At 52.2% G+C, this 69,374-nt stretch overlaps 3 protein-coding genes across 3 annotated transcripts in view; 1 reads left to right on the top strand and 2 right to left on the bottom strand.

Moving 5' to 3' along the window:
- LOC143836691 (BPI fold-containing family B member 6-like) overlaps positions 1 to 2,635 on the bottom strand; it is a 23,582-nt gene extending 20,947 nt beyond the window's left edge. Inside the window, exon 1 of the mRNA XM_077336235.1 lies at positions 2,569 to 2,635. The gene's annotated coding sequence lies outside the window, so the exon portion shown is untranslated. The remainder of the gene's footprint in view (positions 1 to 2,568) is intronic.
- A 10,017-nt stretch (positions 2,636 to 12,652) lies between these two features.
- Positions 12,653 to 31,677, top strand: LOC143836690 (BPI fold-containing family B member 3-like). Its single transcript, XM_077336234.1, has 15 exons — positions 12,653 to 12,795; positions 13,419 to 13,530; positions 16,974 to 17,078; positions 18,677 to 18,832; positions 20,484 to 20,547; positions 23,188 to 23,251; positions 23,949 to 24,040; positions 24,307 to 24,483; positions 26,335 to 26,391; positions 26,924 to 27,091; positions 27,439 to 27,506; positions 27,844 to 27,886; positions 29,065 to 29,128; positions 30,637 to 30,713; positions 31,102 to 31,677. Exons 1-15 carry the CDS (start codon positions 12,678 to 12,680, stop codon positions 31,123 to 31,125), a joined length of 1,389 nt encoding a protein of 462 aa, XP_077192349.1. The 5' UTR covers positions 12,653 to 12,677; the 3' UTR covers positions 31,126 to 31,677.
- Positions 31,678 to 34,125: 2,448 nt separating this feature from the next.
- BPIFB2 (BPI fold containing family B member 2) lies at positions 34,126 to 68,717 on the bottom strand. Its single transcript, XM_077336366.1, has 16 exons — positions 68,645 to 68,717; positions 66,735 to 66,870; positions 65,051 to 65,156; positions 62,670 to 62,774; positions 60,927 to 61,061; positions 59,848 to 59,905; positions 55,768 to 55,828; positions 43,247 to 43,338; positions 42,342 to 42,530; positions 41,579 to 41,632; positions 41,105 to 41,275; positions 38,548 to 38,615; positions 37,125 to 37,170; positions 36,202 to 36,262; positions 35,621 to 35,697; positions 34,126 to 34,576 (listed from the first exon to the last, which is right to left on the bottom strand). The coding sequence occupies exons 2-16, from the start codon at positions 66,838 to 66,840 to the stop codon at positions 34,535 to 34,537; spliced, it is 1,371 nt and encodes a 456-aa protein (XP_077192481.1). The 5' UTR covers positions 66,841 to 66,870; positions 68,645 to 68,717; the 3' UTR covers positions 34,126 to 34,534.
- Positions 68,718 to 69,374: the final 657 nt, after the last annotated feature.

Raw genomic sequence — 69,374 nt, 5'->3', positions numbered from 1 at the left:
GTTTGTTTATATGCCACTGCACTTGGTTGACTTGAGTTTACAATAAAATGATAAAAACACAGTTAGAACCCTAATACAATGAACAATTAACAAGATGGCAGTCGACAGGACTTCCAAAAATCTCCACCCCCCACTCCACCCCCGTTCAGCACATGGGTCAAAAGCTCTTTCCCTGGGAGGGAGGGCTCTGACCTGACACACACGTTGGGGATCCACCGATGGTAACTCCGAGACCCACCCTAGCCTCAACCATATGCCTGGCGGAAGAGCCCCTGCGGAAAGCTGACAATTCTAGCAGGGCCCGTAGCTCTTCCGGGAGCTCCTTCCACCAGGTTGGGGTCAGGGCCGAAAAGCCCCTTGCCCTGGTTGAGGCCAGGTGGATGTCCCGGGGGCCCTTTATGAGAATAGTTGGCTTGACCAGGATTGTAAAATGCTTTTTTAAAAACCCAGCAGAGTGGTTGCGGATTGTTAGGAAAGATAATGCAAAGTGTAGTGTAACACAGCTGCAAAGATTAATATCACAATATAAAATACTATTAACGGACCTAAGCAAGCTCATTACGTGGCTTACATCGATCTCACATCAGCGTTCGATTCAATAGGCAGGGACAGATTCTGGGCGAAATCGTAAAAACAAAATATAGATAAATGTCTCATCTACCTCATAAGGTAACTCCATCTGAAAATATCTGTCACCGTGAAGGGGGGTCTGTCAGGGTCCCTGACTACCGAAATCCCAGTTGAGAAGGGGGTCAAGCAGGGCTGCATTTTGGCTCACTTGTTCTTTAATCTTTACATAAATGAGGCAGGGCAAAAATGAGAGGGACCCAAATATGAATCAATATAAACCAAATATAAACCCAAAGCCAATCGAAAGTATCCATTTTACTTTCTACAGATGACATGAACCTAATCTCACAAATGAGAATTGTCCTTAAAAGGCTACTGAACAAATTGGGCACTTCTTGCGAGGAAAAGGGCCTAAATATAAATTATTCAGAAGCCAACGTAATGGCCTTTTGGAGAAAAAAAATTACCTGGCGCATTCTAGGTAAACCTATCAAACAATGCCATGCAGCTTCCATCACATTTGGCCATGCAATATGATCATCTAGTTACTGAATGAAAAAAAAAGGACAGTTGCCTTCATGAGGGCTTAGGATCACAGAGTGAGAAGGGGCCATGGAGGCCATCTAGTCCCACCCCCTGCTCAGTGCAGGATGAGCCTCAAGCATCCAGGAGAAGGATCTTTCCAGCCGCTGCTTGAAGACGGCCAGTGAGGGGGAGCTCCCCACCTCCTTAGGCAGCCCCTTCCCCTGCTGAACTAGACTCCTAGAATCCTAGAGTGGGAAGGGGCCACAGAGGCCATCTAGTCCCACCCCCTGCTCAGTGCAGGATCAGCCTCAAGCATCCAGGAGAAGGATCAGTCCAGCCGCTGCTTGAAGACCGCCAGTGAGGGCAAGCTCCCCACCTCCTTAGACAGGGGCCAGGTGTTCTGTGTATGTTTAATACACACAATCACTGCAGCCCTAAAAGTTCTTGAGAACAGCCCAAGGGTGGAGTGACACAGGATTTTCTCCTTCCTCCATGTCACGGTCCTAATCTCAGCTGGAGCTTCTGAATTCAGCTGCCACGGGGAACGGTCAACCACTGACTGGCTGCAAGTCCCCTGTGACAATCTTTTGCTCCGAGTGGCATTTGGCCCCTGCCATGCCCCTGCGCAGCCTCTCTTCAGTCTGCCTGGAGAACTGCAGAAGGGGCAGAGGGTGGCGGAAAGTGCAGCGGAATCGTAACTGGCTTATGGTGACCCCACAGGGTGTTCAAGGCAGGAAGGAACAGGGGTGCTTGGCCTGCTTCTGTGTAGCAACCGTGGACTGCCTTAGTGGCCCTTCTCCCCTTCAAGAATGCAGCAGTTCATTCCAGACACCCTGCGAGGTAAGTGGGGCTGGAACAGCTCTAGCAGGCCTGTGACTAGCCCAAGGTCACCCAGCTGGCCGCACGTGGAGGAGGAGTGGGGAATCACACCCGGCTTGCCAGATTAGAAGTTGCTGCTCTTAATGCTGGATCCCCCAAAATGGAGTTGTTGAACGCTTAAGTGGAAAATTTGAAGGGCTCCTGACCAAGATATTCCATAGCCTTGAGTTTCTGGGCCAGATCATCTCCCAACCCCAACCCCAAATCCCCACAAACATCACAGAGGCCTTTAGGGGCATAGCTTGCAGGTTGCCAAGGGTTTCTTCCATCTTGTGGTCTCAGTTAATGCTGTCACTTGACACAACTGTTGTCACTTGACACAACACAACTACACTTCCGAAATCAAAGGTAAATGTATCTTCATGAGGTTCTTAAGAAATGTCTCCCAAAACATTTTTCTTCTTAAAATGCCTTTCAGGATCAAATTTATCACTCCAGAGTAGTCAATTGGATGGGAATCCATGTGCTACTTGGAGCTCACAACACAGAGTAGAAAATTACAAGCCAGAAGGGCTTATGAAAGCCTGGCATATCCAAATCTGAGAAACTGGAATTAGTAGCCCAGAAAGTTCTCTGGGAAATTATGCTACTCACCTGTCCGGATGGAGAGGTCTCAGGTGCTGTCGGAGCCTCACCTGCTAATCTTTGGGAGGGTAGAGAAGAGCCGGGTGTTATATACCTGCCCCATGAATGAAAGGACCAATTCAGAGCCCTGATAACCAGTTGGGTGTGAAATGCACTCACAGGGGCCTATTCCAAAGACAATATTTTTGCTGATATATTAGGAAATTGGAAAGAAAAGCAATTGAGTTCCAGGGATCATGTGACCCCCACAGAGTCAATATCTGGGACACAAGATTGCCACGAGAACCAAGGAGATGACGATGGATTGTCTAGAAGGGGGGAAATGAAGGTGTGTCCAGTGGAAGAGTTGGATCCCATGGTTCATGAGGCACAAGCTTGCTCAAGAGAGGTTTCCAGCCCACAGAAAATTGGGTCTATTCATAAGTTACAAAGAAAATTTGGACTTCCCTACATCCTACGTGTGGATTGTCTGGTTTGGATCAAGCCCTTAGCATGGAGGGAGAATGCTGTTGGCATAGGGAGGATTTAGAGATGATAGAATCCCAGAATTATAGATCTCCAGACTACAGAGATAAGTTTCCCAGGAGAAAATGGAGGCTTTGGAGGGGGGCGGGGTCTCTGGCACTGTGCCTCATTCAGGTCCCCGTCCTCCCCACCTTCCATCCCAAAAAGCTCCAGGAATTTCCCAACCTGGATCTGGCAACCCTACCCCCCATTGCCCCCATCCAGTGGCCAGGAGGGTCTTTGACTCCTAGGGTTTCTCTCTCCTTTGCCTAGAGGAGGGAGTCCCTATTGGCCTCCTGGAGCCAAGAGAAAAGGTGGGGCAGAAATAGTTAAATAAATACATAAAATTCTCCCAGCCCCATTTGGCCCTGTCAGCTGGGCTTTATTAGAACAGCCTTTTCTTTGAAAGAATTCTGCAGTGATGCTTCTATTTATTTATTTTTGTTTAATTCGGCTATACTCCATCTTTCGCCACGATGGGGACCCAAAGCCGCTTATATCTTCTTCCTCTCCTCCTTGCAGCAACCCTGTGAGGTAGGCTAGGTTGACTCAGGGTGTGACTCAGCAAGTGTTCATGCATCTCCCAGAGCCAGCCCACACTGCTGCTAAGCATCTTCCATGCACTGGTTCTCAAGCAGCCCCAGTTTACATGGGGACAAAGCCTGTTTGGCATCAGCCACAGACGCCTCTTGCATAGGTGGGGGTGCTGGAAATATCGCCAAATTAATTTTGGATCCAGATTTTGGGGAGCCACTGTTTTTAAAGTCCTGGTTTTTCATAAGTGGTTTTACTGGTTTGAAGAAGAAGCAGTGTTGGTTTTTACCCTGCTTTTCACTGCTCAAAGGAGTCTCAAAGTGGCTTACATTTGCCTTCCCTTCCTCTCCCCGCAACAGACACCCTGTGAGGGAGGGGAGGCTGAGAGAGCCCTGAGATTACTGAAGGAGAAGGAGGAAGAGGAGGAGGAGGAGGAGGAGAAGAATTGACTCTTATATGCCACTTTTCTCTCCCCGAAGGAGCCTCAAAGCGACTTCCAATCGCCTTCCCTTTCCTGTCCTCATAAAAGACACCCTGTGAAGGAGGGGAGGCTGAGAGAGCCCTGAGATTACTGAAGAAGAAGAAGAAGAAGAAGAAGAAGAAGAAGAAGAAGAAGAAGAAGAAGAAGAAGAAGAGTTGGTTCTTAGATGTCGCTTTTCTCTACCTGAAGGAGTCTCAAAGTGGCTTACAATCGCCTTCCCTTTCCTTTCCCCACAACAGACACCCTGTGAGGGAGGGGAGGCTGAGGGAGCCCTGAGATTACTGAAGAAGAAGAGTTGGTTCTTATATGCCGCTTTTCTCTACCCGAAGGAGTCTCAAAGTGGCTTACAATCGCCTTCCCTTTCCTTTCCCCACAACAGACACCCTGTGAGGGAGGGGAGGCTGAGGGAGCCCTGAGATTACTGAAGAAGAAGAGTTGGTTCTTATATGCCGCTTTTCTCTACCCGAAGGAGTCTCAAAGTGGCTTACAATCGCCTTCCCTTTCCTTTCCCCACAACAGACACCCTGTGAGGGAGGGGAGGCTGAGGGAGCCCTGAGATTACTGAAGAAGAAGAGTTGGTTCTTATATGCCGCTTTTCTCTACCCGAAGGAGTCTCAAAGTGGCTTACAATCGCCTTCCCTTTCCTTTCCCCACAACAGACACCCTGTGAGGGAGGGGAGGCTGAGGGAGCCCTGAGATTACTGAAGAAGAAGAGTTGGTTCTTATATGCCGCTTTTCTCTACCCGAAGGAGTCTCAAAGTGGCTTACAATCGCCTTCCCTTTCCTTTCCCCACAACAGACACCCTGTGAGGGAGGGGAGGCTGAGGGAGCCCTGAGATTACTGAAGAAGAAGAGTTGGTTCTTATATGCCGCTTTTCTCTACCCGAAGGAGTCTCAAAGTGGCTTACAATCGCCTTCCCTTTCCTTTCCCCACAACAGACACCCTGTGAGGGAGGGGAGGCTGAGGGAGCCCTGAGATTACTGAAGAAGAAGAGTTGGTTCTTATATGCCGCTTTTCTCTACCCGAAGGAGTCTCAAAGTGGCTTACAATCACCTTCCCTTTCCTTTCCCCACAACAGACACCCTGTGAGGGAGGTGAGGCTGCCAGAGCCCTGATATTGCTGCTTGTTCAGAACAGCTCGAACTGGAGTGTGACTGGCCCAAGGTCGCCCAGCAGCTGGGGGAAGTAGGGAATCAAACCTGGATCATCAGATTAGAAGTCGGTACTCTTGACAACCACACCATGCTAGCTCACCATGTTTGAAATTGGGGGCATTTTTTCAGATTCCCCCCAAACTTGGACCAGTATTTTTTAAATTTCCCCTGCCCTCATTTCCCTCCCAGAAGCCACTGAAGTGGGGAGGGATTCAGGGAAGCCTGGATTGATCTAAAGTCACCCTGCTGGTATTGGAAGTGGCAGAGCCCCCTCCACATCCAAAAAATGTTGGGCAAGATGCTTTACTACCTTCTATAGGGGTCATTTCCACCCACCCCACTATCCCTGGGGGACTTTTTAAAAATCACCAGTTTAAAAGTGTTATAGCAGTATAACAGCATACATATAGGCATACTACTATATTGCTATAACTATGGAATTACTATTTTTAGAGCCCCCTAATGGCAGGAGAGGGAATGGCCATGGTGACATGTAAGCCTTGTTGATAGTCCAGGGACCTGCTAGTTTCAAGTATAATTTTGGCTTGGGAATACTCTAATGTGTAGCCCTGCCTTTAGGTCTCTCACCAGACCATCCAGGGTGTACATCACGTTTTCTGCACTGGCATTAGGATTCCTTTTGCATTCCTGTACCTTCTCCACCACTCCCTTTTCTCTCTTGCTCTCTGTATGTAAGACACCTTTGCTGCCTGCTCCTGGCACAAGGTGCAAGAAAGCCTCTAGTTACAAAGCTGGCACAGCGGATCAAGCCGCCAAAAAGGTGCCACGTGGTGTTCACCTTCGCCTTCCTCTTAGCAGCTCATATGTTGGCCTGGCTGAAATTCCAGCTTGGAAGATTTACTCTTTTATCTGACAGGGCTTTAATTTTTGAGAGTTAGCAGGGATTTAAGGTCACTCAGAAGAGTCATAGAGATGCTTTTGTGGCTGGTAATACAATCGCTTACTGTCCAACTCAGGCTAAAGTCTTCTGCCAGGACTTTCTGTGCCATACTTCAAACAGATTTAGGGATGATAAGGTGCTATCTTAGGTTCCTTTTGTCTCGCTCAGCCTCAGCAGATTTCAAAACAACCATGTCCAAGTCTCGCCCTTAAGCCAGAAAGGAAGTTATAAGGCCAAGCCAAGAGCATCCTTCTCAAGCCATCATCCTAGAGCCAAGCCCAGAGGGCAGGAGGCACAGAGGAGCTCTGTTGGGGGGGGAGGGGGGTTGGGCACAATCTATGGGGCTCTGATGATTGGGAGGCTGAGGCTGGGACTTTGCTAGGGTTGCGAAGGCTCAGGGTTTGCACTTAAGTGCCAGGGTTTTAGCTTCCTTCTCTGGGGCAGATGATTTAAAGACAGCAAAAGGATTAAGCAAAGCAGCTGGACGAAATAACTGTTGTAATAGGTGATGTTAACTACCTACATATTGATTGGTCAATGTGTGTTCATGTTAGGAGAAAGAGATTGGGTTTCTAGATACTCTCAATGACTGTGCCATGGAGCAGAGGGTCACTGAACCTACCGGTGGGATGTTATCCAGGACTTGCTCCTAAGTAATGCACAAGCCCTAATGAGAAGAAGCGCTTTTCACTACCCAAAGGAGTCTCCAAGCGGCTTCCATTCCCCTTCCCTTCCTCTCCTCACAACAGAGACACCCTGCGAGGGAGGGGAGGCTGAGAGAGCTTAGTGAGAACAGCTCTAACAAGACTGCGAGTGGCCCAAGGTCACCCAGCTGGCTACATGTGGAGGCAGAGTGAGGAATCAAGCCCAGCTCATCAGATTCGAAGCTGCCACTCTTAACTGCTACACCAAGCTGGCTCTAGATGTAGACGTGGTCGTGTCAATTGGGATCAGCAGCCACAATGGGATTAAGAAGGACTCCTTTAAGTAGTGGAAGGCCAGTTTGAATGAGGGAGTCAAAAGGAAGCCCCGGTTTCAGCAAATATAATGCACATAAGTCATCAGATCGGCAAAAAGGGACTAAGGAGGAGAACACATAGCGAAAAAACCAGCAATAAACATTGCTTCAAATACTTTAGTAGCTGAAAACCAGCCAGGGAGACGGTGGGCCCCTTGGACGACCAAGACCTAAAAGGATTGCAAAAGCAAGGTCATTTAGGGAGCTGTTCCATGGGATTCCATGGGATTTACAAGGTTGGTTGCCAGGTATTCCCTTAACCCGCCCCATTTCTCCGGGTTTGAGACGGGCATGCCCAGTTGTGCATGGCTGAGTTAAAATGCACACCGGCACAACAAAGTGAAGCGGTGCAAGATCAAAAAACGTGGTGACAGTTGAGCCATAGGATTGTTGAAAGTCAGACACGGCTGAACGGTTGACATCATCCCCAAAGGAGGAGAAGGAACTGGCAGAGAAGCAGGATGCATTTTCCGCCTCTCTCTTCCCTGTGGGAGATGGGAGGGGCTTGCCCACCCCCAGACTGCTAATTTGAGGAGTTGGATTAGAGGTGATGAGAAAGAGGTGACCTAAAACAGAGAGACAAATTAAAAACTGACAAATCGCCAGGCCCAGATGGCGGACACCCAAGAGTCCTGGAAGAATTCAAACGTCTCCTGACAAAACCAAGCAATCCATCACTAAAATCTGCCTCCATTCCCAAGGTCGGGAAGGGAAAGTGAGGGACCCCCTCCCCAGGCCAGTAGATTTGATACCCCTAATTGAACAGGGATCTTCTGCATGTCTATCTTCCAAAGCGAAGAGAGAGGTAAAAAAATGAATCCTTCTTCTCTGCTATTTCCCTCTCGTCCTTTGATGATCAGCCGTGTTCAACTTTTGGCTCTCCTATGGCTCTGTGTGTCTAGAAGATACCTGTCCATTGAGCCACGGCTCCAATCATTTAGCATGTGTTGCCTTGGAGCAGGGGTAGTCAAACTGTGGCCCTCCAGATGTCCATGGACTACAATTCCCATGAGCCCCTGCCAGCAACCGCTGGCAGGGGCTCATGGGAAATGTAGTCCGTGGACATCTGGAGGGCCGCAGTTTGACTACCCCTGCCCTTGAGCCTTTGTTATAGGATGGCTCGGTATGACTTTTTCAAAAATTAGCATCTCTGGAGATGATGATAAAAAGGGAGGAGCTGCTTTCTGAGCACCTCTTTGCAATAAGCAACGGAGGGTCTCAGCAATGCCTTTCTTTTGTGCAGAGACTGCATGGTCAAGGTCAAGGAGTGCTGGGAAATCCGGAAGTTCCTGCCTGGCTTTTTTTTTAGCTGGTCCATCCTGGAAGGTCTCACACCTTGTCAGCAGCAGGTTAGAGAATAGAAAACCTGACACAATAGCCCAGGAATGCGACGCTGGATGGTAAAATGACACGTTTTCCTTTTGACCAGACTTGTCAAAAGGAAGTAGAACTTCAGGAGGTCAGAGAGTGAACCCTACGCTGCCCTGCTAAACATGCAATAACTCACTCAAACTTTGCCCCCACCCCCCGTTTTAAGTTTTTCAAAAGAAATAATGAGTCATGAATGCTTGAGGCTGATCCTGCATTGAGAAGGAGGTGGGACTAGATGGCCTGCATGGCCCCTTCCCACTCTAGGATTCTAGGAGTCTAGTTCAGCAGGGGAAGGGGCTGCCTAAGGAGGTGGGGAGCTCCCCCTCACCGGCCGTCTTCAAGCAGTGGCTGGGCAGATCCTTCTCCTGGATGCTTGAGGCTGATCCTGCACTGAGCAGGGGGTGGGACTAGATGGCTTGCATGGCCCCTTCCCACTCTGGGATTCTAGGAGTCTAGTTCAGCAGGGGAAGGGGCTGCCTAAGGAGGTGGGGAGCTCCCCCTCACCGGCCGTCTTCAAGCAGTGGCTGGGCAGATCCTTCTCCTGGATGCTTGAGGCTGATCCTGCACTGAGCAGGGGGTGGGACTAGATGGCTTGCATGGCCCCTTCCCACTCTGGGATTCTAGGAGTCTAGTTCAGCAGGGGAAGGGGCTGCCTAAGGAGGTGGGGAGCTCCCCCTCACCGGCCGTCTTCAAGCAGTGGCTGGACAGATCCTTCTCCTGGATGCTTGAGGCTGATCCTGCACTGAGCAGGGGGTGGAACTAGATGGCCTGCATGGCCCATTCCCACTCTAGGATTCTAGGAGTCTAGTTCAGCCATGGAAGGGGCTGCCTAGGGAGGTGGGGAGCTCCCCCTCACTGGCCGTCTTCAAGCAGCGGCTGGACAGATCCTTCTCCTGGATGCTTGAGGCTGATCCTGCACTGAGCAGGGGGTGGGACTAGATGGCCTGCATGGACCCTTCCCACTCTAGGATTCTAGGAGTCTAGTTCAGCAGTGGAAGGGGCTGCCTAAGGAGGTGGGGAGCTCCCCCTCACTGGCCGTCTTCAAGCAGCAGCTGGACAGATCCTTCTCCTGGATGCCTGAGGCTGATCCTGCACTGAGCAGGGGGTGGGACTAGATGGCCTGCATGGACCCTTCCCACTCTAGGATTCTAGGAGTCTAGTTCAGCAGTGGAATGGGCTGCCTAAGGAGGTGGGGAGCTCCCCTTCACTGGCCGTCTTCAAGCAGCAGCTGGACAGATCCTTCTCCTGGATGCTGGAGGCTGATCCTGCACTGAGCAGGGGATGGGACTGGATGGCCTGTGTGGACCCTCTGGGATTCCATTATTCCATGAAAGATCTTCTTATTTAGTGCATATTTCTCATCAAAACCACAGAAGAGTGTTCACAATTACATCCAATCCCTTCCAACTGCACTTGTCAGTCATTATTCTTGAGAGCCATTGGCTATCCGTTTTTGTATTCGTGGAGAATCATAGTGGAAAATTTAGCCCACGACATGTTATTTTGTCCTTTGTATTCAGATCCAGGTTCCAGATTATGAACCATAATTAACCATCTGATTTGGGCAGACTGGTTTGCTTTCTTTCTGATATTAACCCCTCAGTCACATCATGTCACTTCCTGCCTTGGCTGCTACAGAAATTTGGGTAAGATTTACTCCTTCTGAAAGCATACATGTTGGCTCTTTGGTTTTATAGCATTTTATTGATGTGGAACACATCTTCTGGCACAACCCCTAGGACGGAAATGGATATGGACACAAAGTCTGTAGTCCCGTCCCAGGGAGAGCACCAGAAGACAGAAGGCAGCGGCCAGCAGAGGAGGCCAAGGCCATGGCAGAGAAGCTGGAAGAGGCTGAGGTGGCACCCTTGAAGCCACCAGGAGCTGGCCCATAACCCGCATGACTGCTGCAGACTGAGGCATCAGCCCTGAAGCCACCAGAGGCCGGCCTGCCACCCGTACAGCCTCTGAGGTGCCACCTGAGTAGCCGCAGGAGCCCGAGACCCTGCTGACATGAGTGGGAAGGGGGGAGGGGAGAAGGAGTCTGCACACACATGTGCTTGCATGTCTGTCTGCCTGTCTGTCTGAGAGGGAGGGGTGAGTGACCAAGGTGGAGGTCGGGGAAGCTAGAAAGAAGGAGGGAGCGAAGGTAGAGGTGGGGGGCAAGGAGTCTGCATGTGTGTGAGACAGACAGACAGACAGACAGACAGACAGACAGACAGACAGAGGGAAAGGGACCAAAATGTCTTGGCTCAGGGATGTCTTCCACATCCCTGTGAGAGGCAGACTTTTATTACTTTTTGTTTTCATTGTCTATGAACCTAATCGCCAGCCCTGGACAACAATATAGGTCCCCGCATGTCACATCAACGCATGTCCTTTCTGGGGTAACATTCAGGCCCGCTGATATATTTACAATGGATTCAGCATTGATGTTTATCAGAATTCCAGCAGCAGCACTATAAAGCTGATGCCGTCACTTTCTCTGATTTGGAAGATTTGGACGGTTCAGGACGGACTGGGGAAGGAAGGAGGTAAGGAAAACATCCAGCAGGAGATGATCCAGCCCCCAAGGCAGGCTTGGCCTCGGGGGAGCAAACAGAGAAGGTGGGCTGTCGCAGTGGGAGTTAGCTGGCACTGAGGGGGTTCTCCATCACGGGAAAATTTTAAACAGAGGCTGGAGATCCATCTGACAGAGAGGCTGATTCTGTAAGCCAAACCTGTGAATCATAGAATCATAGAGTTGGAAGGGGCCATAGAGGCCATCTAGTCCAACCCCCTGCTCAACGCAGGATCAGCCCTAAGCATCCTAAAGCAAAACATCCTAAAGTTCTGGATCTGCAAAATTTCCTGATGGGACTTCGTACGGCGCCGTTTGCATGAAAGAAAGAAATGAAAAGTGCAAGAGATGGTTCTGCCTACAGACTATGCAATAATGGCCATTGGGCTGCAACAGGTGGAAATTAATAATAACAACAACAACAACAACAATAATCTTTCTTTCTAACCCGCCCTTTTGAAAAGGTTCAGGGCAGGTACCATCAATTCATGAATGCATTAAAATTTAAAATCTTTCTTTACGTTAAAACAGTTCAAAGAAACCTACTTGCCACTGGTTGATATTAAATATATCAAATATTAAATGTTTGATGTTATTATTATTATTAAGGATGGTATTCTTCTTTGGGGAGATGCCTCTTACTGTGATGTTCTGATGGATTTTGGATTTTTCGGGGTTCTTCTAGAGAGGCTTCCCAAGTAGATGTGCTGGGTGTTCTCTTCCTGGTCTCAGCCATAGGCCTGAGGAGCTAGATCTGTCTTGCAGGGCCCTGATCTCAGCTGCAGAGCATTCCTCCAGGGCTGAAAAAGCTGAACTTTGTTTACGGTTGGCCCTACAGTTTCTTTTGCACATATCTTGGTCATAAAAAAGTGTGTGTGTGTGGGGGGGGGGGGGGTGGAGTGTCCTTTTGCTTTTAAAGTTTTCCTAAATAACAGCAATATTGACTTTTTAAAAAGTAATGAAGTTGTGTTGAGATATTGTCCTTACGACAATAAGGGGTAGAATTTTGGATCCCAAACTTCAAATTTCCATGACTTCAAAATGGCAGAAGAAAGATTTGATCTAGAGATCGTTTCAGAGGGGAATTGTGTTGATGTGCAGTGGAAAAACCAGAATTGCCTTCAAGAAGGCCACAGGGGCCAGCAAGACTTTCAGGGGATGGACTTTTGAGAGTCAAAGTTCCTTTTATTGGGGACTCCTTGAGAACCAGCTTGCTGTCGTGGTTAAGAGCAGCGCGCTGTAATATGGAGAGCCAGGTTTGATTCCCTGCTCCTCCTCCATGTGCAGTCAGCTAGGTGATCTTGGGCTAGTCACAGTTCTCTAAGGGCTGTTCTCACAGAGCAGTTCTCTCAGAGTTCTCACCTACCTCACAGAGTGACTGTTGTGGGGAGAGGAAAGGAAAGATGGTTGTAAGCTACTTCCAGACTCCTTGGGGGAGTGAAATGCGGAGTATTTAAAACCAGCTCTTCTTGAGTTGACCCAGAGAGGTCAAAATTTGTCTGGCTTTCCCTCAGGAGCTTGTCTCATCCCTCTGCTTGTGGGCCTGTTAACAGCCTCGTCTGACTCCTTTCCTGGCCGGTAGCCCAACCAAAAGATGTGGACATTCCTGGGATTTGTTGCCGTTTGCAGCCTGATGAGCCCATCAGAAGTAACCGCCAGAGCAAATCCATCAGCCGTTCTGTTTGTGGTCAGCCCAGCAATTTTCGAAAAATGTAAGAATAATTTTTGGTTCAAGTCTATTTTTATTGGTTGTTTGGTCAGTTTATTGAAACAGTCACATGCCACCTTTCCTTTGGCTTCAAGGCCAGGGACAAGAGTCACTAAAAACATTTTTGGTCTGTCGTGAGAAATGAAATGGGACAACCCCCAAATCTTTTCCCCTCAAAAGACGCCTGCTGTTCAAACCCCCTCAAATGCGCTGGCCCACCGAAACTCCTCGGAGCTGGGGCTGGAGCCACGGCAGCAAAGACCTGCACCCTGGTTGAGGCCAGATGGGTCACCCTAAGCCAGGAGGGCCTTAAAGGTTAACACCAAAACCTTGGACCTGATCCAGGCAGCTGGATTTTGCAGCTGGATTTTCCTGTGCAGAACAGGACAATCTACTAAAGTGCATTGAACATGTGTTACCGAACATGTGGAATGGACCTTACACTTCTCTTCTGTTTTCAGATGTTCTGGTTGGTTCTCAACCCTAATCCTGTTGCCTTGTTTATTGGTTGCCCAGTCCACCGCTTCTATTGACTCTGTGCCATCTACCTTGAGCCCAAGTGAGAGGGGCAGCCTACAAAGAACGTCAGTAACTCAAAGGAAATGGTGTCTCTGACCTCTCTTTCAGATGTTTCCAACATCTTCCTCAAAGACGGGCTTTTCAAGAGTCACGTCCAGGCCTTCCCGTTCCCCCCAGGTAGCCCTCCAGCAGGGAAGGAGCTGGGGAACTCCATCTGGGGGTAAGTAAGAGGTGCGGCACATGCTCCTGGTTTGGTCCGCATTCACAGACTCCCCTTTGTCCTGGTGTTGCATCTGGTCAGCATTTCATTTCTCACAAGCTGGGGGCCCGGAAGAGAACACTCTGTCGTTTTCAAGATAAGCATCTTCATTCGCTTGGTTGCCTTTCCTCAGGAGCCTCCATCTCCAAGGTGTTTACTTGGGGAGGGGGAGGGGGCATTATTTTTGACCAGCTGATAATTTAATCCTGTTTGATGTCATTAAATGGAACATCAGTTGATGGAACAGTAAATCAAGCCTCAGTAAATGGCAGTAAATAGAACACTTTCAGTGGCTAGAAATATGCTTTGCTCCCCAAAGCAGCAAACTTGAAGGAAGAGAAATGGGGCCTGACGGCAGTTTAATAGCCTGTGTGGCATGACAGGGAATTTAGAATGATGTGGGCTTGAAACTCCCTCTGAATAGAAAACCAACATCACAAGCAGGATTGTCACTTTCCAGGTGCAGCCTGGGTTGGCAGAGTTTAAATATGCAAGGGAGTAAAGTACCAGCTGCTTAAAGCATAGTTTTATTGAGAAGGGAAAGAAAAGAGGAAAGGCATAGTCCTGGCAGTCTAACTGACCAACCATTCTGGTGACCCTGTCACATCAGGGCTCCAGGGTTACTCTGGAGATGGAAGGTGTGGCATTATGGCATTGATCCAGGCCTCTAAGCCAAACCTATTGGGTAGACATTAGGTAGATGTATAAGACTCTGTGTAATGCTCTCTTCTTTGCACAGCTAAAACATTTTTAAAAATCATTAAAAGGGTTTCCAGTCTGGCATGTTTTTACATAACTCATTTAGGAAAGGACCCTTGGTCTATGGCCAACAGTATTCCCTTATTTATTCTAATTGATCTTCTGACCTCAGCTTCTGCAGCCCCTTCTGGTTCTTCTGCTAGCACATCTTCTGCAGAGTTCACAGTGCTTAGCTGTACTGCTTCTGTTTTTCTTCCTTCAGTGTGGATTCTTTACTGTGATTGTAGATACTTGTGTTTTTTTGTCAATATAGACTGTGTTACATATTTTTACAGTTTCAGTTCTTGGATTAAGGATCCTTTATCCTTTACATCCTAAATAATTTCTTACAAATATGCCTAGCTCAGTTCAGTTATGTAATTTCGTTCTGAGGTGTATGGAAAAGTGAGCTGATGTTCTGTCCCTTCTTTAGCCTTGTAGCCCTTCATGTAATGTCTCACATATTCTCCGCCATTGTCTGTGAATTGCCAATAGTTTTCTCTGGAATCAGTTGCTTACCACTTTGATCCACCTGACAGAATTAGGATCCATACCACATTTTACCAACTTGTCAACAAGAATGTCATGTGGAACCTTATCAAAAGCTTTACTGAAATCCAGATAAACTATGTCCACGGCATTCCCCTGATCCAGCAAGGTAGTCACTTTCTCGAAAAAAGAGATAAGGTTGGTCTGACATTACTTGTTCTTGCAAAACCCATGCTGAGTCTTAGAAATCACAGCTCTCAGTTCCAGCTGCTCAAGGACCAAGTGTTTGATTATTTGTTCCAAATTTTGCCAGCTGCAGTTGTCAAACTGACGGGTTGATAATTATTCGGAACCTCCTTTTTCCCTTTCTTGAAGATGGGGACAACATTTTCCCACTTCCAATCGTCTGGCACCTCACCTGTTCTCCAAGAAGTGTCAAAAATAATGGAGATGACATCTGCAAGTTCTTTGGATGCAGTTCATCTGGCCCAGAAGACTTTGTTTCATTTAAAGAACTAGGTGTTTGTGGACTGCTCCAACAGTGCAGGATCAGCCTCAAACAGCCAGGAGAAGGATCTGTCCAGCCACTGCTTGAAGACCACAAGTGAGGGGGAGCTCCCCACCTCCTTAGGCAGCCCATTCCACTGCTGAACTAGACTCATAGAATCCTAGAGTGGGAAGGGGCCATGCAGGCCATCTAGTCCCACCCCCTGCTCAGGGCAGGATCAGCCTCAAGCATCCAGGAGAAGGATCTGCCCAGCTGCTGCTTGAAGGCGGCCAGTGAGGGGGAGCTCCCCACCTCCTTAGGCAGCCCATTCCACTGCTGAACTACTCAGACTGAGAAATTCCCCCAGCCCGATATCTATTCAGTAGCATTCTACAAGTAGTTCAAAACCATTACTGTGCATTTGCTCCCAGCCCTCCTCTGGCAGACTTTCAAAGACTTCAGGAGAGCCGTCCTGTCCCCTCTCTGCCTCCAGCGGGACATTCCCAAGTCACTCACCCTTTCCTCCAAGGGCTTGATCCCCAGGCCCAGGATCCTCCCCCTCGCTCTCCTCTGCCCCCTCTCAACCTTGTCCACATCTCAGCCTGCCTTGAGCTGACCACCTTTCTCCATAGGTCCCAGAGACGCAGCTAAAAATTAGAGAACTGCTGTCATCTTGCCCCAAAAGAAAAGCACAGTTTATAGTTTATTGTACGGCAGAGTTGCAGACAGGCAGCATATCATAAGATGAAAGATGTAGCCCAGTAGGGACCATGGGCATTCAGACTGATTGGGAAATCCCCCTCCATACGATGCCGTCTCCTATCCCCCTGGCCAGGTAGTCCGGAGACGGACTGCTTGCTTGCTTGATGGTTCCCATGTGTCTTGTACAGCCAAACATCCCAACTCATTAGAGTCGTCCAGGGTTCACCACAAGGAGACGCGCTAGAATTGTGCCTCAACGGAAGAGGTGAACCTGACCCTCAGTACACGGAGATCTTGGCACGTCTCCTGCTGGAAAGAAAGGCTCTCTTTGGGGCCTTGTGTACACAGCCACGTCTCCGAAGGCTGAGCTGCCTTTGATTGCCGCTTCCTTGATCTCGTGAGAGGGCAAACAGGAGGCTCAAGGGAGCTGACAAAGAATAATCTTTTCTGTCTTGCCCTTGAGGTCACTGGGCAGAGCCACATCCATGCCTGAAGGGTTGCTCAAGGTGGACATTTGCTTTGGCGTCTCTGCCCTGGGGTGAGGGCCCAGTTCCCAGGGCAAGCAGAGCTCTGGTCTTTCTCCCCGAATGACCTTCATGCCACACAGGCCTCACCTCTCCTTCGGACAGGACAGGAAGGGGCGGTCATCAAAACACAAGCTGCCCTTCCACCTGCTCTAGGCAGCCAAGCAGGTGGATGTGCACAGCCTTGAAAGGCAGAAGTTCTTCCCCTGATCCTTGCCCCCAGGTTAATTTCCACTCCGATCCAGATCCTTTCAGAGGGGAGCTGTGTTGGCCTGCAATCAAACAGCTAGACTCAAGTCCAGCAGCACAAGAGAGACCAATATGGTATGAACTCTAAAATTTGAAATGCAGAAACCTAGTTGATCTCCCTGGTGCTCCTGATCTTGAACCTTGCTGCTCCCGTAAAGTGAAGCTGACCTCGCCCTGGGGGGCTTCCGGCTGCCTCACCAGTCTTCTGCCTGCAGGTTACACATCGTGAAGGTCCACCAGCCGACCGTCTCTGTGGAGCTGAAGGCTAATTCGACGGTCCAAGTCCTTATCAATGTCAGACTGCTCTTCAGTGCTCAATAGTAAGTGCAGCACATTTGGAGAGCTCTCCTTTGTTTTGGGGGGAGGGAAGGAGAACATGAAAGGAAATACGAGTGGGCGGGGCCTTCTTCATCACAGAACAAGACGCTGGTCTTAATCTTTGAAGTCAACCAACGGTGCCTTACAATGAAATGTAAACAATCACTGGCTTGTGATCCTACCGTGGTAGGCGGCCAAATCCAAACACTTCACCCCCTTAAGGAACCTTCTTCCATTGGAGGTGGGTTTTTTTCGCAATTTATGTTGGGAGAAGGCCACAAACGTGGCTTAAAAGACTGGTATGTTGAGGAGAGATAGGGATGCTGACCTCCATCCTAGTCTACATGGCAAACTTTCAAGGTCCTAGAGGCAAACCTGCGGAATTGCAATGACCATGGGGAGGCCCTGGCTCTTCTTCTGGCAGGAAGGAGGAGGTTGGGGGTGGGGAAGACCCATGATTGGCCTTCAGTGGGGAAGTGGCTTCTCCCTATTGGGGACATAACTCCCATTGAGGGCAAATCAGGTGGGGTGTGCATCCTTTGCGTGCAACCCAACGATTATTATGGCTAAAAGACAAGTTTTGTGTGCATGCACACGTCAGCAGAAGAGCCTCTTGTGGCGCAGAGTGGTAAGGCAGCCGACATGCAGTCTGAAGCTCTGCCAATGAGGCTGGGAGTTCAATCCCAGCAGCCGGCTCAATGTTGACTCAGCCTTCCATCCTTCCGAGGTTGGTAAAATGAGTACCCGGCTGGCTGGGGGGTAAACGGTCATGACTGGGGAAGGCACTGGCAAACCCCCCTGTATTGAGTCTGCCATGAAAACGCTGGAGGGCGTCACCCCAAGGGTCAGACATGACTCGGCGCTTGCACAGGGGATACCTTTACCTTTACACGTCAGCAGATACAATGAAACAGAATATCCCGAACCTTACATATAGGTAGAGAGAGGGTGGGATGCGGGGTTTATCACCATGGATGGAGCACAGGTGCAAGAGAGATGATAGCGAAGGGTGTGTGATAATAGCTGGACTTGGATTAAGGCAGTAATCAAGATATGCAAATGGCCACAAATAAGCACACCCATATGATACAATGCGATACAATAACATTTATTGTGTATAGCCAAAGGCCATTACAAAGCACAATTAAAACAATATGGTACTAATACGAATAAAACAATATTTCTCCAATATTGCGTACATAAAATTGTAAACATGGGCTACTGAGTTACAATAAGGGGAGGGGGGATGGTGTATCAAGGTGGAGGCTCCTGTAAAAATGCTTTGGCTCGAATCTGCCTGGCAGCCAGAGCGAAAAGTGCCACTCAATATACACACCCATGCAAGAGTTAACAAACAGACAGGAGAAGACATTGGAGTCCTGTGTCAGCCCCACAGGTCAACAAGGTTCAACCCAGCAGCAGGGACTGGGAGAATTTAATCCTGAGATCTGATGGGATTTAATTGAGAGACAGTTTTAAAATCTGGGCTGAAACCACCCAAATGCAACGGCAAAACATTTTGGCTGGTAACAGTGATGACCCCAGGAGTTGGGGTGAGGCAGAGATCTTCATCCCATCCTCTCTTCTTAAAATTTTTTAGCCACTTCAGCCGCCTCTTTGAAAGCCTCGACTTCACGGTGGACGTGCACTTCAGGGCCATTCGCAGCTTTTGGAACTACTCGGTGGGGACCGTCCGCCTCAAGACCAAGGCGTGCAACACGCAAGTGACCATCGCGAAAATTATCAGCCCCTCATAGTAAGTGGCGCCTAAGAATTCTTGGTCCAGGTGCTTCTAAACCATGAATAGGTGCTTGGGCTGAACTCCCAAACCCAGTCCAAAAGGGATGCAACCCCCTTTCCAGCCATCGCCTGCCCCAAGTCTTGCTGCCCACAGGTGCTGTTTGGGGTGCTCTGTGCCCAAGCCACTCATGTCAGGCTAGACTCACAGAATACTAGAGTGGGAAGGTGCAATAGAGACCATCTAGTCCCACCTCCTGCTCAGTGCAGGATCAGCTTTACGCCTCAGGATCTGTCAAGCCGCTGCTTGAAGGCTGCCAGTGTTGATACTGTTCCCATCCCAATTGGTCATACTGGGAGTGTCAATTCCAGGGCTTAACAGAGATTGGAACTGAACAAACATGGAGGGGGACAATGGTAGCCCTGGGCAGAGCATCTGCTTGGCATGTGGAAGGCCCAGATTCAATCCTCGGCACCTCCAGGCAAGAGAGGACCAGGTGGTGGGTGTTGGGAAAGACCCTCCTTGGTCTGAGACCCTGGAGAGCTGCTCCGAGTTTGAATAAACCGTGCTGGCCTTGATAGCTCAAGGGTCTGATTCACTAGGAGGCAGATTCACATGCAGTTTGTGGAGAGGCTTGGCTCTGTGGTAGAGCCCTCTGCTGAATATTTAGAAGGTCCCCGGTTCGATCCCCAGAAACTCCAGCTAAAAATCCATCAGTACATGATGTTAAAGACACTGGAGAATTTCTGCCAGTTAGAGCAGACAATAGTTTTGGTGGACCAAGGATCTGATTCAGTATAGTTTCATGCATTCATTTATTAAAATGTTAAGTTTTTGAGAGGAGAAGCGATGCTGAGTGGATCAGATCTGCTTAACAGGCAGAAGGTCCCAGGTTCAATCCCTGACGTCTCCAGTTGTGAAGGTCGGGTAGGAGGTACTGCAAAGGCCTCTGCCTGAGATCCTGCCAGTTTGAGTGGACACGACTGACTCTGATGTCCCAAGGCTCTGTTTCAACCTCTGGCAGCTTCATGGGCTCCTGAGTTCACACTGAATGAGCATCGCCACAGGCATCCTCTGAGGTTGGCATATCAGCATTATGGGGTCACCATCTTTCCGCCTGTGCGGAATCGGCCTCAGGCTCTCTTCTTCAGAGTGAGCCTTTCCCCCGTGATAGGTGAAACAGGGAACTTACCGGCATGTAGTTTGCCTTTTGCGATCATCTACTTCAAACACATCCAAGTACCCATCAAGCCTTGTGAGTCCCCTGCCGGGATACTTGCAAATCGATGCACAGTTCCAGATCGAACATGGGAGTGACACTGGTCTTCATAGGTAAAATCCTGGCCAGGGCGGCATCACACAGATGGGATGGACAGGATTCTGACCTATCCACCACAGTGGCTTGCTGGAGTCCCTTTCTGGAGTCTGAGGCCAAGCACTCTAACTGCATTCCACACATGCATTCCACACAAGCACTCCAAATGCATTCCACACATGCATTCCACACTTCCATGTGCTTCTGCAGCTGGATTCTCCTGTGTGGAACAGGGAAAGCTCCTTCCAGACTTGTGCGGAAAGGTCCCCTGTCATAGGCATATCCCTCTTGCATTAACCAGATGGGAGTTTTCAGCCATTCCTTCGTTTCATTTCCCTTTCCTTGTTTCTTCAGTTTGATCAGGGCGCAAGTGAGGCCGTTGATCCAGAACATACTGACAGCAACGCTCCCCGGTGCGGTGAGTCCGGCTCGGTCAAAGCTCAAAAGAAATTTCAGCAGGGGAGGAAAAGGCAACGGCAGCATCCGGGGTTATTCGGAAAGGGGGGGGAGAATAAAACGGCCGACACTGTGAAGCCCCTTCATGGGGCTGCAGCATCATTCGCATCCGTGGGTTACGTGCTGCCAAGGATCTTCTGAGGGTGAAACAGGGAGGCCAACTCTGGGTGGGAAAGACCTGGAGACGTTGGGGGTGGCATTTGGGGTGGGAGGGACCTCACACACATATAATGTTCTGGCGCCCACCCTCCAAAGTGACCGTTTTCTCCAAGGAACTGATCCCTGCCCCCTGGAGAGGAGCCATAATTCCAGGGGGTCCCCAGGCCCCACCTAACGATTGTCCCCCAAAATGTGCTGTCTGCAGCAGGCATTCTCTGATCTGGCAATCTGGATCGGATGAAGTGAGCTTTGACCTACGCTGGAAAATTATGTTGGTCTTTTTGGTGCTACTGGGCTCAATGTTTGGATTTTTAAGTTTAGGGCGACAGAATGGTTTGTATGGAAGGGAAAGGGTTAAAGTTCCTTCTGAGATGCACCCTGTGGCCTCAGTTGGGATAGGAACCACACACATGAGCAATTGGACAAAGTGAAACCTCCCTGTGGCTTTCAGAATCAGCCTTCAATGTACACAGTTTGCTCATTCATGGTGATGGCTGGGGAGCCCTCTGACGGAGAGGCTGATTCTGTGAAGGCTCAAGGGGGAGGCAGGTGACAGTGGAGGAGCAAGAGGGGTGTGAGTGTCCTACATAGTGCAGGGGGTTGGACTAGATGACCCAGGAGGTCCCTTCCAACTCTATGATTCTAGGATTCTACCATCTTAGGTGGAATCAGAGGGGCAAGTATATCAACAGAGCTTCCCAAACCTTTCTAATTTCGAGACAAACCCACGGCTGCAAATGCGGGGATTGGCTCCCCTTGTGGGGAGAGGAATGGGAAGGCGACTGTAAGCCGCTTTGAGCCTCCTTCGGGTAGGGAAAAAAGCGGCATATAAGAACCAACTCTTCTTCTTCTTCTTCTTCTTTTCCAAGTAGCTCTCGTGCCACCAAAGGCTTGGCTCACCTGGGCTTTTATCTCTCAACGCAGCTGGCAGGCACCTTTCCAAAGAACAATGCCCTGCAAAAACATTGGCGGGTGACAAAATGCCAGAACGGCTTGTTTGCCCTTTCCTTGCAGGGCTAAATTCCTGTCTGGCTGAAGGTGTGGCCTCTGCTTCCAAGCATACTACAAAGATCTCATGCAAACAGAAGTGGGAGATTTGGATTATAAGATTACATCTAAGGGACCGTTTAACTTCCTATGCTCCTTGCAGAACTCTTTGCGCTGTGAATTCCAACACACTGGTGAACCCTGGCCCACAGGAGGTACACCTGGTCTTGAACCGTGCCAGGGCCTTTTCAGTCCTGGCCCCTACTTGGTGGAATGAGCTCCCAGGAGAACTGAAAGCGCTGTTGGAGCTACCACAGTTCTCCACGTTCCTGCAAGATGGAGCTCTTCCACCAGGCATATATGGCCCCTCTTCCAAACATTTTATTCTTTTAACATCTAGGAAACTGTTATCATAGAATCATAGAATCACAGAGTTGGAAGGGGCCATACAGGCCATCTAGTTCAACCCCCTGCTCAATGCAGGATCAGCCCTAAGCATCCTAAAGCATCCAAGAAAAGTGTCTATCCAGCCTTTGCTTGAAGACTGCCAGTGAGGGGGAGCTCTCACCACCTCCTTAGGCAGCCCATCCCACTGCTGAACTAGACTCATAGAATCCTAGAGTGGGAAGGGGCCATGCAGGCCATCTAGTCCCACCCTCTGCTCAATGCAGGATCAGCCTCCAGCATCCAGGAGAAGGATCTGTCCAGCCGCTGCTTGAAGACGGCCAGTGAGGTCTTCAATCATAGAATCATAGAGTTGGAAGGGGACATACAGGCCATCTAGTCCAACCCCCTGCTCAACGCAGGATCAGCCCTAAGCATCCTAAAGCATCCAAGAAAAGTGTGTATCCAACCTTTGCTTGAAGACTGCCAGTGAGGGGGAGCTCACCACCTCCTTAGGCAGCCTATTCCACTGCTGAACTACTCTTGACTGTGAAAAAAATGTTCACAGACAGGTGTTAATGCCAACACTTACACCTACTTTGAAGTTGGAGCCATGTCAATTGGGTACAGGTGATAGTGTTGAGGGGGGGGGTTGTAATTGTTGTGGTGATTTTACTGTGATTTTATGATTTTGTTGATGTGGAAACATCTACTGCCACGGCCCCTCAAACGGATGTAACTCCGGACATGATGTCTGTAGTCCCAACCCAGGGACCGCACCAGCAGATGGAGAGCACAGGTGGCCTCAAAAAGCTACCAGCCATGGCAGAAGCTGGCAAGGTTCAGAGCTGGGCCCCCTTCGCTGCACTGATGCCACCTGTACTCCAAGACTGGCCCTCAGACTCACCAGCCATTGCTCTGGCCATGATGTGGATGTTTCCACATAGTGGCTGAGAATCCGGTTTCCGGCTCTTTTATTGCAAACTGCCATGAGCCAGGAGACCATAGTTAATAAGTATAAATAAATAAATGGATGGATGGATGATATTAACATTTGGGGTTTGCCTTTCAGCTTTGCCAAGCAGAGGAAGTGGCTGCCTATGTGGCATTATATAATTTCCTGTATACGGCTAATGGTAAGTTTCTTGGATAGGCTGCCAAGATGGTCCCTCTAATCTTTATCCTGTTTCTTTAGCATCTTCTGGGGGGAGGGGGGAGGATGGCAGAGAAACTTGAATGGGGGCGGATGATCAGCGATGGTTTCCATGTCCCCCTGGCCGGTGGTGGGGAATGGAGAGGTAAGGCTGGCCAGATCTAGGGTTCAATTGTTGTGCGCAAAAACACAGGGGGAATAAGAATGTTAAGGTTAGCGATTAACAACAGGTGCTTTCCCTGTTGCGAAATTAATCCCAAAGAACTGTTTTGTTCTTCTAGCAAGGAATGATCTGATCTCCATTATCATGCTGCTTATTTCTCAGGCGTCACCGTGAGGCTGTTTACTAATTTGCTACTCATTCCCTCTCTCCTTATATCTGAACTCCTATGCTTCTTGTTCCATTGTCTGAGGAGGTGGGCCTGCACATCAAATCTCACACCTTAAACAAAACGTTGTTGGTCTTAAAGGTGCCTGATTGGGCTCGAGTTTTGTTCCACATGAATAGTAATAAATATTTTCAGATTTTAACATTTAGTATATTCTGCTGCTCAACCTCTAAGGTTCCTAGGAGCTAATTCCCTGTCAGGGTCCCAGAACGGGTGGGAGAGTGTGCAGGTGTATGTCTCTGTGACTTGGCAAAGCTGTAATGGCTGACCTGATTAATTTTGTCCTTTCAGTGTTGCTTCCTCTCCACTCCGCTGCGAGCCTCCAGTACCAGCTGGCCACCCTGCCGCTTACAACACCTGACTTCTTTTTGCTACCATTTAGGGTAAGCTGCAGGTTGGATCCAGGAGCTTCGTGACCTGCCAGCCCTTAATGGCAGGTACCTACTCAGGGGCTCAGTTCGTACAATACGACAAGTAATTCTCATCAGTTTATCAGCTGAATCGGGGCCACTCTTAGAGCTGTCCACCTCCCGGTGGGGCCCGGAAATCTCCCAGAATTACAACTCATTTCCAGAGGCAAGAAACAAGGAGGATCCGGGGCCTGTCCTCTGCCTCACTGGTCCCCACCCTCCACCCTCTCCCCTTGCAGCTTTTCATCCGGACGCCCAGACACACCACCCTCCTCCCTGCCAGTAGCCACACTGCGAATATCCCTTCCCTGAACGGCCACGATCTCTGCCTGGTCTTCACCCAAGATGCCCTTAATCACATCCTCTCTGTGATGATACGGCTGACGCCTCAGGAGTTCATTACCACGCCACAAGCGGTGAGTTGGGGGGGTGGGGACGCGTCTTCTGGCTGGGTGCCCCAGGCAGGCCCAGTCTTGAGGTCTCGGGAGCTAAGCAGGGCCAGCCCTGGATCACACTGGGATGGGGGACCACCATGGAGGTCAGGGGCTGCTGTGCTGAAGCAGGCAGGGGGCAACTCACCTCTGCAGTGGGTGGCCCAGGGTCACCTGACCTTGGCCAAGGCTCAGCAGCATCGTCCAGGGGTGGGCGGCCACCAGGAAGCCCAGGGTTGCCCAGGGCAAGCCACCTCTGTTAGCCTCTTGCCTTCACCATGAATGGGTTTTGACTTGTTGGTACTTCCCAGCATCCCCCATGATTGGTGGGTTCTAGGGACTCGCTCCCCCTCCCACCACTGCAGGCAGAGAAAGACGTCATCCCCTGGAGAGACATCAGCCCAGTGGTCCTCACATTCCTCGTGGTCATGGTTCTCTCCTAAGAAGCCTGGGACCTCTTTGATTTTCAGACTCTGCAGACATACCTAATTCCCACCACCACCACCACCGGTGTACAGTCCTCAGGGTCCAGGGAGACAAAGCGACCTTTGGCTCCACTTAGTGACTTTGAGATTTCACAGTCAGAGTAGTTCAGCAGTGGAATAGGCTGCCTAAGGAGGTGGTGAGCTCCCCCTCACTGGCAGTCTTCAAGCAAAGGTTGGATACACACTTTTCTTGGATGCTTTAGGATGCTTAGGGCTGATCCTGCGTTGAGCAGGGGGTTGGACTAGATAGCCTGTGTGGCCCCTTCCAACTCTCTGGTTCTGTGATTCTGTGATATGACCTAGCACACAAGATTCACAGCCAAGCCTGCACATGAAGCCACATACCACTGAGCTAAGCCATCGGTCCATGAAGGTCAGTTTCCCCCTCTGACTGGCAGCTGCTGCCCAGAGTTGCAGGCTGAGGTCTCCCGCATCACCTCTTTCGTGGTCCTGTCTACTGGAGAAGCAGGTGGTTGAACCTGGAACCTTCTGCTTGCAAAGCAGGGCTCCCCCCCCCCCCATTGGGTTTTCACCGGATTAACACTGCTCACTTGGAAAAACTACACATTTAAGACAAATAGTACCCATCACACCATCTTTCACTGTTTTAGAAATCAGAAGGCAAAGATACTGTGTTCCAGCAAGGCGCAAAGAAGAGCCTAATGCTGGGAGCAATCGAGGGCAAAAGAAGAAGAGGATGACAGAGAATGAGGTGGCTGGATGGAGTCACTGAAGCAGTCGGTGCAAACTTAAATGGACTCCGGGGAATGGTAGAGGACAGGAAGGCCTGGAGGATCATTGTCCATGGGGTCGCGATGGGTCGGACATGACTTCGCACCTAACAACAACAACAACAACAACAACAATAAATGTGGCCAAATATCCTCCAAACAAGTTTGCTTGGATCTTAACAACAACAACGACAACAACAACAAAGAGATCTAGGAGCAACCACAAAATGAGTCATTGGAAACTGTTTTTGGTCCACCAGGGAGGGATTCTCAGAGGCAACCTCCGTCAGGAGAAGTGAGGCAGGCGGGGGCCTTCTCAGTTGCGTCTGTGAGATACCCTGCTCTATCCTGAGCTTCACCACTGGCATTTGCATTCTGCTTTGCTTTTGGTAACTACATTTGGTTTTGTCCTTGTTCATTTGGCTTTGAAATTAAACGATGCTGTGATTTTGGGGCATTGTTAGGTTATAGCTTGGCGATTCAGTTGCTATTCTTCTTTAAAAATTGGCTTCTGTTTTGTTTTAATTGGGGAATAAACTGCTGTGAATTTTTGAAGAGAATTGATTTAACAACCTGATCTGCTATTTTGTCCTTTCCACTACCGTGTTTCCCACCAACAGTTCTCTGGATCCGTCCAGCTCATAGATGCTGTGGCTGTTCTGCTTTCTCATCAAGAGGTGAGCAGAAGTCCTCGATAGCTTCCACATGTTGGGTTGAGAATCTAGGTTCTTGCTCCCAGGGCCAGTTTCAGGTTGGGGCAGGAAGAACAGAAGAACGTCAGACAAGCCCTAATATATCTAGTCCAGCCTCCTGTCTCACACAGGGGCCAATCAGTTCCTCTGGGCAGCCAATATCAGGCTGTACAGGCCGAGGCCTTCATAAGAACATAAGAAGAAGCCCTACTGGATCAGACCAGAGAGGGTCCATCTAGTCCAGCATCCTGTCTCACACAATGTCCAGCCAGTTCCTCTGGAGGGTCAACAACAGGGCTTAGAGGTTAAGGCCTTCATACGGACATCAGAAGAGTCCTGCTGACTCAGAACAGTCATCCATCCAGTCCAGCCTCCTGTCTCACATGGTGGCCAACCAGTTCCTCTGGAGGGCCAACAACAGTTCATGGAGGCAGAAGCTTCCATGAGAAATCTTTGTCCAGCTGCTACTTAAGGGCCACCAGTGAGGAGCTCACCTCTGTGTCTCCAACTCTTCCAGTGTCCCAAGTGCCCTGAAAAGTCTCCTCTGAAAATACTTCTCCAAGTAGTCGAAGCCATCAGTATCATCCTGCAGCCCAGTGGCTACCACATCCAGCTATCCCTGAAGATTGGGGTGGCCTCCAAAGACCCCCTCGGTGCCCTCACAGACCTCTTTGTCCTCAAGGCGGTATGTCTCAGCCACAGGGGATGGCTCCCGGGCTGGCTCTGCCAGGCTGGAAAATGGAGGAATGCCTATTCCATGTTGGGAAATACCTGGGGATTTGGGGGCGTAGCATGGGGAGGGGGAGGTCCAGGGTGGGGAGGGACCTTGGGAAGGTCTAATGTCATGGAGCCCCTTGTGCAAAGCAGCCCCTTCCTCCAGGAAAGTCTCATCTGGAGATAGGTTGCAATTCCAAGGGACCTCCGGATCTCAGCTGGAGATTGGCGACTATAGGGGCATGGCCGGGCAGAAGAGCATCCGGGTCCTTCTCAGCTCCCCGCCCCTGAGATTTTTCTTTCCTTGTGTGATTCCAGAAACTCCGACTGAACGTTGACCTGTCCGTCCACGAGAACCGGCTGATCTTCCACACCACTCTCTCCAAGTATCTGTTCCGATGCTTGTGTGATAATAGCGGTCCTTTGGGGGTGGTCTTCGAGTGGGGCAAAGGCAGAGGTCACAAGCGGCTCCGATGGGCCGGTCCTGGATGATGGAGCCAACAGGGGGTTGGCGAGAACTCCAGGCCTTGCACACTTCCTAAACGTACTCCTCAAAATGTTTGGCAGGCACCAAGAAAGCGTGGGCCGGTGCCGTGGTGCCTGTGGCCACCATGTGGGGACCCTGGCCTGGGTTGATGTTTGGAACCTGCCCTGGTTACTTCCAAGGCAGAGCTGGTGGGCCTTGCGATTGCTCGGCTCTGACCCGTTTGCCTTTCCCTGCAGGGTCGAGCTGCACGTGGTCTCCTCCGAGATTGGACAGTTCCACGTAAGTCATTTTCAGCATGGAAGCAAGAGAGGTTGGTCGGTTGCAAGCTAAAAATAGCATGTGTTTAAGAACAAGACTGAAATTCTAAAGTATTGGACCCTTAAAGGCCTCATTTGGCCTTAGAAGCCAGCCAAAGAGGCAGGGGAGGGGAGGGGAGGGGTGAGGTAGGCATTACAGGGTCTTAAGAAAGGCTCAGGTTTGGTACTGGGGAGTCTCAAATAGCGGGCGGAGCCACAGGACCGACAATAGAAGAAGTTGCCTGAGGGACCAACAACTTTTAAGAGTGCTGCTGAATAGCCAAGAATCCCATCCTAAGAGCCCTTGAGGGAGGCGGAGCTAGCCACCAAAGGACGGCCACAGGAGGCGGAGCTAGCCACCAAAGGGCAGCCACAGGAGAAGGAGCTAGCCACCAAAGGGCGGCACAGGAGGCGGAGCTAGCCACCAAAGGGCAGCCACAGGAGGAGGAGCTAGCCACCAAAGGGCGGCCACAGGAGGCGGAGCTAGCCACCAAAGGGCAGCCACAGGAGGAGGAGCTAGCCACCAAAGGGTGGCACAGGAGGCGGAGCTAGCCACCAAAGGGCAGCCACAGGAGGAGGAGCTAGCCACCAAAGGGCGGCCACAGGAGGCGGAGATAGCCACCAAAGGGCAGCCACAGGAGGAGGAGCTAGCCACCAAAGGGCGGCACAGGAGGCGGAGCTAGCCACCAAAGGGCAGCCACAGGAGGAGGAGCTAGCCACCAAAGGGTGGCCACAGGAGGCGGAGCTAGCCACCAAAGGGCAGCCACAGCTTACCTTCAGTCACATAGCGATGACTCTTGTGCTATGGTGGCCACTGCTGTCAAAACAATATTTTTTAAAAAATCTGTTCAGTCAGTCAAACCTCCACTAGCCAATCAGAAGCATAGCTGGGCAAAAGCCCCACTTGGCCCCACCCCGGCAATTCCTGGGGATGCCAGCTTGTCTCTGGACTACAGGGATTGGGTCCCCTGGAGAAAAGCAGGTCCTTTGGAGGGTGGTACTGGGGCAGGGTGACCCACGGAGGCTCCCTGTCCTCCCCAAATCTCCAGGAGGTTCCATTCCTGGATCTGGCTCACCAATTCCGCATCCTCCGATGGGAGCCAGCACCCATCTTCTGTTGCTGCACTCTTGGGTCACTCCAACCAGTGTTCTCTCTTGCAGGTGACCAGTCTTACGACACCGATCCATCTTCTCCTGGTGGAGATGCTTGTGCCGCGCATCAATGGTAAGGCCAGTCAGCTGCCCCCTGTGACAAACGCCACGAGCACAATCTCTCAGCCACCAGCCTCCTCCATTTCACGGAGCTGGTGTACTTCCACCTACACCAAGCCAAACTACGAGCACCCTACTTGGCCACAGAACACCTGGCCACAGCGATCCACGTGACTTTCACCTCTAGACTGGACTTCTGCAATTCACTCTATGCAAGCCTACCCTTATCCTTGATTTGGAAAGTACAACTGATCCTGCGTTGAGCAGAGGGTTGGACTAGATGGCCTATATGGCCCCTTCCAACTCTATGATTCTAACTGGCCCAGAACACAGCAGCCAGGGTTCTTACAGGGACACCATGGAGGGCCCACATCCCGCCTGTGCTCCAACAGCTGTAATGGTTTCCAGTTGAATACTGAATACTGCTTTAGGATGCTTAGGGATGATCCTGCGTTGAGCAGGGGGTTGGACTAGATGGCCTGTATGGCCCCTTCCAACTCTATGATTCTATGATTCTATGGATCAGGTTTAAGGTCCTGATAATCACCTTTAAGGTCATATGTGAATTGGGTTTAGTGTACCTGAGAGAGTGCCGCTTTACCCACATCCACTAAAAAGCACTATGCTCAGCCAACACCAACCAGCTAATGATCCATGGCCCCAAAGAAGCACGTTTGGTCTCAACCAGGGCCAGGTTGTTCTCTGTCCTGGCCCCCACCTGGTGGAATGAGCTCCCAGAAAATATCAGGAACTTCCTGAGCTACCAGTTCTGCAGGGCCTGCAAAGCTACCAGGCATTTGGTTGAAGTTGGCCAAACCAACAACATCTTTTGGGACCCCCAGAACCCATCCACCTCCCATCCAGTTACATCACCCTACCAAGGTGCAACCATAAATTTATTATGAATAAACATTCTGTGAATAAACGTTACCTATGTTATATTACAGTTATGTGGACGATACCGCATTAATGCCGCTGTTATTGATCTATGTTGAATTGTATCACACAATGTATGTTCTCTGCAAAGCGCTCTGAGCCATAAGGGAAGGCGGTATATTAATCTAAATAAATAAAGAGAACACACACAAGAGGATGGCCAGATGTCAGATGAAACATGCATATCTTATTCTAACATCTTAGAGGTTCCCTTTGTTTTCCAGTTTCTTCTCTTTCCTGCAATGCACAATAACAATAATGAGATCTGGCTTATTTGGAGGAAATTCTTTCCATAGAGTTGGTGGAGTTTCCTAGAGGTACCCAGAAGTGACAAAGGGTAGCTCTAGGAATTGCTAGAAACTCTATGGTAATAACTTAGATGAGACCTAATTTTTCTTTTTAATTTCCCCCCCTCATGTGACAGCCGGTGGGGCCTGAGAGCAGAGGATTTCCTTCTGCCCTTTAATTTGCCCGGCACCATTGTGGGCAAATGCAGGCTTTCGCCAAGACGTGAACCCTGCCACGAGACAGATGTTTGAACTAATGCTCTCTCTCTCTATCTCTCTCTCTCTCTGCTTGTTTCAGATAGCCTGGATGGTGGGATCCCGGTGCCTTCTCTGTTAAATGTTAAAGTGGATTACCCAAGGTTTTTGGTTTTGCCGGTAAGGTCATTGTCAAAAATCAGAATTAGAATATTTCTATGCTGATGTACCATTATAACAATGTTTTTAAAAACCTGCCCTGCCAATCAAAACTCCATTGGCCAATGATAAGTCTAGCTGGGTAAAAGCCCCACTTCACCCCACCCACTTTTGAAAAACTCTCGGAGAGTGGGGGGGAAGGTGTTGGCGTGGGCCATGATTCCCACAAATCCTATGTTGTGGACCCCTGAAAGATGCCTGGGGCTTTAAAATGTCTCCACTCCATTCACCTCCCGAACCCCCCTCTGGCACCCAGCAAAGTCCTGAAGCTCCGTGGCTTTGGTGACCGTGGTCCTTACTCCTCCTAGGAGCCAAGGAGCTAAACCTTTTCTTTCTGGTGTTTTCCCAGAGCTCCCTTGCGCTGTGCATATGAGAGGAAGGGCCGTCAGGAGCAGGAAGCAGAATGGAAGAAGAAAGAAGAGTTTGCGTCTATTCTTTGCTTCGTACCCTTCCGATTTCCCATGGTCTCTCTCAGCTACGGGGGAAGTTCTGTGTAATTTATTACTGTTTCTAGAAATGTTGCATCCTCAAATAGCAGAGAGGGAAGTTCTGAGGATCAGCAAAGTCTGCCAGGACACAGAAGGCAGGGAAAGGCGTATTTTAGTGATGTGTAGGAAAGGTGGAAAATAATAATACAATGGACAAAATAGATCGGTCATGACATTTAGAAGTAAAAATAATGGAAGTGGGGATCATTGTAAAGATTATGAGGAGGAGGAGGACGTTGGGAATAATTTCTCTGTTTGCCCATTCTGCACAAGTTGGATAATGTGCTTCCAGAAGTAGATTTTCCTGTTTCACACAGGAAAATGCAGCTGTAAGAGCACCCTGGAATTGCAATATCCAACATGGGCATAATGGGCACGCTTTTGCTTGTTTAATATATTATGTTTGTTTAATATATGACGTTGTATATAGTAATTTCTGTAAAAAAATAATACAAATAGTTATGTGTAACCCTGATTCTTCTTTGTCTTTTGCCTTCTTATGGCTTTTCTTAAAGTAAAAACTATTAGGACAGAAACGGCAGAGGAATAAGCCCTTGTCTCCCTTTCTCATAAAACAAGGACTCATGGGCACTCTGGGAAATTAATGAGCAGGAGACACAGAACAGATCAAAGAGTAATGAACGTGTGGGGTCATTCCGCACACCGGAAAAAATAGTGTTACGCCAGCGCCATGGCGTAATGCTATTAAAAATCGCGTGTCTGGCCATTTCACACCTCCTGGGTTTCTCACTTCCCTCTGCCGCCTTCTCGTGCTTCTAATCACTCCATACGCCTGCTTGGAATGGCGGAGGAGAGGAACACGCTACACACATGATTCTCCTCCACCTGCCAATCAAGCCAGGCAGCCAATCACCTTTCTCCTTGGTTTAAAGGTCCTGTGATGCAAGGGATTTTTTAAAGAAAAACTTTGTTGCTATGTCTATGCAACTAATCATAGATGCATAGTGCTTGTTTTACTGCCACCTTTAGATTTATGAGCCTTGAAGCTTTAATAAAGTAATCTTGTCCCTGATTTTTTTTTTGAGGGGGGGGTTAGAGAGGCATGCTTTCTGTGTTAACTGTTGGGGAATTTTATTTTTCTCTTCCTGGATGATTTAACGCCTATTCGTTGCTCCAGGCAGCTTGATTTAAAACAGAAACAAAAGCTCCATCCCCAGGAGGCGGAGATGGCGCTACTTCGTCTCCACACATTTCATTTGCGTGTGGCTTGCTGGTTACTCTTCTCTGCTCGCGTTACATATTTTAGGAAATCCACTTTATGCAATTCCCCAAGTGGCACTTGAAAATGGAAGATGTTGTTTGAGGTTTGCTGCTGGGACACTGGATGTTGATGACGTCATGCAAAATGCCAAAAAAAATGGTGTCAGCGAGAGGTAAGCATTTCACAATATTTTCCGGGTGAGGAATGGCCTATGGAATTCCCTGCTACAGGAAGGGGTGGTGGCTACAAACCCAGACAGCTTCAAGCAGGGGCAAAGTGCATTGTGGTCCATGAAAGCTTCAAGAGGAAGCTGGATGAGCATCTGGAGCAGAGGCCCATCAGTGGCTTTTAGCCACAAGGTGTAGAGGGAATAGTCTTTCTGGAGCAAGGAAGCTCTGTCTTCTTAGGGAGCCACACGGGGAGGTCTTCTGGAATTCTGCTCCAAATTCTGCTCCAGAGCACACTTAGGAAGAGGATTTCAATAAACATGGAACTTGGAGCACATTGTGTAGCACGGTCGCCAACCTCCAGGTGTGACCTACAAGTCTCCCAGGAGTACAATTGATCTCCAGGACAGGGATCAGTTCCTGTAGAGAAAGTGTCAAGTTTGGAGGATGGCTTCTGTGGCATTATATCATGATTTGGTCCTTCCTCTGCCTGAACTTTTCCCTTCTCAAACTCCACCCTCAAAAGCTCCAGGAATTCCCCAACCCAGAGTTAGGCCCTGCATTAAAGGCCATCACAACAGGCAGAGATTTAAGCACAGGTCTTGCTGACTATGGTTTTATTGTTTATTACCCTGTATGTCGCCCTGAGATGACTAGCTCAAGAAGGGTGGCTGTTAAATCATAGAATCATGAGTTGTAAGTTACTTCCAGGGTCATCTAGTCCAACCCCCCTAACAATGCAGGAACTCACAACTACCTGTCCATCCACAATGACCCCAGTTTCATGCCTCCACCAAAAATCTCCAGAATCCAGCCTGGCCTGGAGGGAATTCACCTGCCATCCTACAGTGGCAACCAGGAATTTCCTGGGTATGCGAGGAAGAGCCATGAGAGACAAACACTGGCACATACCTTCTTGCCCACCCACTCACCATCTGCCTAAGTTCGTAAAATCAGCATTTATGTGAGGTGGCTTTCCAGCCTCTGCTTAAAATCGTCCAAGGAAGGAGAACCCACCACCTCCTGAGGAAGCCTGTTCCACTGAGGAACAGCTCTCACTGTCACTGTTGTCCAGCAAGGACTCATTCCACATGCACTGAATGCACACTTGCTTGCAATGTGCAAAGCAGGAGAATCCACTTCTAAGGTTTTTGTCATCTTATCTTGGCATAGAGCTGCACTCCCAACTTCTAGCTCCAGGTGGAGCAACATTGCAGCCTTCCTCCACTGTAAACCCGGACTTTTGATAATTGTCGCATGGCAGCCGGTAGGATAGGGATGCCAGCCTCCTGGTGGGGCCTGGGGATCCCCTGGCATGCCAGCTCATCTCCAGACTGCAGAGCTCAGTTCCCCCATAGGAAAGGGATTGTACAGCCCCCTGCCTGCCTCCAGCCTCCTCTGCCAATTGGCCCGGATCCCTGGGTACCCCCTCCCTTCAAAGCTGCAGGAGAACCAGGTTGGCATTTTACTGTGAAAACAGGTGCCCAGAAACGAACGAGAAGGAGAATGTTTTAATAAAGCTCAATCGGCCACGGAATAGCAGAGCAGAGATTTAAGCGCAGGTCTGGCTGACTTCGATGGGGAAGCCAAGCAGGCATTGAACACTTGCCAGCGAAATCAGCGGGACGAAACCCTGCTAAACTCCCTCTGGATCGCTGCCCAAAAGAGAAAGCATGAAGCAAAACTCCAGCCCAAACCCCATGGATTAATTCAAGAGCAAGTTCCTCTGAGATAATCGGAGCAAACGTTTCTGCCCCCGACTGGCCCTCACCAGCCCCATCCCGCCACCCCAGACCTTCTTCCTTGCAGGAAAGAAATAGCGATTCCCCTTTTCTCTTCAAGCGACAGAAGTTGCCAGTGGACAGAGCAGAAACGGGACCTTCGGATGCCTTCCTGCATCTCCGCTCAATGCACATAGTCAAGGTCGCAGCTGACTTGCGCATAACCCTGGAGGCACAAAGAGAAACAGCAGGAATTAGTGCATGTTCCCACCCAGAGGGTTCCAGCTGGGGGGAGCAGAGTTTCTGGACCGCCTGGGATTGGTGCAGGAGCCCCTGAGCAATAGCTGGGGCGAGGGCCACTGTGGTCCCCTTTGGCAGGCAAGGGAGGAGCCCAGAGAAAGGGCCGTCCCCCTGGAGAAGCCACTGGCTCCGGCTCACAACCTGGGATGTTGCCAGCTCCTTCACCAACACCTGCTCTGCCAAGCACTTTTCCCTCCAGGCCTCTGAACGTTTCCCTGAATCCTGGCTGATGTTAAAGGCCCAGAAGCAGGAGAGCTGGGGGTTGGGGCTGCCTGGTAATCCTCAGTGATCCATGACTGACCACGCTGGATCATGATATGAGCCAGGCTAGGGAGGAGGGCCTGAATCCACAGACCTCTCTCCCCCTGAGTCCCTCTAATCCCCTTTTAAGGCTGGTTATTCTTGCGGCCCTCACTACACTCTCTGACAGGGAAGCCCACATGTTCACTCGTTGCTGTGCCAAGTAGTGCTTCCTTTGGTCCCTCCCGAATATCTAGTGCCCATCAGAGAGTTGGCTCTCCACCCCGCGCATAATTTTATGAACCTCTATCATGCCCCTCTCCCCCCATCTCTTTTCTGAACAGAAAAGTCTCAGCCTCTTCAGCCTTTCCCCACAGTCCTGGCTCGGACCTAACTCTTGGTCCTCAGCAGGTCTACAGAACGCAAGAGAGGTTACCCCACAAACCAGAGTGTGTGTCCCCCCCCCATAGGCGGACATCATTACAAATGTGATGCAGACCCGCCCCATTTATTTCCGGCGTCTTCCCTCCCTGCTCCTGCCAGCTGGTCCGATCCACCTGACAAGCCTGCAGAGTTTTTAGGATCAACCACCAGACTCCGGCCCGGGTGTGACGAGAAGGGGGTTGAGGAGAGGGGGCAATTCGAGTGTTCTGCAAGAGGCGTCCCTACAGAGGGGGGTGCTCAGGGAGGCCCCGGGGACAGGGGGAAGCAGCTGAGTCGGAGGGCTCACCTCATGCAGCTCGATATCAGGTTCGATGTACTGGACGTTGGCTATCTTGGGGAGAGAAATCCCTATGCTCAGAGCAGCTGAAAGGGAAAATGCAGATGCAGTCACCAAGCTCGAGGCCATCCCTACCTTGACCCCTCTTCCAGCCCCCACCCACACACCCACCCCCGTGGCCCAGGGGGGGGGCTGCAGAAGGTGGCCACCACCTTCCTGCTTGCCTGTTGACAGCAAGGGGGGGTGGCTTGGCCATCTTTGCTGGGGGGGGGGCAAACTGATTCTCCAGAATGTCCATGGGTGACAATTCCCATGTGCTCCTGCCAACATGATGCTGTAGTCACAGAATCATAGAATCATAGAATCCTAGAGTTGGAAGGGGCCATACAGGCCATCTAGTCCAACCCCCTGCTCAACGCAGGATCAGCCCAGAGCATCCTCAAGCATCCATGGACATCTGGAGAGCCACAGATTGGCCAGCCCTGAGCTGGTACAGGGGCAGATATCTCAGGCCACCAGTGTTACTGAGAGCCACGTTTAGGATCACCGGGCCAGGAGGCCTGTGTGCCCAGCCGAGTAGCCCTCCTTACCGTTCAGGTGAGCCAGGAAAGCCTTCTCCATCACTGAGACGACTGTTCCCATCTGTGCCACCTGCCCGAAAGTGGAGAGCAGAACATCAGCGGAGCAAAGCAAATCCCGCCGCGAATCTTGTGTGCGCAAGGAAAGCCAAAAGGGCTCGGCCTTTCCATCCCCTGAAGTAGACCATGTGAACACACACATGCACATACACACACATACGCACACAGAGGACACCACAATCGAAATCAGAATTTACAGCAGAAACCCCAAGGGAGAGAATGAATAAGAAGAAAGAGACAGCCGAGCATTCGGGATGAAGATATTTTCTGCTCCTGGTGCGAAAACTGATTATTTGCCTTCCGGATAATCCAGGGAAGTTACTTCTCGAATGAGATGATTGTAGTGCAAACATGAAGGATCCGTTGAACTAACCTCCGATAAAGAGGATGCAACTGGGTAACGGTGGTCTGCAGGGCATTGTGAAAACCTACCAACTCCCCGATGGGCCTGGAGATGCCCTGGAATTGCCGCTCACCCCCAGGCTGCAGAGACCAGTTCCCCCAGAGACAAGGGCAGATGTGGGACTCTGTGGCCTTGTGCTCCACAGAGGTTGAGGTGAGCCAGCCTCCAGGTGGGACCTGGGGATCTCCCAGAATGACAGCTCCTCTCTAGACTTCAGAGCTTAGTCCTCCTGGAGACAAAGGCAGCTTCGGAGGGTGGAGTCCAGGGCCTTCAACCCCACGGACACCCCTGCCCACCAGGCTACACTCCTCTTTCTAAATCCTCAGGAATTTCTCGACCTGAAGTAGAAACCAGTGTCCCAAAATGCAATCCCAGCATTCTACTCAGGACACTTTGTCTGTTCCCAGGCATTTGGGGGATGGGATGGGGGGACTGGAAATCACAGAAAGAAACGAAGGCAGCAGAGACTGACCTGAATCTCCCCCACACTGGAAGAAACCACCTCCAGATCAATCCCTCTGCAATGGAAATCAAGGCAATGTGAATGTTGGGTATTACAGCCATCCGTGTCCATAGCAAGAGCAGCCAAGCTGATCACTGCAGAATCCTGTGTGAACACTAAAAGGTACTAGTGGGTCACGCTCAGCAGAGACGGATGTTCCTCAACCCCAAAGATACCATTTTCCCTCACAGCTCTAGTTCTTCATCAGCTGGTCCCAGGAGGTGAGCACAAGAAAGAAGCAAACAACCCCACCCTTGAGTTTCCTTTCCACTCCGGAAAACCATGCAGGAGAAAAGTAAAAAATAAATCTCCCTTAGTACGTTCATGAGCCCCCAGGAGTAACAGGCACTTTGGAAGGTGAGGGTCCGGATGGTACATGTGACCGAGAGTCAGGTTGGAGGACTTGGCGTGCATCACATGTACCATCAAGCTCCAGTCTGAGATGACTCCTTCCTTGTTTCGCCCAGGCAAGGGACCGCACATGCAAAAATGAAAGTGACTTCTTATTTTATAAGCATTTGATTTTATCAGTGATGCCATGCACTCGGTAAACTTGTGACTTCTGGGGGCATGGCAGGGAGGCGTGGCCAGCTGGCATCACTTCTGGGGTTACTCAAAGCCTGAAGAATACTTCAGGGATTACTCCATGGTCAAAAGGTGGAAAACGGCTGACACTTAAAACCATCTTGCTCCTGCATGCAACCCAATGCTTTCTTTAAGCACCCAGGTTTTACAGCGTTCAAACAACATTTCTGGCTTCTATTAATCCTTTAAAGGGGGAGTTATGTCCTTTAAAAACATTTTTTTTTCTAAAGTGCTAACAACAAAGCAGAGAACTAGGTTTTGATGACCAAAACCAAGCTGAAGAGTAAAGCATTTCTCTCTTCTGTGCGCAGCCCCTAGATCAGGGGTAGTCAAACTGCGGCCCTCCAGATGTGCATGGACTACAATTCCCAGGAGCCCCTGCCAGCATTCGCTGGCAGGGGCTCCTGAAAAGTGTAGTCCATGCACATCTGGAGGGCCGCAGTTTGACTACCCCTGCCCTAGATGAATTGACATTTCCCAAGCTGGCAGAGGAGAGGCGTGGTCTTTCTCTGGCCTCTTTCTGCCAAATCTCCTTTTAATTCATTTGATGCCAAAAACAGAAAATCAGACAGCACCAAACTGTAAAAATGATATTCATTAGGTCCAATGGTTGTCCAAATCCTTGACTCCTCAACATCTCGGGATTACCACATTGATACAGTGATACCTTAATTGTGTCCCAGCCCCCTTCCTCTCCTAGTCCTCCACTCGCTCCTGCAGTACTGCACTCACCGGGGGCGATCATGTGCCAGCAATGTTGTGTCTGGCATGCCTGTTCGACCCCCATGAGTGCCGAATGTGAACTCACCCCAGCAAGGAAACAGAGACCTCGAGGCTAGTAGCTGTGACATCCAGTTTGAGAGACAAGCTCACCTCCTGCAAGGAGACAGGAAATTTAGGAAGATCTGATCAGGAAAAAGCAATTGAGTCCTCCCCATGGCTTGCAGAGAGGGATTCCCCCTTCCCTTCCCTTCCCTTCCCTTCCCTTCCCTGGACCCAGATCCCACACCTTCTGAATTGCTGTTGAATAGAGAGGATTCCTAACATCGCTTGAGGGTCCGGCATGTGTGCCAATTGCTTGGCATCCATTTGCATCTCCCCCCTCTGTGCAGGGGACCATGATCCATCAGGAGCAGAGAGAAGAAGAGCAGCAGAAGAGGTAGGGCAGAGCCAATAAGTAAATCATAAAACAAGGGAAAGGAGAATCCACTAAACTGTCATGACCCTGCACCAAAAGGTTGGGTTTCCAAACACTAGGAGTTCTCCCTGGAGATCTGGATTCCCACTGGTCTCCAACCAACCATGACCAGCTCCCCTGGAGAAAATGCCTGGTTTGGAGCATTCTGAGCCTTCCCCTCCCCAAACTCTATCCCCCAAATTGCTAGGAATTTCCCCACTTGAAGCTGGCAGCCCTATTCCTGGACTACAGGGCTCAGTTCCCCTGGGAGGGTATCTAGGGCACTATCCTCCGCTGAGGCATCTTTCCTCCCCAAACGCCACACCCCCACATCCCAACTTCCACGATTTTTACAACCACGTGCTGACAATCCTACCTGAAAGCTTCTACTTTTGAATGCCTCAGTGGGAAGAACTATTGTTTAAGGTGTCTCCACTGTGTAGACAATAGGCAGCCAGAGAAAGAGCGATGTGCAGACCTGGCCCTCCATTGAGAAGGAAGCATCCAGGATCATGCCCTAGTTCCTGGCAGTGTGAACCACTGATTGGGCAAACGCGCTTCCTCAGATGGACCCTTCCTGCCCAGCCATAGGACCTCTGTCTTTGAAGGATGGAGCTTCAGACGACTCTGCTTGATGGGTAGCCCAACAACAAATTGCAAGAACCCCAGTGTCACCATGGCTGACATCAGGTCCAGCCCATTTCTAGAGGACAGCTGGATGTTAAAGCCCCCCAGAATTAATAGTCTGGGTAACTGTAGCGTCCAGGCCACTACCACCTACAGCACGGCTGGCAGGACATCTGGAGGTACGCTGGGTATGTGGTGTAGGCACGCAAGGCCTACACATTCAATACCTGGGATTGATGGCACGGAAAGAGCCCTGAAGGAGAAATACTCTCGGATTAGGGTTGCCACCCCTCTTCCCCACCCCACATCTGAGACTGATGGAGGACAGAGAATTTGGCAGGGGCTAGCTCCTTAAGGTTGACTGTTTCACCCTCCCTGACCCAGGTTTCCATCATGCACACCTGGTCAACCCTATTTTCTTCAAAGTAGGTTTGCAAGGTATGGGTTTTGTTATTTATTGACCTGGCATTGCACAGCATCAGTGGCTCAAGGGATGGGGCAGAGGTTGGAAGGGGCCCAAGTCTGGGGGAGGGATGGGATTTTTAGCCGTCATGTTAGTAGATTGATATTTTAATGGGAATTTTAATGGGGTTAGTTGTTGTGACCTGCCTTGAGCCTGGCGGGAAATAATAATAATAATAATAATAATAATAATAATAATAATAATAATAATAATAATAATAATAGCATTTCAGATCTCTTATTTTGTCCCGCCTCCTCCCACTGCTGTCTCTGCCTCCTCCCCTTATTATTGGGATCCGTGACCTGCTTGGGTCCCCTGTTGTTGTTCCTCCCTTGGTTCCTCCTGGTGTAAGTGGGACACCCATTAAAGGCCGAGGCTCCTAACCATGACACCAAGCTGACCTATCCCTACACCATAGCTCTAATCAAAATCAGATGTTTTGAGATGTTTAAAAATAGTCCCCAGAGGCTCTTATGGCGCAGAGTGGTAAGGCAGCGACATGCTGTCTCAAGCTGTCTGTCCATGAGCCTGGGAGTTCGATCCCAGCAGCCGGCTCAAGGTTGACTCAGCCTTCCCTCCTTCCGAGGTCGGTAAAATGAGTACCCAGCTTGCTGGGGGGTAAAAGGGTAATGACTGGGGAAGGCACTGGCAAACCACCCCGTATTGAGTCTGCCATGAAAACGCTAGAGGGCGTCACCCCAAGGGTCAGACATGACCCAGTGCTTGCACAGGGGATACCTTTACCTCTACCTTTACCTTTACTTTTCACTACCCCAAGGAGTCTCAAAGGGGCTTACAATCCCCTTCCCTTTCCTCTCCCCACAAAAGACACGCTGTGAGGTAGGTGGGGCTGAGAGAGCTCTGACAGAACTGCTCAGTGAGAACAGATCTAACAGGACTGTGAGTAGCCAAGGTGGCAGCATGTGGAGGAGGAGCCGGGAATCAAACCCGGCTCACCGGATTAGAGGCCACTGTTGTCAACCACGACACCCTGTTGGCTCTCACGGGCTCTGTGTCTGCAGGGAGAGACAGACCTTGACAGAAAAGAAACATTGCACAGCAGGAGGAGAAGGGAAAGGTCTGCCAGTTTCTACTCACCGCGCCAAGAGTGCAGAGGGCCTCGGTGGATGAGCTGGAGGAGGCCACGCCCACCTGGATGGCAGGACTGATGGTCAGCGTGGCTCTGCCTTCTTGGAAGGTGACGATGGGAAGCTTGGTGAGGACCACGTTGAGAATGATGGCAACGTCATTGGGGTACCTCTGCGAGAGCTGCAATAGGGGAGGAGAGAGGAAGCAAGACCAAGAAAGTGGGGGATCTGCCAGCAGAGGGGAGGAGCTGCCTCATGCCATCCTCAGCTGTTGGCTTTGCCTCCAAGGCAGACTTTCTCAGCCAGGGTTTCGTGAAGCCATGGAATTTCTTGATGGCCCCAGAGGGTTTTCTGAATGGGTGGAAGTTAATTAATTTTTTATTTTTTAAAACATTTATTGGGTGATTACATCTTTTTGACAGCCAACCGGTCGAATTTTTCTAGCTTGGATTATTCCATTCGACCGGCCCTCTTTTGCACTTACTGAGGGGATGGCCGATTGCAGCATGGAGGTGGAGAGATGGACGTCTCCGGAGCCCTGCAAAGAAAGAGGCAGCAGTCAGGGTTCGACCTTGGGGAAGCTGAACGACCTTCACCATCTCTCTGGCAAGAAGCAGCAGGTGGAAGGGGTTGCATGTTAATGAAATCTAGTTTTTAAAGCCAGGGGAACACTGGCAGTCTTCAAGCAAAGGTGGGATACCCACTTGGATGCTTTAGGATGCTTTGGGCTGATCCTGCGTTGAGCGGGGGGTTGGACTAGATGGCCTCTATGGACCCTTCCCACTCTATGATTCTATGATTCAAAAGCAGGCCACAGATCTGTCTCCAAAAGAGCAAGGGAAGGAGAGGGAGCTTTGGGGTTGTCAACCTCCAGGTGTGGCCTGGAGTGCAGAGATCAGTTTCTCTGGAGGAAACGGCAGCTTCAGCAGGCAGAGGGTGTGGCATGCCTGGGATTCCGGGTGAAATCTGTCTCCAGGAGCCTTCTTCACAGGCTCCACTCCCAAATATCCAGGCTAGTGCTGGCATCCCTAGATCCTGCCAGAAGTCACCTCCATTAATGTCGCCCTGCTTCCTGGCCTGTTCTGGTGGCCCAATTAAAGACTGTGGAAGAGGGGACCCTACTTTGGCAATGGGGGGGGGCAAAATATTTTCCCCACACCTAGAAAGGGGCAGGTGGATTTGGCCCTGGGCACAATTCAGACAATACCAGGGGGAAGCGGCTGGTGAGAAGAATTTCTCCTACTGACCGACGGTCCTCCAATGTCAAAGTTGAAGGCTCCGGATCTTTCCAGGGCAAGGAAGTAATGTTCGAACATGTCGTTAGACAGGCCCATGTTCACCATGGAGTCATCGGAGACAGTCTCCTGTGGCGGCAAGGAGAAAGGGGGCACGGAGCCGGGATTTTCCAGGGGCTTCCCCATCAGTTCAAAGGCAGCCTGCAATGATTGACAAGAAGGAAGAAAGGGTCAGCATGGTATTCACCTCTGCCACACAGATCCCCGTTCAGGATTTAGTCTGGGCCAAGGGCTGTCAATTCACTTCCAACTAGGACCTTCCACGGATCCTGTCCTTAATGTCTTATTTGCAGCCAGAGGGACATGGCTTCCTTGACTGAGACAATTCGTCTCTTCCTCTTTAGGATGCTCTGGGCTGATTCTGCGTTGAGCAGGGGGTTGGACTAGATGGCCTCTATGGCCCCTTCCCACTCTAGGATTCTAGGATTCTATTCCTCTTTTCCCTGGGTTGCCAATCTCCAGGGGGTGGCTGCAGGCCGCCATCTATCACGTCTTCCAGCTACAGAGAGCAGTTCCCCTGGAGACAACCTGGTCCTTTCAACTGGAGAGGGCAGGGACTGAACCTGGGACCTTTTGCATGCCAAGCGGAGCATCTACCACTGAGCCACCCCCACCCCCGTCAATCCAGTGATGGCTGCCCTGAGAGGCATGCAGTGTGACTCTGTCGGGTTGAGGATCTTCTCTGGGTCTTGCAGGTTTCAGACAGTGGCTGGGCCTCCATTCTGAGGTTGTCTCCAAGAGCATTCTTCATTGCAGAATTAATTACAAGCCTGAGTCACAGCAAAGCTCCAGCCACTTTGGTTCGGGCCAGGGAAGGGGTAGGGGTAGGGGTAGGGGTAGGGGTAGGGGGCACGTACGTTCAAATCGAGATCGATGTATTCACTGGTGATCTCCGGGTCTTCCAGCATGGAGTACTGGAGCTGGGACATGTCATTGATGGTGTTCAGGCCTGCAGGGGGCAAGTCAGAGTTCAGGCGCCAGGGAACCCCACAGAAGGTTTGAGACGGGCAGTTATTCCTCAAGAGGCAACAGAGGAAGAGGCTGCCACCCTCCAGGTTATTCCTTAAGAGGCTGCCACCCTCCAGGTGAGACCTGGGCATCCCCCAGAATTACAGCTCCAGACTAGAGAGATTGCTTTGAAGGGTGGACTCTATAGCATCTTAAGTCCATTGAGGTCCTTCTCTTCCCAAACTGGATCTAGCAAAAAAACCCTCCCCAATTCCCTGCCAGTGGTCAGCGGGACCTGAAATCATGGCTCGTAGTCATGGAATATCCTCCATGAATCATTCTTATTTCAACCACCGTGGCTAGTAGCCACTGACGGCCTCATCCTCCATAAATCTTCATGATCCCTTCCAAAACTGTTTATCCCTGTGGCCGTCACTATATCCTCTGGCAGAGAATTTCATATTTTAATCACTATCCACAGTGCGATTGACATGGGGAATCCCAGCCAGGAGACAACTTCAGGAGAAGGCTTCTGTGCCGTGCCTTTGGACCCCCACAGGAACTGATTGGCCTCTGTGGAAGACAGGATGCTGGTGTCGGGAACCCGCTTGCTAACTGAAAAAACAGGGTGCCCCTTTGAAGAAAACGTCACGCCAGGCCTGGTGAACGATACAACAGGAACAAGCTTTATTTCAGCAACGTGGAGTCCGCTGGTATGGAGTAAGAGCTTCCACCGAACTCCAGGTGGAAGCTCCCTTTTATACAAAACCCACCTCCTTAGGCTGTATTGCCCCACCCAGTACTTGCGGAGGGAACATGCTGATACAATCATGACTCATGCACATATGCGAGGTTTTCCGGGGTTCCTGATGGCCCATTTTCCTGGAACAAAGGGCCATCTCCGGGCCCTTGTCAAAAGGTGGAGGGGGACATTGAGGTTCTTTAGCGGCCATTGCCACCTCAACGATCGGGTGGGGCGCCCAGCTGCCGGCTTGCCTATGATCACCATGCCCTACCTCCGTGATCGCGGGCGCCTCTGATGGCGGGGTTCGGTCCGGTTCCCAAGCCACCAAGGACCGAACCACGACATTCTGCCCCCCCAAAGGTCCATTCTCCAACCCCCCGGGACGGCCAGGATACCGCTTGTGGAAACGTTCAGTGAGTCGGGGCGCAAGGACGTCCGCTGCCCAGACCCATTCCCGGTCCCCCAAAGCGAAGTCCTTCCATTCCACGAGGTACTGCAACTTCCCCCTGTGGAGTCTAGAGTCCAGGATATCCGCCACCTCGTGGTGCTCCCCCCCCCGGCAGGACCTCGGGCGCTGGCGGGGAAAACACGGGGTGCCAAACGTCACCGTCCGGAGTTTTTTTTAGAAGGCTCACGTGAAAGACGGGATGGATGTGCCGGAGGTTCTTGGGGAGCTTGAGCTTGACCGAAACTTCGTTGATCGGGGCCAAGACCTCGAAAGGCCCCAAAAACCGAGGGCCTAGCTTCTTGCTGGGCAAATTCAACCGTAGGTTCCGGGTGGAAAGGTAAACTCGATCCCCCGGTCGGATCTCCTCAGCTGGTCGTCTCTTCCGGTCGGCGTCCTCTTTCTGCGCTGCCTTGACTTTGTGGAGCTGCTCCTGCAGCGACTTCCAGCAGCTCCCGGCACGCTTCCCCCACTCGCGAAGGTCGGCCGATTCCCGGGCGGGGACCTCTCCAAGCTCCGGGAAGTGTCTCAGGTCTGTCCCGTAGACGACGGCAAAAGGCGACATCTCCGTGCTGCTGTGGTCTGCGTTGTTGTACGCGAACTCGGCCAGGGGGAGCAGGGGCACCCAGGTGTCTTGATGATAGGAACCGAAACACCGCAAGTACTGCTCCAGTACTTGATTAACCCGCTCGGTCTGCCCGTCCGTCTGGGGGTGGTAAGCGGAGCTCAGCCCTTGCTCGATGTCTAACAGGCGCAGGAAAGCTTGCCAAAACCGGGACACGAATTGTGAGCCCCGATCGGAAATCACCTTGTCCGGCAGCCCGTGCAGTCGGAACACGTGATCCAGGAACATCCGAGCCAACTGTGAAGCACTGGGGACACTGGCGCAAGGAATGAAATGGGCCTGTTTGGAAAATAGATCTACCACCACCCAGATCACCGTTTTCCCCTTGCTGGGAGGCAAGTCTGTTATAAAGTCCATGGAGATCACTGACCACGGCCGGGTCGGGACCTCGAGCGGGTGCAGCAGACCTTTCGGCTTGCCAACCCCCGGCTTGCAGGTCAGGCAGACAGGACAACCACTGACGTAAGCTTTTGTGTCCCGCCGCAGACTGGGCCACCAAAACCGCCGCCGGGCCAACTTCCAGGATTTTACGAAACCGAAATGCCCGGCGGTCTTAGCATCGTGGCAGAGGCTGAGGGCTTCCCGTCGTAGCCCTTCCGGGACGTAGACAGCCTCCCCCCTCCGCCAGAGACCGGAGTCCAAAATCAAAGAGTCCCGGAGCTCAGCCAGCTCCTCGTCTGTCCCGTAGGCTGCCACTAGGCGGTCTCGGAGCGGGGCGGTCGCCGGGTCGGGCTCCCATTCCTCCCTGGCCCGACGCCTAGTGACGACCCCCCGTCCCAGCTGCTCCTCACCAAACACGGACCTGGTGCAGGGAGCGTACCCCTCCCCATAATGCGGCAGACGGGAGAGGGCGTCCGCGAGGAAATTCTCTTTGCCGGGGATGTGACCAAGCTTGAAATTGTACCGCGAAAAGAACTCCGCCCACCTCATCTGCTTGGCGTTCAGGGATCGCGGTTGCCGGAGCGCCTCCAGATTCTTGTGATCTGTCCAGACCTCGAACGGCTCCTCTGTTTCCTCCAGCCAATGCCGCCATTCGGTGAGGGCGAACTTAATCGCAAACGCCTCCTTCTCCCAGGTAGACCAGTTCCGCTCCGTTTCGGCGAATTTTCGTGAGAGGTAGGCCGCCGGCCTCAGCTGTCCCGCCTTGTCTCGCTGCAGGAGAACCGCCCCGGCTGCTGCGTCGCTGGCGTCGACTTGTACCACCATCGGCTGGGTTGGGTCGACGTGCAGTAGCGTGGGCTCAGACGCGAAAGCTTGCTTGAGGGCCAGGAACGCTGCCTCTGATTTCTCATTCCAGCCGAGCGCTGCGCTGGGCCGCGTGGCGCGAGGACCTCTCCCCTTGGTACCTAGCAAGTCCGTGAGGGGAGCCACTACGGAGGAGTATCTGGGGATGAAGCCTCTAAAAAAGTTAGCAAACCCCAGGAAGCTTTGTAGCTGTTTCCGGGTGCGGGGCCTTTCCCAGGCCAGCACCGCCTGCACCTTCTCGGGGTCCATAGCTATGCCCTGGGCTGAGATGCGGTAGCCCAAATAGTCCAGGGAGGGACGGTGGAATTCGCACTTAGCCAGCTTCACGTATAGGTGGTTTGCCAGCAGGCGCTTTAACACCTCCCTCACCAGGGTCACGTGCTCTTGGGGATCTTGGCTGTAGATCAGGACGTCATCCAAATAAACAACCACCCCCTGAAACAGAAGGTCCTGCAACACCTCATTAATTAGACTCATGAAAACCCCAGGTGCCCCGCTTAAACCGAACGGCATCACTTTAAATTCGAATTGTCCCAATTGACAGTTAAACGCTGTTTTCCACTCATCCCCCTCCCGGATGCGTACCCGGTAGTACGCCTCCCTTAGGTCCAGCTTAGTGAACAGAGTCCCTTTGCCCAGCCGGGCCAGCAAATCCGGGATCAGCGGGAGGGGGTAAGCGTTCCCCGCTGCGATGGCGTTGAGGCCCCGGTAGTCCTGGCACAGCCGTCGGGACCCATCCTTTTTCCGGACGAACAAAACTGGAGCTCCCATGGGACTGGAAGCGGGCCGGATGAAACCTCGGGCCAGATTTTTACCCAAAAACTCCCGGAGGTCCTTGAGCTCCCCCTCACTCATCTTGTAGATGCGCCCTTTGGGTAGTACCGCCCCCTCTGGGATGTTGATAGCGCAGTCCGTGCGGCGGTGTGGGGGTAGCTCGTCCGCTTCCCGCTCGCTGAAAACGGCTGCGAGGTCTCGGTACTCTGGCGGGACCTCGGGCTCTGGTTTCTCCTGCTGCGCCGCCGCCGCTCCCCTGGGACGCGCCGCCGTCCTCTTGTGGCTGGAATTCTCGTGGGGGACCCGATGCCGTGCACCCACCGTCAAGTCGAACTTCAGGGTCCCCGCCCGCCAGTCCACCACGGGGTTGTGTTCCTTCAGCCAATCCAGGCCCAACACCGCCCGATATCCCGCTACGGGGACCTGGATCAGCCACCGCAGCTCTTGGTGGTCCCCTATGTGGATGGCGATAGGACCCACCTCCTCCCCGAAAGGTCCCCCCTGAATCGGGCTGCCGTCCATCTGGACGAAAACCAGGGGAACCTTCCGAATGCGCTTCGGTAGCCCCAAAGCCCGGGCTATCTGGGGGTGGACCATGCTGTGGTCGCATCCAGAGTCCAAAAGAGCCTCCCCCACCCAACTTAGTCCGTTCTCCGGGTTCCGGAGCTCTAAAATTACCACGTTCGGAGGTCGCGCCTCATGCTGTAGGGGTTTTCCCTCGCACCGCGGGACCTGCTGCCCGGCGCCGTCTACAGCAGGTCCTGGCCGTTTCCCGTCGCCTGGGCGCTTCCCGGTTCGTTGCGGAGGTCCTCCGCGCGGCGTGCCTGCTGGGGGCGTGTCGCACCTCCCCCCTGGGAGAGCCCGCGGTCCTCCCCCCCTTGCCGTTGGCACGCTGCTGCGAAATGTCCTGACCCCCCGCATTTCAGGCACAGACCTTCCCGGCGTCTCCTTTCCCGCTCGGGGTTCGGGGGTCGTTTGGGGCGAGAGTTGTCGGGGCCCGGTCTCGGCGCCTCGGCTGACCCGCCTTTGGCCTCCCGGGGGGGTGCGGCGGCCCAACCCAGGCTGGCTTCCAGCTTGGCGACCACAAAACACCACCCCTCCAGTGTAGACAGATCTTCTTCCGTCCCCTTGATCACGGCCCATTCCCTGAGTTTCGGGTTAAGGCCCTCCCGGAAGTACTCGATTTGGGTCTCCTCGTTCCAGGAGAACACCTTGCCTGCTTCCCTCCGGAAAATGTCTATATAATCCATAACCCCCCTAGTACCCTGTCGAAGTCCCTTGATCCGACTCTTTGCCTTGTCCTCAGCCTGGGGGTCCTGGAATCGTCGGCGGAGCGCGACCACGAAGTCCTGCAGGTCCCGAGTTGCCGGGTCGCCGCGCTCGGCCAACCCTAGGTACCACTGACCCGCCTTGCCCTGGAGACACGAGGCCACCCCCCAGACCAAGTCCTCGGAGTCCTCATACCGGTCTCCATACCTCCGGGCATGCGTCAGCGCGTGGAGGAGGAACTGCGGGAGGTCGTCCGGCGTCCCGTCGAAACGCGCCTTAAGCTCTGGGGGGGAACGTTTTGGAGAGTAGTCCGACCCCCTCCGGATCCGGGATTCTCGGCGTCCGCCGTCTCGTCCTGCTCCGCTCCACCGGCTACCAACTTGCCCAACGACGCCGTGCCGCTCCCTGCCTTGCACGTCGCTCCTGCGTTGGTCCGGCTCTCGCCGCCCCGTCGGCTCACCCGCTCCCCCGAGATCCTCTGCTGTCTCGCCTCTCCGCTGGCCGTCTCGCCTACTCGGGACTGAAAACTGCTCCGGGTCGGGGTCCGGGGCCCGCTCACCAGTGCCGGGCTCGTCCTCGTCGCTGGAGACGTCCTCACTCGACGCGATCCCCTCCGCCGTTGTATTACCAGTCCCTCCGGGCCCGGCCCGAGCTTGCTCACGGGCTTCAGCTGCCTGCAAGCGCCTGGCCAAGTCCGCCATGGCCCGCCGCAGGTCCTCTAGGGATTCCTCAGGTCCTACCGGGCGAAGCGCCTGCCTCAGCTGGGTGTCCCAGGTTGGGGCCAACCCCCCAGACCTCGGCGCGCTCCCCGCCGTGCTTGGGAACCCCATGGCCCGGCGCCTTCCCTTGGCCGCCGCTGCCGAGGGTCTCGGGGTCCCGGACAGCTGCTCCTGGCCCCCCGATTTTCGGAGGAAATCTCCCGGGGACATTAAACTCATGTTCCCGGGGTTCGTGGGGGTCGAGACCGCCCCGTTGCTTGAAAACGCCATCTCTGGATCCGTCCCGATAAGCGCTCGGATGCGATGCCGACCCTGGAGTTCGGTAGGAAGCTCTTACGATGTCGGGAACCCGCTTGCTAACTGAAAAAACAGGGTGCCCCTTTTGAAGAAAACGTCACGCCAGGCCTGGTGAACGATACAACAGGAACAAGCTTTATTTCAGCAACGTGGAGTCCGCTGGTATGGAGTAAGAGCTTCCACCGAACTCCAGGTGGAAGCTCCCTTTTATACAAAACCCACCTCCTTAGGCTGTATTGCCCCACCCAGTACTTGCGGAGGGAACATGCTGATACAATCATGACTCATGCACATATGCGAGGTTTTCCCGGGGTTCCTGATGGCCCATTTTCCTGGAACAAAGGGCCATCTCCGGGCCCTTGTCAAAAGGTGGAGGGGGACATTGAGGTTCTTTAGCGGCCATTGCCACCTCAACGATCGGGTGGGGCGCCCAGCTGCCGGCTTGCCTATGATCACCATGCCCTACCTCCGTGATCGCGGGCGCCTCTGATGGCGGGGTTCGGTCCGGTTCCCAAGCCACCAAGGACCGAACCACGACAGCTGGACTAGATGGACCTTCACAGTTCTGACCCAGCAGGGCTCTTCTGAGGGTCTTCTCAGGGGAAGGCCTCGGCCTCTCTGTCCTGTGGCTGGCCCTGCAGAGGAACTGGCTGGCCCTTGGGTGAGAGGGGAGGCTGGACTGGAGGGACCCTCCCTGGCCTGACCCAGCAGGGCTCTTCTGAGGGTCTTCTCAGGGGAAGGCCTCGGCCTCTCTGCCCTGTGGCTGGCCCTGCAGAGGAACTGGCTGGCCCCTGGGTGAGATGGGAGGCTGGACTAGATGGACCTTCACAGTTCTGACCCAGCAGGGCTCTTCTGAGGGTCTTCTCAGGGGAAGGCCTCGGCCTCTCTGCCCTGTGGCTGGCCCTGCAGAGGAACTGGCTGGCCCCTGGGTGAGACGGGAGGCTGGACTGGAGGGACCCTCCCTGGCCTGACCCAGAAGGGCTCTTCTGAGGGTCTTCTCAGGGGAAGGCCTCGGCCTCTCTGTCCTGTGGCTGGCCCTGCAGAGGAACTGGCTGGCCCTTGGGTGAGAGGGGAGGCTGGACTGGAGGGACCCTCCCTGGCCTGACCCAGCAGGGCTCTTCTGAGGGTCTTCTCAGGGGAAGGCCTCGGCCTCTCTGCCCTGTGGCTGGCCCTGCAGAGGAACTGGCTGGCCCCTGGGTGAGACGGGAGCCTGGACTGGAGGGACCCTCCCTGGCCTGACCCAGCAGGGCTCTTCTGAGGGTCTTCTCAGGGGAAGGCCTCGGCCTCTCTGCCCTGTGGCTGGCCCTGCAGAGGAACTGGCTGGCCCCTGGGTGAGACGGGAGGCTGGACTGGAGGGACCCTCCCTGGCCTGACCCAGCAGGGCTCTTCTGAGGGTCTTCTCAGGGGAAGGCCTCGGCCTCTCTGCCCTGTGGCTGGCCCTGCAGAGGAACTGGCTGGCCCCTGGGTGAGACGGGAGGCTGGACTGGAGGGACCCTCCCTGGCCTGACCCAGCAGGGCTCTTCTGAGGGTCTTCTCAGGGGAAGGCCTCGGCCTCTCTGCCCTGTGGCTGGCCCTGCAGAGGAACTGGCTGGCCCCTGGGTGAGACGGGAGCCTGGACTGGAGGGACCCTCCCTGGCCTGACCCAGCAGGGCTCTTCTGAGGGTCTTCTCAGAGGAAGGCCTCGGCCTCTCTGCCCTGTGGCTGGCCCTGCAGAGGAACTGGCTGGCCCCTGGGTGAGACGGGAGGCTGGACTGGAGGGACCCTCCCTGGCCTGACCCAGCAGGGCTCTTCTGAGGGTCTTCTCAGGGGAAGGCCTCGGCCTCTCTGCCCTGTGGCTGGCCCTGCAGAGGAACTGGCTGGCCCCTGGGTGAGACGGGAGCCTGGACTGGAGGGACCCTCCCTGGCCTGACCCAGCAGGGCTCTTCTGAGGGTCTTCTCAGAGGAAGGCCTCGGCCTCTCTGCCCTGTGGCTGGCCCTGCAGAGGAACTGGCTGGCCCCTGGGTGAGACGGGAGGCTGGACTGGAGGGACCCTCCCTGGCCTGACCCAGCAGGGCTCTTCTGAGGGTCTTCTCAGAGGAAGGCCTCGGCCTCTCTGCCCTGTGGCTGGCCCTGCAGAGGAACTGGCTGGCCCCTGGGTGAGACGGGAGGCTGGACTGGAGGGACCCTCCCTGGTCTGACCCAGCAGGGCTCTTCTGAGGGTCTTCTCAGGGGAAGGCCTCGGCCTCTCTGCCCTGTGGCTGGCCCTGCAGAGGAACTGGCTGGCCCCTGGGTGAGACGGGAGGCTGGACTGGAGGGACCCTCCCTGGTCTGACCCAGCAGGGCTCTTCTGAGGGTCTTCTCAGGGGAAGGCCTCGGCCTCTCTGCCCTGTGGCTGGCCCTGCAGAGGAACTGGCTGGCCCCTGGGTGAGATGGGAGGCTGGACTGGAGGGACCCTCCCTGGCCTGACCCAGCAGGGCTCTTCTGAGGCTCTTCTCAGGGGAAGGCCTCGGCCTCTCTGCCCTGTGGCTGGCCCAGGAGAGGAACTGGCTGGCCCCTGGGTGAGACGGGAGGCTGGACTGGAGGGACCCTCCCTGGCCTGACCCAGCAGGGCTCTTCTGAGGGTCTTCTCAGGGGAAGGCCTCGGCCTCTCTGCCCTGTGGCTGGCCCTGCAGAGGAACTGGCTGGCCCCTGGGTGAGACGGGAGGCTGGACTGGAGGGACCCTCCCTGGTCTGACCCAGCAGGGCTCTTCTGAGGGTCTTCTCAGGGGAAGGCCTCGGCCTCTCTGCCCTGTGGCTGGCCCAGGAGAGGAACTGGCTGGCCCCTGGGTGAGACGGGAGGCTGGACTGGAGGGACCCTCCCTGGCCTGACCCAGCAGGGCTCTTCTGAGGGTCTTCTCAGGGAAAGGCCTCGGCCTCTCTGCCCTGTGGCTGGCCCTGCAGAGGAACTGGCTGGCCCCTGGGTGAGACGGGAGGCTGGACTGGAGGGACCCTCCCTGGTCTGACCCAGCAGGGCTCTTCTGAGGGTCTTCTCAAGGGAAGGCCTCGGCCTCTCTGCCCTGTGGCTGGCCCTGCAGAGGAACTGGCTGGCCCCTGGGTGAGACGGGAGGCTGGACTGGAGGGACCCTCCCTGGTCTGACCCAGCAGGGCTCTTCTGAGGGTCTTCTCAGGGGAAGGCCTCGGCCTCTCTGCCCTGTGGCTGGCCCTGCAGAGGAACTGGCTGGCCCCTGGGTGAGACGGGAGGCTGGACTGGAGGGACCCTCCCTGGCCTGACCCAGCAGGGCTCTTCTGAGGCTCTTCTCAGGGGAAGGCCTCGGCCTCTCTGCCCTGTGGCTGGCCCAGGAGAGGAACTGGCTGGCCCCTGGGTGAGACGGGAGGCTGGACTGGAGGGACCCTCCCTGGCCTGACCCAGCAGGGCTCTTCTGAGGGTCTTCTCAGGGGAAGGCCTCGGCCTCTCTGCCCTGTGGCTGGCCCTGCAGAGGAACTGGCTGGCCCCTGGGTGAGACGGGAGGCTGGACTGGAGGGACCCTCCCTGGTCTGACCCAGCAGGGCTCTTCTGAGGGTCTTCTCAAGGGAAGGCCTCGGCCTCTCTGCCCTGTGGCTGGCCCTGCAGAGGAACTGGCTGGCCCCTGGGTGAGACGGGAGGCTGGACTGGAGGGACCCTCCCTGGTCTGACCCAGCAGGGCTCTTCTGAGGGTCTTCTCAAGGGAAGGCCTCGGCCTCTCTGCCCTGTGGCTGGCCCTGCAGAGGAACTGGCTGGCCCCTGGGTGAGACGGGAGGCTGGACTGGAGGGACCCTCCCTGGTCTGACCCAGCAGGGCTCTTCTGAGGGTCTTCTCAGGGGAAGGCCTCGGCCTCTCTGCCCTGTGGCTGGCCCAGGAGAGGAACTGGCTGGCCCCTGGGTGAGACGGGAGGCTGGACTGGAGGGACCCTCCCTGGCCTGACCCAGCAGGGCTCTTCTGAGGGTCTTCTCAGGGGAAGGCCTCGGCCTCTCTGCCCTGTGGCTGGCCCTGCAGAGGAACTGGCTGGCCCCTGGGTGAGACGGGAGGCTGGACTGGAGGGACCCTCCCTGGTCTGACCCAGCAGGGCTCTTCTGAGGGTCTTCTCAAGGGAAGGCCTCGGCCTCTCTGCCCTGTGGCTGGCCCTGCAGAGGAACTGGCTGGCCCCTGGGTGAGACGGGAGGCTGGACTGGAGGGACCCTCCTGGCCTGACCCAGTAGGGCTCTTCTGAGGGTCTTCTCAGGGGAATGTCTTGGCCTCTCTGTCCTGTGGCTGGCCCTGCAGAGGAACTGGCTGGCCCCTGGGTGAGACGGGAGGCTGGACTGGAGGGACCCCCCTGGCCTGACCCAGCAGGGCTCTTCTGAGGGTCTTCTCAGGGGAAGGCCTCGGCTTCTCTGCCCTGTGGCTGGCCCTGCAGAGGAACTGGCTGGCCCCTGGGTGAGACGGGAGGCTGGACTGGAGGGACCCTCCTGGCCTGACCCAGTAGGGCTCTTCTGAGGGTCTTCTCAGGGGAATGTCTTGGCCTCTCTGTCCTGTGGCTGGCCCTGCAGAGGAACTGGCTGGCCCCTGGGTGAGACGGGAGGCTGGACTGGAGGGACCCTCCTGGCCTGACCCAGTAGGGCTCTTCTGAGGGTCTTCTCAGGGGAAGGCCTCGGCCTCTCTGCCCTGTGGCTGGCCCTACAGAGGAACTGGCTGGCCCCTGGGTGAGACGGGAGGCTGGACTGGAGGGACCCTCCTGGCCTGACCCAGTAGGGCTCTTCTGAGGGTCTTCTCAGGGGAAGGCCTCGGCCTCTCTGCCCTGTGGCTGGCCCTGCAGAGGAACTGGCTGGCCCCTGGGTGAGACGGGAGGATGGACTGGAGGGACCCTCCTGGCCTGACCCAGTAGGGCTCTTCTGAGGGTCTTCTCAGGGGAATGTCTTGGCCTCTCTGTCCTGTGGCTGGCCCTGCAGAGGAACTGGCTGGCCCCTGGGTGAGACGGGAGGCTGGACTGGAGGGACCCTCCCTGGCCTGACCCAGCAGGGCTCTTCTGAGGGTCTTCTCAGGGGAAGGCCTCGGCCTCTCTGCCCTGTGGCTGGCCCTGCAGAGGAACTGGCTGGCCCCTGGGTGAGATGGGAGGCTGGACTGGAGGGACCCTCCTGGCCTGACCCAGCAGGGCTCTTCTGAGGGTCTTCTCAGGGGAATGTCTTGGCCTCTCTGTCCTGTGGCTGGCCCTGCAGAGGGACTGGCTGGCCCCTGGGTGAGATGGGAGGCTGGACTGGAGGGACCCTCCTGGCCTGACCCAGCAGGGCTCTTCTGAGGGTCTTCTCAGGGGAAGGCCTCAGCCTCTCTGCCCTGTTATTGGCCCTGCAGAGGGACTGGCTGGCCCCTGGGTGAGACGGGAGGCTGGACTGGAGGGACCCTCCCTGCCCTGACCCAGCAGGGCTCTTCTGAGGGTCTGATCAGGGGAAGGCCTCGGCCTCTCTGCCCTGTGGCTGGCCCTGCAGAGGAACTGGCTGGCCCCTGGGTGAGACGGGAGGCTGGACTGGAGGGACCCTCCCTGGCCTGACCCAGCAGGGCTCTTCTGAGGGTCTGATCAGGGGAAGGCCTCGGCCTCTCTGCCCTGTGGCTGGCCCTGCAGAGGAACTGGCTGGCCCCTGGGTGAGACGGGAGGCTGGACTGGAGGGACCCTCCCTGGCCTGACCCAGCAGGGCTCTTCTGAGGGTCTTCTCAAGGGAAGGCCTCCCTGCCCTGTGGCTGGCCCTGCAGAGGAACTGGCTGGCCCCTGGGTGAGACGGGAGGCTGGACTGGAGGGACCCTCCCTGGCCTGACCCAGCAGGGCTCTTCTGAGGGTCTTCTCAGGGGAAGGCCTCGGCCTCTCTGCCCTATGGCTGGCCCCTGAGGGAGACGGGAGGCTGGACTGGAAGGACCAACTGTGGGAAATGGCAGCTTTGTAGGATGGACTGTGCGGCATTATACCCTGCTGGGGTCTCTTCCATCCTCAGATGCCACTCTCTTCAGGACCCGCCCCCCCCCCCCATCAAATCTCCAGGAACTTCTCTACCCAGAGTTGGCCACCTTCCGGAAGGTCTACAGTAGAATAGGGTAGAGGGACTTGCTCCAATAAAACCAAAATATCCAGACGAATCACTCCTGTATAGTGAACCATTCCATCTACAACTTTGAAACAGCTCCACCCATTTTCTCTGGCTAACCAGCTGTGTGCTTGCCTAGCTCTTGGCTTCACTCAGCTTTGAGGGTATTCTCCGGCTAAAAGAAAGGAGATGGTTGTGAAGGGGAGAGCTCCAAGCAAGACCTGAACACGGACGACTCGTGTTTATGACCTTCAGCTGCCACTTACCAACCAAGGTGCCCAGTTTGACATTCAGCCCCAAAACCACACTGGAGACACTCAGACACATCTGCAGGAAGAGCGGGAGAGAGAGGAGATGGTCAGTGGAGGGGGGGGGCGGCAGGGGCTGATCCACAACATGATCCTGATTTTACCACCATCAGTCAATGGCTCTCTATTTTGGTGCCTCAGGGTTCGGGGCAGGGGGGCTGCGTGGGGCTAGTGAAGGGCCAGTCCCGTCTTGTATGGGGAGTCAGGTTATTTGGCCCCCAGGGCTCTCCCCATCCGTGACCCCAGGGAGCACAGAATCCCCAGAGGGAGGACCCGGCTACATCACGGGAATCACTGGGCTTTTAGCATTCCCAATTTCCTCGCTTGGGTGTTCCTATTGCTTTTTTTTTGGGGGGGGGGGGTCCCTGCTCCAGGCATATTTTGCTACCCAACAGGAGTTGATTCAACATTTCAACTGCAGGTGAAATTGAATCTGCCATTACAGGAAGCAAAACACAAGCAGAAGCAGGTACTTATGAATCAGATCCTTTTCATAGCACCTGCAGGCTCTCTGGCGCCTGCCAACATCTTTTCTGTCACCCAACCAGTGTCTCTAGAAAGTGGGAGGGGCCCCGTAAGTACAGGGGGTCTTCTGATTGGCTGCTGGAGATTTGATTGGCTGGGCAGAATGGGATAATATTGTTACAGCAGCTACTGCAGCCACAAGGCTGGTTTGATTTTTTCTCAGCTCTCTGTTTTCAACATGGCCTCTGTTCTCCCACACCCGCTTGGACTTTGTGCATGGCTCTGCCTACTGTGGCAGCCATTTTTCTGGTGGCTCCGCCTCCTGGGGCAGCCATTTTGCACTTGTGCCCTCCACCCTTTGTCGGGATTCCAGCGGTGTGCAAAGGCTGAAGCAGGATCGGGCCTCTGCATAAGTTCTGATGGCAGAGAAGGATGCAGGAGGATATCCGGCAGCCTGAAGGCCCTTATCTTCTGACTCTATTAGCACCTAATTGTTCCTCTGGGAGCCCCTGACAGGAAAGGAGAGAGAAGATAAGCTGGAAAATGAAGAAAAAGGGGCCATCTCTTCCAGCACTCTCAGTCTCTCTCCAAGGAAGTTGTCGATTTCTCAGAATTTGGCTCACATAGAGCTACTTTTCATGTCACACACGTAGTATACTCTTCTAGACAACAGTTCAAATCACACATACACCTTATCTTCCTAGTATAAATGCTAGGGGGCCTGAACAATACTAGAATGGAAAGGGACTGAGTGTATCGGAAGAAATGCTCCACATATGAATTCTCCGGGGGAGGGGACCCCTAAAATGTGCACACGAAAGCTTATACCTTGAATAAAACTTTGCTGGTCATATAGGTGCCCCTCGACTCAAGCTCTGGAATACATGTTAGTCCTTAAGGTAGGGATTCTGGGTCTGCAAATTCTGGCAGACTGGGGGCTGCTGTTACACACATCCAGAGCTGCTGGAAATTCCATACCAGGACAATCAAGTGTGTCTCTGTGTTGGTCTGAAGTAGCACAACAAAAACAGAGTCCCACCGCACCTTTAAGACCAACCAAGATTTATTCAAGGTGGGAGCATCTGAGTGCATGCACAGAGTGCACCTTTAAGACCAACCAAGATTTATTCAAGGTTGGAGCTTTCGAGTGCATGCACAGAGTGCACCTTTAAGACCAACCAAGATTTATTCAAGGTGGGAGCATCTGAGTGCATGCACAGAGTGCACCTTTAAGACCAACCAAGATTTATTCAAGGTTGGAGCTTTCGAGTGCATGCACAGAGTGCACCTTTAAGACCAACCAAGATTTATTCAAGGTTGGAGCTTTCGAGTGCATGCACAGAGTGCACCTTTAAGACCAACCAAGATTTATTCAAGGTTGGAGCTTTCGAGTGCATGCACAGAGTGCACCTTTAAGACCAACCAAGATTTATTCAAGGCGGGAGCTTTCGAGTGCATGCACAGAGTGCACCTTTAAGCCCAACCAAGATTTATTCAAGGTGGGAGCTTTCGAGTGCATGCACAGAGTACACCTTAAAGACCAACCAAGATTTATTCAAGGTGGGAGCATCTGAGTGCATGCACAGAGTGCACCTTTAAGACCAACCAAGATTTATTCAAGGTTGGAGCTTCCGAGTGCATGCACAGAGTACACCTTAAAGACCAACCAAGATTTATTCAAGGTGGGAGCATCTGAGTGCATGCACAGAGTGCACCTTTAAGACCAACCAAGATTTATTCAAGGTGGGAGCTTTCGAGTGCATGCACAGAGTACACCTTAAAGACCAACCAAGATTTATTCAAGGCGGGAGCTTCCGAGTGCATGCACAGAATGCACCTTTAAGACCAACCAAGATTTATTCAAGGTTGGAGCTTCCGAGTGCATGCACAGAGTGCACCTTTAAGACCAACCAAGATTTATTCAAGGTGGGAGCATCTGAGTGCATGCACAGAGTGCACCTTTAAGACCAACCAAGATTTATTCAAGGTTGGAGCTTCCGAGTGCATGCACAGAGTGCACCTTTAAGACCAACCAAGATTTATTCAAGGTGGGAGCTTTCGAGTGCATGCACAGAGTACACCTTAAAGACCAACCAAGATTTATTCAAGGTGGGAGCATCTGAGTGCATGCACAGAGTGCACCTTTAAGACCAACCAAGATTTATTCAAGGTTGGAGCTTCCGAGTGCATGCACAGAGTGCACCTTTAAGACCAACCAAGATTTATTCAAGGTGGGAGCATCTGAGTGCATGCACAGAGTGCACCTTCAAGACCAACCAAGATTTATTCAAGGTGGGAGCTTTCGAGTGCATGCACAGAGTGCACCTTAAAGACCAACCAAGATTTATTCAAGGCGGGAGCTTTCGAGTGCATGCACAGAGTGCACCTTTAAGCCCAACCAAGATTTATTCAAGGTGGGAGCTTCCGAGTGCATGCACAGAGTGCACCTTTAAGACCAACCAAGATTTATTCAAGGTGGGAGCTTTCGAGTGCATGCACAGAGTGCACCTTTAAGACCAACCAAGATTTATTCAAGGCGGGAGCTTTCGAGTGCATGCACAGAGTGCACCTTTAAGCCCAACCAAGATTTATTCAAGGTGGGAGCTTCCGAGTGCATGCACAGAGTGCACCTTTAAGCCCAACCAAGATTTATTCAAGGTGGGAGCTTTCGAGTGCATGCACAGAGTGCACCTTTAAGACCAACCAAGATTTATTCAAGGTGGGAGCTTTCGAGTGCATGCACAGAGTGCACCTTTAAGCCCAACCAAGATTTATTCAAGGTGGGAGCATCTGAGTGCATGCACAGAGTGCACCTTTAAGACCAACCAAGATTTATTCAAGGTTGGAGCTTCCGAGTGCATGCACAGAGTGCACCTTTAAGACCAACCAAGATTTATTCAAGGTGGGAGCTTTCGAGTGCATGCACAGAGTGCACCTTTAAGACCAACCAAGATTTATTCAAGGTGGGAGCTTTCGAGTGCATGCACAGAGTGCACCTTTAAGCCCAACCAAGATTTATTCAAGGTGGGAGCTTCCGAGTGCATGCACAGAGTACACCTTAAAGACCAACCAAGATTTATTCAAGGTGGGAGCTTTCGAGTGCATGCACAGAGTGCACCTTAAAGACCAACCAAGATTTATTCAAGGTGGGAGCTTCCGAGTGCATGCACAGAGTGCACCTTTAAGACCAACCAAGATTTATTCAAGGTGGGAGCTTTCGAGTGCATGCACAGAGTGCACCTTTAAGACCAACCAAGATTTACTCAAAGTGGGAGCTTTCGAGTGCAAGCAAACCAATCGTCTTGCTGTTTAAGAAGGCCCAAAGCTTGAAGCTTCTCTCCAACACAAGTACTGCTGTTCAAATTTTAAAATTTCAACAATTGCAATTTCAGGATCAGCCAAAGGTGATGAGGGAAGCAACCTGCTCCGGAGGTTTTCCCACCTTCTTGCCGGTGCCAAGGGATACTGGCAGCACCCTGCGGTGGGCTTTCAGAGGTGTGGGCCAAATGCTTTGAAGGTCAAGGAAGACTGGGGCACTTGTTAGCCAAATGGAGCATGTCGGCCCGACTTTACCTTGTCGATCAAGATAGCACGGATGTGGTTCTGAAGAGGTTTCAGGAAGCCAAGTATACTGAAGAAGGGAGCAAGCAAAGGAGAAATATCAATAAGGGGGAAATTAAATACCCATAAGGGGGGGGATGTTGGTGTTCTGCTGAGGCATTTAACACTGGGGTCTCCACCCATTTTTAGCCTCAGGTTTCCTCATACACAAAGTACACTAATGTATAGCTGACCCTCTGCCTATCTGTGTGGAGCTGTAATTCCATTTCATTGTGAGTGAAATCTGGCCTTCTTGGGCCATCCAGTTCGGGGCAGATGCACAGTTTGTCCTTCCCTGTTTCCACGTAGCAACCCTGGAATTCCTCAGAGGTCTCCCATCTACGCACTAACCAGGCCTGACCCACTTAGCTTCCAAGATCAGGTGAGACCAGGCTACCCAAAGCAACATGAGAGCAGGAGGATGTTTTCTTTCTTCTACATGGGCTCAGGAAAATTCCCCTTGTAGAATCACCAACTTCCCTCTAACTGAAGCACAGTTTCCTTCTACACCAGTTCAAGGAAATGCTCGGCTAATTTCTCTTTTTTAACTTGGCAGGGATCCTTCTGCTCTTCCTAGAAGATTTCTCCTCCTTCTTTGTGTTCGGGTCACACCACTTCCCAAAATACTTTTTCAGACATTCACTTTTCCAGATATCTGAATTGAGCCGTGACTCATAAAAACTCTTCCCCCGCCACAACTGTTGTTAGTCCTTCACATGCTCCTCCTGACCTCTTGCGCTTTTTGACTCCTTCAGACAGACTAACATGGCCACACATCCTACAATTCAGTCAGTTTTTTTCTAATCTCCCTTTGCAATTTGTTTTAAGAGAAAGGGTTAAAGTTAAACCAACAAGTGAATATAATAATAATAAGCAATAATAAATAAATGATGCTTGATTTCAGCTCTGCTTTCAAACCTCTCCAAACCAAACCCTATTAATTAATTTGTTGGATGTCCCTTTTCTGTTGATTTAATAATCCCAGGCTCTGTGATGAGACTCGGTGAGAAAGACGGTGCAGTAAATAAATCAATGAAATCTGTGCCACCTACTTGCTGCCACCAACAAGAATTTGCACGTCTCCCAACATGGACTTGCAAGCGCTAATGCTCAAAATGGGGAAGCCGTGGGGGCTGCGCTTGACACGGACGTCGAGCAGGATGGATGATCCCACTTTGAATTCAATCCTGCACAAGGTAAGAAAAATAAGAACAGCTTAAATGTGCAGTGGTCCTCCCAGTCCAGCCTCCCGTCTCACACAGAGGCCAGCCAGTTCCTTTAAAGGGGCAGAGAGGCCGAGGCCTTCATAAGAACATCAGAAGAGCCTTGCTGGATCATCAGACCTTGTCTTTTTGGATCAGGATCTCTATACTATTTTGACCCATTGGCCAATTTATATTACTACTTGTATTGAGGCCTTGCCACTGCGGAAGAGATAACAGAAAGCAGAGTTTGTTCGTTTGTTCATTTGTTCGTTCGTTTATTTATTTATTTATGTGTTTGTTCCCCGCCACTCCCTGGCCGGCTTGTGGCGGGTTACAATGTCTTATAAAATCCCCATTAAAACCCATTAAAAGACATTTAAAAAAAAAACAACATGGCGGAAAACCCAATCCCAACCCCCATTACTAGAGGGGTGGAGAAGGAGGTCTGGTGATGTACTACTCATACCCGGAGGGGGGGGGCATAGATCTACCTCGCCGACCCCAGCCTCAACTGTAGACCTGGCGGAAGAGCTCCGTCTTACAGGCCCTGCGGAATGCTGGTAATTCCCGCAGGGCCCGTAGCTCGCCCGGGAGCTCATTCCACCAGGTAGGGGCCAGGACCGAGAAGGCCCTGGCCCTGGTTGAGGCCAGGCGCGCTTCCCTGGAGCTGGGAACGACCAATACATTTTCCCCCCGCAGAGCGTGAGAGCCTGCGGGGGCATATCTGGGAAACCATTCTGGCTGACGTCCTTGGAATGAAATAAATGAAAAGTAAACGCAAGAAAGGACATTGTTTAAAAACATTCTTTATTATTATTTAATGCTAAGTCCAGAACCGGCAAAGGGAAAATATCATCTGTTTTGGCCAAGCCTTTGGTTTTCCAAGCATTTCTGAAGCTGACCAGCTCAAGCCTTTTGCAAGCTCAGCAACTTGTCAGCCATAGCCAGATTCTTGTGAGCTACGCCAGGCATGGTGCCAGCAAAGAAAAAGAACCATTACTTTAATCTACACATTTATTGCTAATTGCACTTTGGACGGGCATCAGAGTGCCCTGTTGCATGTCTTTGTTGCATGCAGGACGTTTGGCCAGTTGAAACGAATGTGTGGCCGGTCAAGGTCACTGAATGTAAACAAGATTCATATATATTGATTGCTATTTGCCCTTTAATATACAGTGTATAGAAGGCATCGCTTTGGTGGGGCTGGATTAGTGTGAAAGGTACACAGTTCTCCTGTAGTGGGGGAGAGGAACATGCCCCCCTCCCTCAGCAGCCCATGAGAATTATGGGACCCCACACACACACAACTGGGTAGATAAGCAGCGTTTGGTTATGTGTCATCGAGATGGCCACCTCTCCCGACTCTCTTATTTAGATATGTGTTTCAGGGGATTGGAGAATTGAACATTACTGCCATGTTCTTGCTCTGGTTGTGGTTTTATTGTATGCCTTTTTATGTCCCTGTATTGTTTTTTTTTTGGGGGGGGGGGTTAGTGGGGTTTTAGTGGGGACACGAGCTGTTTTGGGGAGTGGTGGGAAATAAATGTAAATAATAATAAATAATAATAGCTCCCAAATTCACCCACTCACAGTCTGCCACTGATGTGGAATTTACTGCTGAAGGAAACCTGGATACCGGTCTTCGGCATGAGATTCACAGAGATGTGTGGAAGCTGAACGTCCAAGATTTTGATCCTGCAAAAGTAAGAATCTGTTACATGTCTGCCAGGGTTACCTCAATATCCAAAGAAGCACAAAAGCAGGAAGCACCTGTGTGAGGAGGCCACCAAGTTAATCAACAACAAACTCTCAACATTAACAACAGACTCTCTAAATGGGCCTTTGGGGGACAGAGAGAGAGAGAGAGATCCAAGTGGGTCACTATGGCTATCAGAAACAGCAGGACAAAGTTCGAATCTCCTAGAGGAGATCATCCCTGCCTGCTCCTCAGAAGTCCAGATCCTGAAGATGAAACTCAAATACTTTGGCCACCTCATGAGAAGGAAGGACTCCCTGGAGAAGAGCTTAATGCTGGGAGCGATCGAGGGCAAAAGAAGAAGGGGACGACAGAGAATGAGGTGGCTGGATGGAGTCACTGAAGCAGTAGGTGCAAACTTAAATGGACTCCGGGGAATGGTAGAGGCCAGGAAGGCCTGGAGGATCATTGTCCATGGGGACGCGATGGGTCGGACACGACTTCGCACATAACAACAACAATATATACAACCACAATATACACACACACATACATACATACACACATACACACACACACACAGAGACATATATTTTAAAAAGTTGCAAGAATTGCAGGGGCCTTTTCGCACGGGGATCTTTGTTGCAAATTGTTTGCGGAATGAAAAATCGCCATTTAAAATAGTGGAATTCGTCGTTATGCATACCTACCTTTGTAGTGGAATCAGTTGCGTTTTTTAGCGTTTCCCACAGGCTTCCGGTCTCGGCAGAAATCGCTAGAAAGGAAGCGCTATTGCCAAGCTCGTCCCGCCCCTGGCCGTCAAGCAGCCAATGGGCAGCCGTTAGCATGCTCCCAAACAGCCCCTTTCCCTTTAAGAAAGGTTTTTTTTAAAAAAAACAGACCCATAGCAACGAATCTAGGTAGATTCGTTGCTACGGAGAGACCCATGCAGCTGCCTAATGTGAGCTGTCGTTTGATTGTATGATCGTTGGCACGCTGCCTCGAGTGATAAAAAAAAAATCCCCCCCCCCTCTCACGGGCCCGATTTTCGGCTGAATTTATGTGTAAAAAATAAAGGGACTTTATTTCAGCAAACGGGCTTTTATGTGGTTTGTGCTTAGTGACTAAAGGTGAAGGACTGAAGCCAGGGAAGCCTCTAAACAGAAAGAGGCTCGCTGGTGCGTTTATCCCCGCTCGCTCGGAGAAAAAAAAATGGCGATCGCTTCGCCGGAAGTTTGGAGGACAGGCTCAGGAGGAGGGACTTTGAAGAACCAGCAACAATGGTAACGCACAGGTCTTTAGCGCTACTGTTGCAGATTGGTTGCAGGAGTGTATCGCTATCCGGAGGGTGAATCCACTTTTCTGGATTCCCCCGAAAGCGCTACAACGAAGCGCTTTTTGCGGGTCGGTTTCAGGATTGTTGCAGATTGTCTACGACGTCGTGGGTTATGGCAAATTAGTAGCGTTTCCAATTAGCAACCATTGTGCTACTTTGAAGCCGTGCGAAATGGCCCCAGAAGTTGCTTAAGCTGTTTGTGAAAACACCAAACTTTAAAAATCCATATTTTTGAATCTTTGCTTTTTACGTTTCTAATTTTTATGTCAAATTAAAGATCTTGACAAGATGAAGCTGTTGCTTTCTCAAGTTTTGAAATCGTCAGAAAAATAACCGAGATACTGATGCAACCCTGGAGCGTTATGCCTTCTGCGGGCAGCCGTACTGCACAGAGCATGGCTCCCCAGTGAAGGGACCACCTCATACCCGGCCTCAAAGAGGACTGCAGCTCATGTCTCCGTGTCAGTTGATGAGTACTTCCGTAATGGGTTTCCGTTGCATTTTTCCTTGCATGATCCTATGGCTGCCATATAAGATTTTTTTCACATCAAAAAAACACATTTCCTTACATTCAAGTGGGCAGCCGTGTTGGTCTGAAGCAGCACAACAAAACAAAATCAGCATCCCGGGGCACCTTTAAGACCAACAAAGATTTATTCAAGGTGTGAGCTTTCGAGTGCAAGCACTCGAAAGCTCTCGCCTTGAATAAATCTTTGTTGGTCTTAAAAGTGCCCCTGGACTCTCATTTTGTTCCACTGTACATTTCCTTACAGATCCATATGATGGAATTCATATCCTCCGAGGCAGAGAGGGTCCCAGGGTCTATAAAATCTCTTTCCTGTTTAACGGAAATCTGATCATTCCTTCCTTTGTGCACACGCAAACAGCCACGCGTTACCCTGACAGAATGCACTGAATTAAGAAAGGGTCGTGACTTACCCAATGATGTTCATGAGTCCTCCAATCAGAAACCCCTGGGGCTTAAAAGCTGGGATCTGGATGGCCAGCAGGCCCTTCAGCAGGAACGGCCTCCCTTCCTGGCATACTGCGGAGAGAAGACAGTAAATGCCGGAGAAGGCAACAGAAACCGTTCCGTTTTAGACATGAGATGCTTCCTTTATCTGTGCAGTCATCTGAACAAGTGGTTGCTTATACCCAGAATATAGCCCTAAGATGCCCCAGGACTCAAAAATTTGTTCTGCTGCTTCAAACAGACATGGCGACCCCTCTGAATGTTCCTTTCATGTTTTACTTTCTTGCTTGCCCTGTCTTCTTTCATCCTTTCTCATTCTGTCTTCTTGCTTTCTCTTTCCCATTTTCTGTTTCTCTGACCGTTTCTGCACTGGTGGTGCCCTGTCGAGCTGCTGCCAGGTGTTTGAGCTGGGTCCAGTTGCCCTGGTTCTTCCCAGATCCAGAGGGAGGAGCATTTTCCACACTGGACCGAGTCTGATCTGGATTTGTGCCTCTAGACAAGGCAGCCAAGGTGGGAAGTTTCTGCTGCATGGGGGGGGGGGGGTGGCAGGGGCCTTTTCTTCTGGTTAGGTGTACTTCATTCTCCACTCTTCCATTTTATCTTCACAACAACCTTGTGAGGTAGGCTAGGCTGAGAGCGTCACCCAGCAAGCCAACCTGACAGAGCTGGGATTCAAACCTGGACAGACAATAGAGATCGCATCACCTGGATCAAGTGGAGATATTTGGTGAATATTCGCCTGTCATGTGATCCTGCCTGGGAATTGCGATCAAAGGGAGATATCCTCTTGATTGTCCACCAATCAAAGGAGCTCATTTGGTGGTCACATGAGGAAGGGCCTTTTTGGTGGCAGCCCCACACAATTATGGAACACCCTCCCAGGGATGTACGCCTGGCCCTCTCACTTGCAAGCATCAGGAGTCAGCTGGAGATGGTTTTATTTAGGACTGAATTTGATTAAAGCAGTTGTTTGATTTGATTTGAGCAAGTATGGTGTAGCCGTTTGATTCCCTGCTCCTCCATGTGGAGCCGGCTGAGCAAGCTTAGACTAGTCACAGTCCTGATAGTACAGTTCACACAGAGCAGTCCTATTAGAGCTCTCTCAGCCACACTTACCTCACAGGAAATCTGTTGTAGGGAAAGGAAGGGAAGGCAATTGGAAGCCACTTTGACCATTTACGCACTGGAGGTTTCATGCCGGGCTGCAGGCTGGAGTTTTAGTCATGGCAGGTTGGCCCACCTCTTCCTGCACCCACACGGGGGAGCATTTGGACTGGTGTGCCTCATCTGCCCCTGATTTGTGCTCCTGCATAGGAGCTGAGGCAGTGAATAAACGGTCTTTGAGACTCCTTCAGGCAGTGAAAAGTGGAGTATAAAAACCAACTCTTCTTCTAGTTTCAAGTTTTGGTTTTGTATATTTTTATGTGCTTTAAGTTATGTTTTTTCTCACTGTTGTAAGCTGTCTTGAGCTCCATAAGGAAGGCAGGCAGCTAATAAATGTTTTACATAAATACATAAGCAAACAAATATATATTTTACCACTTCTTTTTTCTGCTTCAGGGTGGCCTAAACTGGGTTTTGTTTAAAAAGAGCTGCAAAGGCGGAGGGAGCTGATCTGACCCTCTTTGACAGACACGGAGACAAACGTACCATATTCCAGGGCTTCTTGGTTGACTCGCACCACAGTCCCAGGGGTGGTCTCATGAGATGGGGCCAGGAGGCACAGAACGATGCTCAAAGTGAACAGCTTGAACATCTTCCTGCAGGGAGGGAGCTGCCTGGAAATCTGGAAAGAGGGCGGTAAAAGAACTCTGACCGGGGTGCCAGTCCCATCTCCAGTCTAACGAGGCCAGCTCCCCTGGAGAAAATGGCAGCGTGGGAGGGCGGACTCCTCTGAGGCCCCGCCCCACCCCAGGTCCCACCCACTCCCAGCTCCACCCCCAAAGTCCCCAGGGATTTCCCTGCCAAGAGCTGGCAACCCGAACTCTGAAGGATCTTCTGACTAAGGAAGGCTCGCTAACCGTACACCACCGACAAGCAGGAGTAGATGGGTGATCAGCCATCATTACGCCTTTTCTCTGCTTTACTTCAACAGATTGTTCACCACCTCCCTCCCTCTAGTGCAGGACTCTTCAGCCCTGAGAGCTGCTATGATTAGATTTATGATTAGGTTTATGGAATCATAGAATCATAGAGTTGGAAGGGGCCATACAGGCCATCTAGTCCAGCCCCCTGCTCAACGCAGGATCATAGAATCATAGAGTTGGAAGGGGCCATACAGGCCATCTAGTCCAACCCATCTAGTCTACGCAGGATCAGCCCAGAGCATCCTAAAGCATCCAAGAAAAGTGTGTATCCAACCTTTGCTTGAAGACGGCCAGTGAGGGGGAGCTCACCACCTCCTTAGGCAGCCTATTCCACTGCTGAACTATTCTTGCTGTGAATTTTTTTCCTATCCCTAAAACAGCCTTCCTTTTTCTAATCCATCTGACATTGGGCAGTGAGGATCCTTTGATCCTCCTGGATTGTCACCTTAAGATAACCGGAAATGGTCAAATTCATAGAGAGAAATTTGTTTCCCCTTGAGAGGAAAAGGGTAAAGAAACCTGAACCGTGAAACACTTAACTAAACAATTCACCAAAACGGAGTGTTTCTTTCACGAGGCAAAAGGGACTCCAGAGAAGAAGCGAGAGCATCGTCCAATTCCTTCTTGCCCATATGAATGTGGAAGAAACACACATGTGTGGAACTGCTAAAACGCTTTTCAGTCACACTAGAAGCTGCTTGCGGCCTGAACAGCTTGCAGGGACCCCAAGCCAGAGAGCCCAGGCAAGGCCGATCCCATCTCCTCTCGGAAGCTAAGTAGGTTCCGCCTGGCCAGCCCTTGGAAGGGAGACCTCCAGGACGCAAGGGTCATGACCTCCAAACATCTCCTGCCTGGCTGGCAGGCAACCTTAGGATCCCCTGGCTCTACTGCACACAAGTCATGCGGTAAAGAATAATAAATATCTCCCAGCTTCCCTGATCGACCTTGTTCCCACTTTACTGGGCAGAGATGAGGCACCAAACTTAGCATTTGTCACTTGATGCCTCACCCAGGATGGAGATGGCTGGAAGTACCATAAAGTGGCCAAGGTTTTCTGGGCAAGAGTCATTCAAAGCGGGGTTCCCATTGCCTGCCTCTGTGTAGTGACCCTTGGTGGTCCCTCATCCAACTACTAACCAGGCCTGACTGGGCTTAGCTGCTGAGATCTGATTGGCCTGGCCATTGCCTGCCAAGCCCTTCTGGGCCTCCTTGGTGGTGGGGGGGGGGTCTCCCACCCAAGAACTAACCAGGCCCAACCCTGCTTAGCTTCTGAGATCTGACAACATCAGGCTAGCATAGGCTGCACAGGCCGGGGCAGTGGGGTGCAGAAGTGGCCTGCCATTGCATGCCCACATGCAGCAACCCTAGACTTCCTCATTGGTCTGCCCTCCAAATACTAACACCCAGCTATAAGGGGGTCCATAGCTCTGTGGCCCCTGCCACGGCTTCTCCTACAAGGAACGGGGTCTTTACCTTGATGGGTCTTCGAGATGTTGGTGGCCCTGCCTGGTCCCACCTTTGTCCTTGGGCGAGACTCTGCCTTGCTTTTATTTGGGCGGCTGGGAGGGGGAAAGGAAAGCTGGAGGGCGGGAGAGATGACAGCCCGAGGTTTGTTTATTTATTTATTATATTTATATACCACCCTCCCCGAAGGCTCAGGGTTTAACAAGGGTGTAGAGTGTTTGCTTGTGGTTCCAGAGCACAGTGGGAAAATGGGGAGGTTTCTGCACACCACCCACAGTTCTCTTCTGAGAAACGGAGGCCAGGAGTCACCGAGGGCTGCCTTGCCAGCACCCTGGGCCCCTCCTGGGAACCCACCAAGGCCACCTTCAGGATTTATTAGAGGCTGAAAAGCAAAGTATTTGTGGATCAACACTGATCATTCAAATAGCAGGTTCTGGATGCTGGGAGGGGCCGTGGTGCAGTGGCAGAGCATCTGCTTGGAGTGCAGAAATCCCCAGGTTCAATCCCCGGCATCTCCAGCTAAAAGAACAAGGCGGGAGATAATGTTCCTGGCCTGGATGGCCCAGGAGAGGTTCATCTCACCCTGCTTTTCACTATCCGAAGGAGGCTCCAAGCAGCTTCCCCTTCCTCTCCCCACAAGAGGCCCTGTGAGAGAGGTGGGGCTGAAAGAGCTCCGAGAGAACTGTGACTGTCCCAAGGTCACCCAGCTGGCTTCATGTGGAAGAGGAGGGGGGGATCA

The sequence above is a fragment of the Paroedura picta genome, chromosome 4, assembly GCF_049243985.1.
Source record: "Paroedura picta isolate Pp20150507F chromosome 4, Ppicta_v3.0, whole genome shotgun sequence".
In the NCBI taxonomy this organism is placed as follows: domain Eukaryota; kingdom Metazoa; phylum Chordata; class Lepidosauria; order Squamata; family Gekkonidae; genus Paroedura; species Paroedura picta.
Note: the sequence above shows the minus strand (reverse complement) of the source record. Positions and strands in the feature narration are given on the sequence as shown.

What these genes read in the sequence shown, in the direction of transcription:
- LOC143836690 (XM_077336234.1), top strand. Translation starts at nt 12,678, where the DNA reads ATGTGGACATTCCTGGGATTTGTTGCCGTTTGCAGCCTGATGAGCCCA. An exon ending in CTGCTCTTCAGTGCTCAATA is followed by an intron (nt 17,079 to 18,676) that starts GTAAGTGCAGCA and finishes AAAATTTTTTAG; the next exon opens with CCACTTCAGCCGCCTCTTTG. An exon ending in TCTTTTTGCTACCATTTAGG is followed by an intron (nt 24,041 to 24,306) that starts GTAAGCTGCAGG and finishes CTCCCCTTGCAG; the next exon opens with CTTTTCATCCGGACGCCCAG.
- BPIFB2 (XM_077336366.1), bottom strand. Translation starts at nt 66,840, where the DNA reads ATGTTCAAGCTGTTCACTTTGAGCATCGTTCTGTGCCTCCTGGCCCCA. An exon ending in GGACTCATGAACATCATTGG is followed by an intron (nt 62,775 to 65,050) that starts GTAAGTCACGAC and finishes TTACTTTTGCAG; the next exon opens with GATCAAAATCTTGGACGTTC. An exon ending in CCAGTGTGGGGGAGATTCAG is followed by an intron (nt 36,263 to 37,124) that starts GTCAGTCTCTGC and finishes ACTTTCGGGCAG; the next exon opens with GTGGCACAGATGGGAACAGT.